Source organism: Pyrus communis, chromosome 16 (genome assembly GCF_963583255.1).
Source record: "Pyrus communis chromosome 16, drPyrComm1.1, whole genome shotgun sequence".
NCBI lineage: Eukaryota > Viridiplantae > Streptophyta > Magnoliopsida > Rosales > Rosaceae > Pyrus > Pyrus communis.
In genome coordinates this window covers 16,369,188-16,430,135 of record NC_084818.1, presented here as the reverse complement: position 1 = coordinate 16,430,135, position 60,948 = coordinate 16,369,188, and the positions used below count along the sequence as shown (strand labels likewise).

General features: G+C 36.8%; 2 protein-coding genes across 2 annotated transcripts; one reads left to right on the top strand and one right to left on the bottom strand.

The window, feature by feature from the left end:
- Positions 1-1,159: 1,159 nt before the first annotated feature.
- On the bottom strand, positions 1,160-2,125 carry LOC137719888 (uncharacterized). Its single transcript, XM_068458881.1, has 2 exons — positions 1,809-2,125; positions 1,160-1,424 (listed from the first exon to the last, which is right to left on the bottom strand). The coding sequence occupies exons 1-2, from the start codon at positions 2,123-2,125 to the stop codon at positions 1,160-1,162; spliced, it is 582 nt and encodes a 193-aa protein (XP_068314982.1).
- Positions 2,126-21,866: 19,741 nt separating this feature from the next.
- On the top strand, positions 21,867-24,641 carry LOC137721204 (probable trehalose-phosphate phosphatase J). Its single transcript, XM_068460307.1, has 10 exons — positions 21,867-22,025; positions 22,159-22,439; positions 22,541-22,681; positions 22,822-22,893; positions 23,021-23,113; positions 23,255-23,413; positions 23,509-23,586; positions 23,746-23,815; positions 24,026-24,189; positions 24,339-24,641. The coding sequence occupies exons 2-10, from the start codon at positions 22,161-22,163 to the stop codon at positions 24,405-24,407; spliced, it is 1,125 nt and encodes a 374-aa protein (XP_068316408.1). The 5' UTR covers positions 21,867-22,025; positions 22,159-22,160; the 3' UTR covers positions 24,408-24,641.
- Positions 24,642-60,948: the final 36,307 nt, after the last annotated feature.

Genomic DNA, 60,948 nt, shown 5'->3' with positions numbered 1-60,948 from the left:
CGTGCATCAATATTTTAATTTATTTATTTGTGTTACAACCGTATTTTTTAATACTATCTTATCCCACATTTTTATAGACACTACATGCACAAGCATTCTACAATGCAAAGAACCGTAACAAATCATTCAACAAATGGGAATGTTGGCAAATTGTCAAAGATTGCCCTAGATACAAAATTGTGGCAACCGGTCCAGAAGTTGTCATGCACAGTATGGGTCTACACAGTTCGCCAGAAGCAAACACGGCCGAACAAGAAGCCAACACATTTGAAGACGCGGAAGGGACGCCTGAAGAAGTGCCGGAGACCCAACCAATTCGTGAGTCCCTCAGGCCTCAAGGTAAAAAGGCATCAAAGAAAAAAGGTAGTTCTTCCAAAAATGGCTACACTAAATATATGGAGGAACTTGCTCGCCAAGGTGAACTGAACATGGCGTGGGAAAAGGCTAGAGATGGGGAAAAAGGTACTATTATGGCAGCAATAATAGCAGCTACTGAGGCTCGTGATGCAGCGGCTGAGAGACAAATAGAAATAGTTAATCAATAGAACGAGATGATTAGAGAAGCACTTCATCGAGAGAATAAGATTCTTAGAGAAGAAAGGATGGCTCAAGCAGATTGTGACACTATGAACAAGTCTCTTGTAGGACTGTCTTCGAATTCAAAATACTTTGGACATTAGAAAAGAAAGATGTTGTGCGAAGGAGGCGTGCAAGAGATGCCGAAACAAGTCAAGGGGGTTCTAGCTACAGAAATCCGAGCACCACATATCCTAACTCCACAGACTTTGTAGAATTTCGTATTTATTTGTACTACTTTATTTAATTTGTTATGTAATTTCTTAACAATTTTAGAACTTTATTTAATTTCTTATGTAATTTCTTACTTACTTTTAGAACTTTATTTAATTTCTTATGTAATTTTTGTACTTTATTTAAACATTTGAATAAGATTACATAAACTCACCAAATAAACTTTAAAAAAAAAACACCAAATAAAATTACATAACCTCACCATATAAACTTAAAAAAAAAAAACACTAAATAAGATTACTTAAAAAACAATACACTTTATTCTTCAACCATAAGCCTTATTTTAATTATCTTCACCGTCGTGCAATCTCCACTGGTGGTCAATCAAGTCATTCTGGCGGGTTATGTGCTAGTATGGCTCTTGCAATGAAGTGTACCGCATAACGATCAATTCATTGTAACGTCCATCTCGTTCCAATGACTCGTGTTGCACGGGATCTTTGGTCCGGTCATGAGCATAGTAGATTTGTGTTCTTGAGTTGTTCATCGGATCCGGCTCATATTCATTGACGGCATCATAATCATACTCGCCTTCAACAATCATGTTGTGGAGAATAATACACGTCATCATGATGGATCGAAGAGCCTCGACATCAAACATTCTAGCTGCAGCCCTGACAATCGTCCAACAAGCTTGCAGGATACCAAAACACGCTCGACATCCTTCCTACACCCCTCTTGACACTTTGCGAAGTTTTTTTCTTTTTCACTCTGTGGATGTGGCACTGTTTTGACAAATGTTGAACACCTTGGGTAAATGCCATCTGCAAGGAAGTATGGTACCTCGTATTTATTACCATTAACCCAATATGTGCATCTCGGCCCATTTCCTTGTAGCAGTTCGTCAAACACTGGAGATTGGGTAAGGACATTTAGGTCATTCTGAGCTCCTGGAACACCAAAAAAAGCATGCCAAATCCATGTATCAAATGAAGCCACCGCTTCCAAAATGATGCTTTTGGCTCTTTTTCTGTTGCCATAAGCTCCTTGCCACGCACTTGGACAGTTTTTCCAAGTCTAGTGCATGCAGTCGATGCTTCCAATCATGCCAGGGAAGCCTTCGCATGTCCCTTGGTGTGGGTTTCTGAAGGTACTCATTGGTGTAGAGGGCTTCAATTGCAGAGCAAAACCGCATCAGGGACTCCAGAACAGTTGTTTTTCCCATCCTTGCGATCTCATCCACTTGATCTGCAGATGCTCCATATGCAAGCATTCGTAAGGCAGCCATAATTTTTTGCTCAGGAAGAAGACTTAGAACATGAAAAGTATCCTCTTTTTGCACAAAATATGGATCATGGTTGCAAACAGCACTCATGATTTTATCGAACAAACTTTGTTGCATTCTAAACCGACATCTAAAAACATGATCAGGGAAAATGCTGTTGGGAATAAAATAATCTTCCAAGAGATCATTACCTCGTCTTTCCCTTCTTCTATCGATGTTTGCCGCACGTCTGGGTTTGGCTATATGACCCATAGCTTCCATGATACGGTGGGAATGTGAGGCCCTCCGCCTTCTATGGTGATCATCCTCATCCTCCTCCATTGCGAAGGCCTCATCTCCACCTCCACCTTCGTCAAGATTGACCAATTGTTCCTGTTATGCCAACAACCATTTCTGCTGCTCTTGCAACTGTTTATACACTCTCCTTGAAGAAGACATTGTAAGAACTCAAGAGTGGAAAACGATAAAGAAGGATTTTGAGCTAAAAAAAAGATTTGAGTTTAGTGTGAGGATGGATGTAGGGATGTAGGGTTTATATGGACAAAAAAAGAAAAGATGAGGTTCTGGACAATGTCACGTGGCACTACGTGATTGGTTGAAAATCTTATCTAAATCTTGGCTAAATTATTGTAAACAGGAAGTGACACGTGGTGCGTCGGGATTGGTTGAAATCTTATCAGAAATCTATCTACAAAATAGTACGTTCGGATAATGACATGTGGCGTGAGAAGATTGGTTGAAAATCTTATTGAAATCTTGCCTAAATTATTGTAAACAAGAAGTGACACATGGCTTGTCAGGATTGGTTGAAAATCTTAGCGGAAATCTATTCACAAAATAGTATGTTCGGATAATGACACGTGGCGTGACGTGACAAGATTGGTTAAAAATCTTATCCGAAATTAAAACTATTTTTTTAATTTATTATTTTATAAAAATATTATTAATATTTTAAATGGACTGGGTGCCAACGCATTTTATAGGAGTGGAGATCATTTGTGCTAGCGCATTTTTAGACTGGGTGCCAGCACATTTTTTTAGGGGTGGAGATGCTTTGGCCTATTACTGTTCATTATGATCTATTATTGTTCACTGAAGTGGATAAATAGGCTGGGTGTTGGCGCAAAGTCTTTAGGGTTGGAGTTGCTCTAAACAAACAGTTTTGCCTGGTCCTTACTATAAACAATTAATACTTTCTTTAAGGATTCTGTTCAAACATATACGTACTAAATCCAACCACCTTCGAGCCTCAATAGAGCAAATTGCGAGCAAAAAGTACTATAATCTATATAGAACTTCAAGTTGGTGTGATGCTGATCATATTCAAAGTCATTTCTTTACATTTTGGTTTGCTTCGACGATTTTCCCAATCATTAAAGCATTAGAAAAGGTGGGAAAGATAAAAAGTATAATCAAAATAGGTGTTAGGGAAAGGGGTGTGCTATCTACATATCCCTTTTTACTTCTCACGCACTTATTAATTTATATCATTTGATTTTCTTCAATTCATCGAACCTGACGGCCGAAAATTAGAAGGATATATGAGAAATAAAAAGTGGAAAAAACAAACAAACAAACAAACAAACAAATCATATCATGGCGCCGGTGCATGATGCTTGCCATGATCCTTTCAACGCCATCAAAGTTTTAGGGTTTCGTTTGCTGAGCTTCTCTAAAACTAAATAATTCATATTTAAAAAGTTCATATCTCAAAATTTTCTCAAGAGATTCTTTACTTTATTCATCGTTTGTGTTTAGGTATTAGGTTCAAAACTTAGCTATTAGGTTCAAAACTTAGTTATAATTGGCGGGGAGGCTCCTGATAATACATAGAGACGCAATAGAATATAACGTGCGTTTTTTATATTCTTATTAACAGTCTCCACTTATATATGTAACTTTTGATATTCGTATTTTAGTATTGAAGCATTGATTTCTATCATTTTGCTTATGAATAGAAGTATGATTTGAATGGACCCCTTCTATCATTCTGATTCTGCCTTATCTAGTTGGGAAAGCAAAATCACTTGAAGGTGATAATATATGAATGGTGGCTGAAAATGAGATTTTCAAATTAAAAAGGTGATGCATCACGAAAATTAATACTTTTTTTTAATAAGATTATATGATAAACCATGTACGCTCTTAATTAAATAATTCTACTTGATGAAGAGCATAAATTGAGCCAAAATATCTCTAAGTAGGATGTGCTGAAAAAATTTGGTTTGTTTACAAACGATATCATCATCTAAACTACAAGGAGAGATATTTGAACATGGTACCTCGGTTGTACGAGCGAATGCTCGATCTTAACCAAGTGAGCTAGTGTTTAGGTTTATTCTATTTGTTTGAGTATTTTTGGTATTTTGTATATTAGGGTTTTTGTGGGTTTGGCTATTATTTATCTTGCTTCTAACTCAGTTTTATAATTAAGTCACTGTAGTCGTCTAGTATGCAGTTGTCGTGACTATCTTTTTTACAATTAAATTGTATTGGTATTGTTTAGTCAGTTTATTATTCAATGTCGATTTATTTTTCCATTTGTAGTGAGTTTGTTACTCTTCTTCTGTTTTTTGCACTATTTTTTTTAACCGGATGTACAATGGGGACATTTTTATTGTTTTCGCTAGGGCCCATGAACCGACCCCCAAATCTGGAGGCAAAACAAATTCTTTATTCTTCTTTTTTCATTATTTGGGTATCCATGAATATTCTGACCTTATTTTATTGTTGGAAAGGAAAACATTATTTTGTATCTTTTCATACCATTACAGTAAAGCTTGAGGATTGAGAGTGGTCGAGTAATATAAGACATGATAGAACTATATAATAATTACACGTGCAATTTGCATGAATAGTTCTTCACTGAAAGGAATATATACAAAAGGGTTGAAGACTATAATTTGTAATACAAATTAATGAAGGCGGATAGAAGCAAAATACACGTATTCTTTAAACAGTGCTTAACGTTTTACTAATATTAGGTGCATCAACCAAATTAAGGCATGAACGACTTCAAATATATATTATATGTATGTATACATTCATCCTCGGCTGTTACGGTGTGACATTCAACAGCAGCTAGCTTAGAGCCGACATGAGAATTGCAGACGTAGAAGCTAAGTGCATGCAAAATTCATGCAATATTCGTTTGGGTTTATGCTTTAAAAATTTTGGCCTCACCGGGAAAGGGATCTGTGGCTCAAAGACGTGTTATCTCATCCAGCCATTTTTCATCAACTAGGCATATATAACAAAGTCGAAAGTTTCAAGACATGGTTTGGGACAGGTGGCAGTTATTTTCCCTTTACCTGTCGACTGCCATTTGTAGTTTCGAATACGTTGATGACAAATACATGTCTTCGAATTCAAATAAAGATTTCGAGAATCAAATGTTAATATCACTTTTGATCGAATTTTGAATTCAAATCAAGGTTTAGTAGTCTGAGAAAGTTCTTATATTAATTCTCATTTTGTCCAATTTGTATGTCTAATATGATTTGTAAGCCAGAATTGTTGACCAAAATTCATTTCAAAATCATCAGAAGTACGACGTTTTCAACTTGTAGTTAGGAAGCTGAATGACAGGTGCCGATACTGGAACCATCAACAATAAACATGGAATATAAATCACTCATAAAAAAAATGAAGCCTTACATTTTTAAGAGCGATTTCTGGGCCTCCACACCAAAAAGAGGTCGATTGGTTCTGATCAGATGCTCTAATAATATAATGGTATCAAATAAGTGACACCATCCATCAAATAGCGCACAAATATGAATATAAAAAGATACATGTGCAATTTGCCTCATTATAAACCAAAATGTTCAAAGTTACCTGCTTAAATTGTGACATACCTATAAGTCATAGCTTAATTAGAATATGATTATTCAATTCAAATCAATGAACTAGGGCTGCGCATTTAAAAAACAAAACCGACTGAACCGCGCAAACCGCACTGGCGGCTTAGTTTGGTTTGGTTTTTTTTAAAAAAATTCAATGGTTAAACTGAACGCACCGATCTTAATCGGTTTGAAAATCGGTTCTCAAAATTTGGTTAACCGAACTGGCTGCATATATTTAATTTTATTTTTTAATCATAATTAATACGTGTAATAATATAAATAGTTAGTTATTTACGAGTTACTGTGTTTCCACCACATGAAAACAAAACCTGATTAGTTTAAGAGTCCATTTGGAGAAGAACAGGGGGAGGTGCCTTCCTTGGGTTGCTTCATTTGTGTTTTCGTTTGAGCAATCACTTATATTGGTGCTACGCTTAGTAGCTTTTGGGAGAGAAATTTTTTAAATATTTTTGTCTTCACACAAACCGAGAACCGACCCAAACCAACCTATCAATGTCGGTTTACTTCGATTTTAGACCCAGCTTAGTCCGTTTCAGTTTGCAATTTTGGCCCAACTGACTAGGTCGGTTTGGTTCGATTTTGGGCCAAAACTGACCCAAACCAACCCACATCCACCCCTACAATGAACAATTAATAGTTTGACTCAAAAATCTTTTCTATGGTTGGGTGAGAAATTTTCAAAGCTCTCAAAGATGTGTTAGGGATTTGAAAATTCCTACTTGGGAACAGTCATTTACCCCTCTAAGATGCCTTTGCAATGCTCATGAAAAACATTTCTGCTATATTTGGAGCATTTTAAAGGTATGTAAGCAGGGATTTGTAAAGGCCTCAGTCCAATAGTAATTATTTTCGAATCTCTTTTACATTCATTTGCAATGCTTAGGGAAAATTTTTATATATAACCCCCTTCATCTAATATTTGGTAATCTATTTCTTAATAATTTGAGAATCTCTACTCTAACCCAAGCATAGTTATAAACATAAATAGATTGACGGCTTTCATTTACAGTGGGATACTATCAACGTAAAACGGCCACATTTTCTAAACCTTGTTAATATCACCCACTTTTAACAGAATACTTCGCACTTCTTTGTCATCCTTTCTTGCTTCTTGTCATCAACCTAAGTGTATGGATGTGCCGTGTTGTTTGTGTTTTCTATGATATATCTGATCCATACATAATATCATGAAAAATAGATAAAAATTTTTTACCTGCTGCTTAGTATCGCCAACAGGTCTAAAAAAAGTATCTAAAAATATCAAATTTAGATATTTGCATCCTGTCGAAGTAAGGAACCATAGCATATATGTTTGGAATATATTATAACTAACTCCGTTGAGTTCGCCGCCATAGAACTTGACAGTTACACCTACTTGTTTGACACTATACTTAGATTCTACCCTTCTAAAGAAACATCGACTCTAACAATTCCATCACCGTCTACCAAAACAACTGGAAATGTTTCAAAAAAAAAAGTAGGCGTACGACATACAAAAAGTTCGCGCCCCTTTTTATCTCTAAAGATAGGATGTCCTAACCACCCAACAACTATTCCATCCCCGTTGTCCATCCCGATCTGAATAACCCCCCGTATGCCAGATTATTCCCAATGTAATCATATAAAAAGCTAATTTTTGGGAATTTTAAACCAAACTTCGGATAAACTTTGATTTTCAGCAAACCCAGCACCAATTCTTTAATATATTTCTTGTTGGAAGTATTCTTCATCCCATTGACAACGAGATCGGGCCAGTCGGTATCGAACCTGTTGTCATCAAAACAATAAAACTAACGGATCAAAAAAATAGAAAAAGTAATACAAGATCTCGAAAAATATGAAACAAAGACCAAGTTTGTTGGTCTAGTCGACCTTAACGAAGAATCATGATGCACAAGTAGTAGAAATTTGAAACAACAAATGAATAAATATATTGAGGATAATACTTGAATTCTTGCGGGGAATGCACTTATTTCATCCTTTGTTAAAAACATATTTTACTGTATTATAATCGGAACGTTTATTTTTTAATATTCATTTAATGATTATTCTTATTAAAAAATTATTTGAATTGGAGATCATTTGATAATCAAAATGTATCAAATAAATAGATAGTTTATCTTGAATATGTTATTTAGTATTCACATTGTCAATTTATTTCATACATTTAAATGCATAAACGACCGCCAATTCAAATGAGCTTCTTTTAGGAATGGTCTTCAAATGAAGATAAAAAATTGAAAAGTTCCTATTATAAAATTTATACAATGAAGATAAGGTAATCGTAAAATGTGAGATATGTGAATTTCACATGAATTTGCATTAATACTTAAAAGATTACGTCCTCTATCATGATTTGAATATCATGTACTCAAATTAATTTTCATTAACTTATTTGTATCATGTATGTTAGATCCCACATTGCCCAGAGGAGAGGATCCTCTATGCCTTATATGTACATGCCCAACTCCATATAGCATGAGACCTTTTGGGAGCTCACTAGCTTCAAGTTCCATCGGAACTTCGAAGTTAAGCGAGTTCGGACGACCGCATTCCTAGGATGGGTGACCCACTGGGAAGTTCTCGTGTGAGTTCCCAGAAACAAAACTGTGAGGGCGTGGTCGGGGCCCAAAATAGACAATATCATGCTACGAAGGAGTCAAGTCCAAGATGTGGTGGAGCCCGGGTCGGGATGTGACAATTTGGTATCAAAGCCAATCCTTGGCCAGAAGTGTGCTGACGAAGGCATCGGGCCCCTAAGGGCAATGGATTGTTAGATCCCACATCGCCCAGGGGAAATGATCTTAGATGCCTTATATGTACATGCCCACCTCCATATATCACGAGGCCTTTTGGGAGCTCACTGGCTTCGGGTTCCATCGGAACTCCGAAGTTAAGCGAATTCGGGCGAGAACATTCCCAGGATGGGTGATCTACTAAGAAGTTCTCGTGTGAGTTCCGATAAACAAAACCACGAGGGCATATTGTGCTACAGCAGAGTCGAGCCTAGGATGTGATGGAGCCCGGGTCGGGATGTGACAATTTGGTATTAGAGCCAATCCCTGGCCGGAAGTGTGCCGACGAGGTGTCGAGCTCTTAAGGAGGTGGATTGTTAGATCCCATATCACCCAAGCGTGAAGATCCTCTAGGCCTTATATGTACATGCCCACCTCCATATAGCATGAGACCTTTTGGGAGCTCAATGACTTCGGGTTCCATCGGAACTCCGAAGTTAAGCGAGTTCAGGCGAGAGCATTCCCAGGATGGATGATCCACTGGGAAGTTCTCGTGTGAGTTCCCAAAAACAAAATCGTGAGGGCGTGGTCGGGGTCCAAAGCAGACAATATCGTGCTACGGCGGAGTCGAGCTCGGGTCGGGATGTGACAATTTGGTATTAAAGCCAATCCCTAGCCGGAAGTGTGCCGACGAGGGCATCAGATCCCTAAGGGGGGTGGATTGTTAGATCCCACATCGCCCAGGGAAGAGGATCCTCTATGCCTTATATGTACATGCCCACCTCCATATAGCATGAGGTCGTTTGGGAGCTCATTGACTTCGAGTTCTATCTGAACTCCAAAGTTGAGTGAGTTCGGGCGAGAGCATTCTCAAGATGGGTGACCCACTGGGAAGTTCTCATGTGAGTTCCCAGAAACAAAACCGTGAGAGCGTGGTCGAGGCCCAAAATGGACAATATCGTACTACGGCGGAGTCGAACCCGGAATGTGAGGAAGCCCGAATCGGAATGTTACATTTAGCTACTAATTCATATGTATCTGAGAATATCATATTTTGGATTGCATATTAGATATATTAAGTTCAACAATTATGCATGCTTCTATGTCATTTGATATAAATCAATTATTTGTTAGGCTCAAAGAACTCCATGTATGAGTAGACGCATTGATCTTTGTGCTTCTCCCCCTTATTCCAATAACATTTTATTATAGGAAAACAGTACTCAAGTTAGACAAGGCACATTGCATGTTCTGTTGATCTCAAGCATTTACAAACCGTGTGCTATATAAAGTATAAGGAATAAAAAAATGTTTCATCAACAACTAGTTGATTAAATTCACCTCAATTCATTTCATATTCCCAAAAATAGCTTTTCTAGTCAAGCAAATATTCAGCTCGTGACCTTGCACAACATGAGTTCATACGACAAACTATAGACCAATAATTCAAAACTCAAACTATGTGCGCGAATGTGATATACATACATACATACATACATACATATATATATACATACATACATACAGATATATATATATATATATATATATATATATATATATATATATATATATATATATATATCAAGCAAATATTCAGCTCGTGACCTTGCACAACATGAGTTCATACGACAAACTATAGACCAATAATTCAAAACTTAAACTATGTGCGTGAATGTGATATATATACATACGTATACACACACACACACACAAATATAGAGGAAACCTTTAAGGGAAGGGATTTTCATTTTATTTTTTAAATAGGGATTAGTTGTGGAGTCCACATCACATCGAACTTTAACGATCCGAATTATCTATTTTTCAAGTTGTACCTCATAGATCATCCTTGCAAAATATTAGCTAAATCGGAAATATTTAACACATCTAATTAAGTTCAAAGAAATGAACGAATACTTTGTTATATAAGAAACAATGAAATTTGATATTGATAATTAAATAGGCAAATGGTTTTGGATTGAATTAAATTTTTGTACGGATAATCTATGAATTGAGACTTACAAAATAAACGATTCGGATCATTGAAATTTAATGTGAAGTGAGCCACACACCTAATCCCTATTTTTTTTTCAAAAAATGAAAATCCCCATATATATATATATAAACACACACACTCCCTAACCTATATGCGTATGACATATTTGGATAGAGTATATATGTGACCTATATTCTCTTGTACACTTTTATTCTGGATTCCTCCAAGTACCATCGTGAATGGCTTTGCTACTTAACATGTGGCTCTTGATGTAGCCCCACGTATCACGACACAATCTTTGCTGGTTTCCACGTGGAAACATCTGATATTTGTCTGTGACTATGAGAAAACCAAGCCAATTAAGGTGACAATAATAGGTTCAGGGTTACTTGGGCACACGAGAGGTGTCTGGGCTGGAACACAGCAGAGTGCATCGCTATTCTCCCTATATAGAGTATAGACCGCATTCAGACACGTCGGTTCCGAGGCCGTTTATGTTAGGTCCTGTAAATTCTGATTGTATTTTTAGACTTTTACTGAAGGAAACATCATGAAGATAGATGATATTGGATCTGTAAATCACAGAGCATAAGTCATGCTCTTGTTGCTGGTATATTCATCTCACAACAGTACAAAAATAGCCGCTAGGCCTTTGCACGAGAGAGAAGAGAGAGAGCGCCTATGAGCTCATCTCAGGCTATTCAAAAGCAATGCCTTATAAGACAAGGCCGCTTGCTCACATCTGACCTAATAGCTATTCAACGCGAATGAAGTGAAATTTCATTTTGATGTGTTTGGATCTTTGATGGACCACTGGGTTCTTTGACATAGCAATTAAGGGTGTATTGTCACAGCTTTAGATGGCTTGAGTTGTAATTTCAGAAGAACTCATGTACTCAACTTCGATTGTGAAGAGTGGCACGTGTTTGATATTTCATTCAAACACCATCAATTTACTTATAAGACCCCACATTTGAATACAAATGTATGACTAGGCTGCCTAAAACTGAGAGAATAGACATGATATGCATTGAGTGAAGTGTCTTTTGGACTTGAACTTACCCTAGTGAAAACATATCGGGTTTACTTGGTGACACAGTGGATGCGGAAGATCTTGAACTGTTCACCACAGTAGTAAACCGAGAAAATATGCTACACACATATTATGTTTGCCACACTTCAATTCATACAGTTGTGTTTATTTTGGCCCTAAATAGATCCCAGATTTCTTAGGAGCTTTAGAGAATTTAGTCATTTCAATTCTCATAAATGCGGCCCCATTTACTCCAATATAGGTGACATTAATTATGAATGGTCTACCATATTCCTCTTGATAACAAGATATTAATGTTATTAAATGTATAAAACATAACCCCTCAAACTTCAACAGACAGCACACACTTTATCATAAGAATGAGGAAGTTGTGTGTTCAACTTTTGAATCAAACTCAACCAGTTTGCCTAATGAACCTAGACCATGGGATCTCTAATCAACTAGGTTAGGTTTCTGCCCAGTCCGATTCATTGAATTGGCTTGAGACCTATTCTCCTTGATGTAAATAATATCGGCCCAGTCCGATTCATTGAATTGGCTTGAGACCTATTCTCCTTGATGTCAAGGGATCAGCTATATTTTCTTTTGACCTTACATAATAAATGGATATTATTCCATTGGAGAGCAGCTTCTTAAGAGTATTACGCGGACGCCTGATGTGTCGCGACTTTCCATTGTATACATGACTTTTGGCCCTTGATTGCGTGGCCATACTATCACAATGTATACATATAGCAATTACAGGCTTTGGCCACACTGGAATATCCTCCTATAAATGTTTGAGCCACTCGGCTTCTTCTCTAGCCAAATCTAAAGCTATAAACTCTAACTTCATGGTGGAAAGAGCTATACATTTCTGTTTAGAAGATTTCCAAAATATTGCTGCACCTCCCAACGTAAAAACACATCCACTTGTCAATTTGGATTCTGTAGTGTCAGAAATCCAATTAGCATCACTAAAGCCTTCTACAACAGGTGGATACTTTGTGTATTATAATCAGTAGTCAAGTGTATTTTTCAAATACTTTAACACTCTTGCTAAAGCATCCTAATGTTTTTGTGCCAGATTACTAGTATATCTACTAAGCCTACTTACTGCATAAGCTAAGTCAGGCCTAGTCAAATTCATCAAGTACATTAGACTTCCAATTACTTGAGAATATTCAAGTTGAGATATGGCATTACCTTTATTTTTCTCCAACTTGCATTAAGCAACCAAAGGAGTTGCAATAGGTTTGCAGTCAAATTGACCAAACCTTCGTAATATTTTTTTCTGCATAATGAGATTGCGTAAGGACATACCCTTCACCATTTCTCTTAATTTGAATTCCTAGAATGACATTGGCTTGACCTAAGTCTTTCATGTCAAAACTTGAATTCAACAATCTTTGTTTTGTTTATTACATCTTTATCAATTCCCATTATGAGCATACCATCCACATACAAGCAGACAATAACACAAGTTTTATCATTACTCTTAATGTAGACACATTTATCCTATTCGTTTATTTTGAACCCATGCGCCAACAAAGTATGATCAAATTTCTCGTGCCATTGTTTTGGTGCTTGTTTAAGTCCATATAATGACTTAACTAATTTGCACATTTTGCTTTCTTGTCCTTTGAGCATGAACCCTTCAGGTTGTTCCATGTATATTTCTTCATCCAGTTCTCCATTTAAAAATGTTGTTTTTACATCCATTTGATGTATATCAAAGTTGTACACAGCCACAATCGGTATTAACGTCCTAATTGATGTTATGCGAGAAACTAGAGAATAAGTTTCAAAATAATCCAACCCTTCATTTTGGTGATAACCTTTGGCTACTAAACATGCCTTGAACTTGTCAATGGTTCCATCCGCCTTAAGTTTCTTCTTGAAAATCCATTTATGAACAATTGGTTGACTACCGGGAGGTAAATCAACCAATTCCCATGTCTTATTTTCCATAATGGATTCCATTTCACTTTCAATTGCTTCCTTCCATAAAGGAGCCTTGGAAGAAGACATTGCTTCTTTAAAAGTTCTAGGTTCATTCTCGAACAAGTAAGCAATGAAATCTGGTCCAATGTTTTTAGAAACTTTGATTCTTTTTCCTCCTCTTGGTTCCACATCATTTTCTTGGACACCTGAAGAAGAGGCCTCATCATGACTATGATCATGAATCCTCTTTGTATTAGAACCATATTCCTTTTCTTTGAAGCAAAATATATCCTCAAAGAATTCTGCATCTGTCGATTCTAATATAGTGTTAACATGTATGTTAGAAATTGGAGATTTTACAACAAGGAACCTATAAGCAGCACTATTGTTTGCATATCCAATGAATACACAATCAATAGTTTTATTCTTTTTGGTAACGGAACTTGCACTTTTGCTAAGCAACCCCACACTTTGAGGGTTTTATAAGTGGGTTTATTTCTTTCCATCGTTCATAAGGTGACTCGTCAATCTTCTTTTAAGGAACCTTATTCAATATGGTATTTGCAGTAAGTAAAGCTTTACACCACAAACTGTGTGGAAGCCCAGAACTATTTAACATGGAATTAATCATATCCTTGAATGTTCTATTTTTTCTTTCGGCAACACCATTTTGTTGTGGTGTGTATGAAGCCTTTGTTTGATTTATAGTTCCATGTTGTGCACAAAAATATGAGACGGCAGTAGACTCATACTCTCCTCCTTTGTCGGATCTAAGTGCTTTGATTTTTCTCTCAAGTTGATTTTCAACTTCAGCTTTATATGTCTTAAACATATTCAAAGCTTCGTCCTTGCTATTAATCAAATAAACATAGCAATACTTACTACAATAATCAATAAAAGTGACATAATAATTCTTTCCTCCACGAGTTGGTGTGGATTTAAAGTCGCAAAGATCACTATGAATTCATCCAAGTAATTCATTTGATATTTCCAGAATTGACTTTCTAGTTTGCCTAGAAAATTTGGATTCAATACATGTCTCACACTTAAGATTAAAATCAATTTCAGATTTAGGTAATAATTCTAACTTAACAATTCTTTGCATGGAAAGCAAAATTAACATTGCCTAATCTGGCATGCCAAATATTAGAAGACTTAACAATATAAGTAGAATCATTTATTTTATTAGCATCATCAATGGCAATTACATTGAGTTTCACAAGGCCATCAGCCATATATCCCTTTCCTACAAACATCCCACCCTTGGTAAGTACAAATTTGTTGGATTCAAGTACAAGTTTAAAGCCCTTAGCAATGAAAATAGGTCCAGAAACCAAGTTCCTCCTTATTTCAGGAACATGCAGCACATTCAGCAAGGTTAGACTCTTCCTAGATGTGAATTTGAGTACCACTTTGCATTTGCCCTCCACCGTAGATGAAGCAGATTTGCCCATATACATCTTTTCTCCAGGGGCAACAATACGGTATTCAATGAACAGATTTCTGTCAATGCAGATGTGCTTCGTAACACTTTTATCTATTAACCATTCACTCACATTCGAGACCATGTTGACCTCGGACATAACAACAGCCAACTCTTCATCAGTGGTTGCCATATTAGCATGGTTGTTGTTGTTTCCGTTGACATGATTTCCATCCTTGCGATGATAACAATCTTGTGCCTTATGACTAGATTTGCCACACACATAGATTGTTCCCTTAATCTTCTTCATATTCTTGCCTTTATTAGCAAGAGCAGATTGTACAAACTGCTTGGTTTTTAGAGCCTTATTCTTTTCTGGCTTGGCTTTTCAGTGTCCTCTCTCAACATAATTGACGTTGGCTTCAATGGCAGCAAGTTCACCAGAACAGTCTCCCTTTCTGTGTTTTTTTTTTCACTCGTAGCCTCAGAATCAAATCCTCCATATTCATCTCATGACGCTTTTGCTTGAGATAAATCTTGAAGTCATTCAAGGAAGTTGGTAATTTCTTGATTATCGCCACAACTTGGAAAACCTCATTGGTCTTGCAACCCTCGAAGTGCAGTTCGTAGATCAATTTCTGGATTTCTTCAACCTGAGAGACAACGTATTTTGAATCCACCATAGTATATTTGAGAAATATACTGATAGCAAATTTCTCTGAACCGGCATCATCAATCTTATACTTTTTCTCCAGGAATTCCCACGACTCCTTTTCAATCTTGCACAAAGAATGAATGTCATAGAGATTGTCATCCAAACTATTAAGAATATAATTCCTGCAACAAAACTCAGAATGATTCCAAGCTTCAATTGTCATAACAGTCTCTTTTGTCATTGGATTCTCATTAGACTTCGGAGCTTCTTCCTTGACAACATGAGCGAGATTCATGGTTGTCAGGAAAAACATCTTCTATTGCCATCTCTTGAAATCCAGCCCTTTGAATTTCTCAGGCTTTTCAAAGTATTTCGGTACAGTGCCATTCACATTCACAGATTGTTGATCCATACTTTCTGTTTCAAGATTGTTGGATAAATATCAACAATCAATGATAAATTTATATATGCTAATAAATAATAAATGCGAATAATTCAACAGAGTATGAACGAAACGAAATAATATTAAATAGATAAATTGAAGATCGAGGCTTGTGTACCGCAATGTCCTTGAAACAGAAATTTCGCCCCTACTCAGTACTTGTAGTTCTACGAATGTCAGCTTCACCAAGATTCCACGATCTAAGTCAAAATTTCAGCACTGGAAAACTTGACTTTTGGCGAATTTCTTTGTGGTTCTCTCAGTAAGATTGCTTGGGATTGTAGAAGAAAAATTTTATTTTTCTGTATTCTAAGTGCCATGCAGATGGATGTATATATAATAGGTTTATGCATGTTCACAACATGTATGAGAATGAGATGCATCTATTGAGAGACCTTTTCTCAGAGAGGTGCTTTGCTCTCTGGCGTTCTTTTATCACTTTAGACTTCATATGAAAAGATGAGTCTGTTGATATAAAAAATAATTAATTAATTAATTAAAACCAAAATTAATTAAAAATAATTAATTAAAGAATTTATATTAGTACACCCAATCACTTTTCATAAGGGACAAAGCCTTATAAAGTGAGGGAATCTTTTGGTAGTGATCAATGTGGGACAATGAAATTTGTACTCAAAATTTCCAACAACATGCACTATTGCTTCACAAAAGCCCAAAAGAATGCTCCAATGTCAAAGGTAAATGCATAACCAGAGGTGGATTTCATATCATCTTCATCTCCACTCCATTCACTATCACATAATCAAATGAGAAGGGCAGAATCAACCTTCTTATATCTGATTCCATAATGAATAGTTCCCTGAATGTACCTTAGTACCTTCTTGATAGTTCCCAGATGTTTGGTTGAAGGACAATGCAGGAATCTTCCAAGGAGACTTGTAGAGACCATGATGTCAGGTCTTGTTGCAGTCAAGTACAAAAGACTGCCAACAATTTTCCTGTATTATTCCTCATCAGTTGCTTCACTACCATCATCCAGTATTAGTTTTTCTATAGCCGCTAGAGGTATAGACAAGGGTTTGCACTTTTTCAAACCAAAATTTTCAAGTATAGTTTATGCATACTTATCCTAATGTACGAAAATGCTTGCTTCTTGTTGAATTACCCTAATTCTAAGAAAGTGTTGCAATGACCAAGATCAGTCATCTCATCTCATCATTTCATATTTAAACTCTTCACTCATTTAAGTGCACATAATAGGTGTAAGGCAAGATTACATTGCCCTAGAACTTTGTGAGCACTTGTCCCAGTTAGAGTGTTGATGGACTTGGATTGAGTTGCCTGAAAACCTGATTGTAGACTTCAAATGAAAGATCTACGAGTTGACTTTGTGATGAATGAGGATGATGATGAATAATGAATGAAGAACACTGAAGAAAGATTTTTACTTCTATTTTTTTTCACTCAGATATCTAAGCATGCGTTGATCTAACTCAATTTCTCTCAATGAAAGCATCAATTTGTGAATGCAAATTCCGTATGTGGTTGAATTGACGAAATTTCACCTACAAAATATGAAACATTGTTACCCTAACTCCTTTTTTTCCTGTTTTACTTCAGCCTCTGATACCTAAATCTGTGTCTTTAGTCTTGACAGATTTGTATCTATAAAACAAATTAAACACATTTGGTCAAGGCCAAGAACCATACGCCATGAAAGGGGGAAGAGGTTTGGCCAATGAACATCTTGATGCCTAAGTTAGTAACTCTGAAAAGATTGTGAAATTGAGGGTTGAGTTGTACAGAGTAACTTCAACTTACTTGAGAAGTGTAGAATCAGGGTATTTATAGGAGCTAGGTCGACAACATGTGTAGGGTTTTTCGTGCCATGTGTCGACGTTTGGTTGATCAAAGTGTGTCATCCAATTGATGGAGTTGTACTTGTGCAATGACACTACAGCGGATAATCCTTGAAGATATTATTAAAGAATTAACAATTATAAGAATTATCTTAGAGAATCCTTGATAGAATGTAGTTGGGCTTCCTTGTGTAAAGGAACCTGTCTTAAGTTAGGAAAGCTTAAAGATTGGTATTAGTTATTAATTCCACTTTTAACTCCCTTGGTTGATCTCCTTGCCATGAGTAGAGGAGTTTGGAGAAGTTGTAGTCAGCAGCTTAGGTCGTTTTGATGATTGAACTGTGAGTGGAATGGATGTGGGACTCGCCAATTTAAATTACAAAAATAATGGAAACATGCCCTAATTCAAATTACAAAAATATTTGAACGTATACATACGTACATGTCTCTTTCATTACACTTCATAATACAATACCTAAAAAAATTATTAATAATTTGATTTTGTGGGGATAGTTGAACCCGTCATATTCATTCTCTTTCCTCTGTTTTGCATAAGTTATGATTTTTCATATTCCAAGAAAACATGTAGAGTTTGTTTTCTTTTGTCAATAGTGCATTTCATTAAGACGCCAAATGATAAGAGAAAACATGTAGAGTTTGTTTTCTTTTGTTTATTGTGTTTGTTTTGTTTTCGTGACATATTCAATATTTTAACGGGTCGTGTCATGTAACATCTGTTAAAATGAACATGTAATATGCCCCGACCTGAACTCAACCCATTAATATTAACGAATAATATGACTTGACACGTTACTCGTTAAAAAAATATTTTAAATCAATAAATAATCAAATGAAAAATGTAATACTAAATTCGTATCTACATACATATTGTCACATAAATATTACTTTAAGACATAAAAATACATTTGTCTTTCAAGTATTTCATACCACAAAATAAGAGCCTAATGGGAAACATTAGTAAATTACTACAAAATATCAAATGTTCAAAGATTGCATAATGAAGGGAGTTTTTCTTTTAAGGTTGTGGAGTCTTTCTCAAAAGTTAGAATTTTGCCAATGAGACTCAAAGCTTTCATGTTGTTTAAGTATTATGAATTATTATTAATTTTGCACTCAAACAAAAAAAATACTATTCGTGATGGTTTAGAGTGTTTTTAAAAATCTAAATGACAATGTAACCATTGTCTAAGCGTAGATGATGCAATTACAAGCGTTATTTGTAATTAATTATTAGAAAAATTTATTTATTTTGAACTCCACTAAAAACACTATTCACGAGGGTTTGTAGAGTTTTAAAAATTCAAATGACAATGTACCCATTGTCAAAGCTTAGAGGATGTGATCATGAGTGTTTGCATATTTTTTTTTTTTTCAAATTTTTTGCACTTGTAAATTAAATAACAAGAAATTCTTAATGCTCTTTGATATTTTTAAATTGCTTTGGTATTTTTAATGTGCATTGGAATTTCTAATCTCATTTATCTGAGATTAAATACTATGTCACTAATGTGCTTTGGAATTTTTTTTTTATAGTAGTTTAAATTATCAAGCTAATTTTTTTTCTTAACAGGTTTAAACGGGTTACATGTCGGTAAACTTGTTAAGAACCCATTCTTAATGTGTGACCCAGTAACGATTTGATTAGTTAACGTGTTTGACCCGAAATCCACTTTTTCGAGTCGTTTTGGATCGAATTAATAGGTTGTGTAAAAAGTTACCAGGTCTAAATTTAGTCAAGTTTATTGTATATTCATTTTTTTTCTTTATTCTAATTGTGCTCTATTTTTCTATACGTGAATTCGAATCTCTTTTAGATAATTTAGACTAGCATATGGGCACACACAAAGTGTGTTAGAAATTTTTTTATTTTTTAGTTTTGAAATAGAACGAGAGAGGAAGAGAGTGATACAGAATGTGGGAGTAAGAATTTTTTTTTAATTATTTAATTAGAGATATGTTAGGATTTCATGTAGGTGAGGCCTTGAAAAAAAAAACAGTAAAATTTGGTTGTGTGAAATTACATTTTTGCCCCATATTTTTTATTCATGTTCTGTTTTAATTAAAGGGTTAAACTGGTAATTTCATAAGATTTTGGTTAACAATGAGTGTTTTATTAAGGGGAGATGATATACCTACCCATCAACATTATTTCTCCACCCACTTTTTAATGATACTTTTAGTGACAACTCTAACCTTTTGCAAAATGAATTATAAGACCATCTTTAACTATTTTATTATTTTGTTTTTGTATTAAATTATGAAAATAGAAGGAACAAAAACATGAGCCCAGCAAGTTGAAACCACCGCACACAACACCAACCTAGTTGAATCCACCATTTTCCTCATCCCTTATGTCAATTCCTTCCCATCCATTCGAAATCTTCATCAAACACCATAGACCCATTACAATTACCTTAAGAAACCTTGATAATTGGATTCTCTCATGCCCATTTGACGTGGTTTTGATACCCCTATTTTACGATTAGTCCTCTACTTGAGTTATAATTGCATAGAGCGACTACGAGGTCAACCGAGGATATTGCTCATCCTCATAGTCTTGATTAAATTAGAGACAATTGGTTGATGGTGAGAAGGGGGTTGCTTGCCGTTGAGTGTGTGGATGTGTGGCGGTGACTAATTTTCTTTGTAAGGATAGTTTAGAAATATCAGTAGGTGGGAAAAGAGTTTTTTTCAGTTTTACCTTTTGAGTGGGGTGGGAAAATAAGGTGGGGTGGGGAAATAGGATTGTGGAATGGGTCTAGTAGCTCTCGTTATTAATTAGTAGAGATAAGTTCTACGTAAAACATCTAACGGAAAATAAAATGATACAGTTGACTCCGACTTTTTAAGTCAGTTTGGGAAAAGAAAGAAAGCAGAACAGGTGGTGGTTTTCATGAACTGCATAGCCAGGTAGGTCTGAGTTGCTAGCATTCACTTGGAGATTCCACATTACAAGGGGCGTTCAAAACCCTAATCACAAACAGGATCCTTTACCCAATCGAGAAAGTTTCATTAGCTTGAAGCCGGTTTTGAAGGGACAAGGATCTTTTTTGTGGGAATTCAGAGATCAATCAATCGTGTCCGTTTATTGTATATCATGGATCAATTTTCGTTATATACTATTTATATTCAATTTTAAATTAAAATTTTAAAATAATTTCTAATCGCACGATATACGATAAATAGACATGATTAATTGATTTTCCGAATCCCCACAGATGATCGGATCCTATTCCGTTTTGAAGGGGCGGAGCGTCCAATGATGTCCCCAATATTCAAGTTCATTTAAGGAAATTTAAATAGCTCCAAACAAATATTCGTTACAAATCCATGGGTCGTCTCGGATGCGATGCCGACAAGGGGTGCGTCGGCCAAGGAATGTGGCCCACGTCGTTACCACTGTAGCTGGCTGTTATGGTGACGGCTGAAGACGGCGCCACTGGGAAAAAAAGGTGTATTCTACGTTTATACGTGCCCTCCTCTGGTGCAATGCACTTATACACACAGACACAGAGAGGGGGAGAGAAAGAGAGAGTGAGAGAACGACAGAGAGAGAGGGGGAGAGATGGGGTGGGGGTGGGGGTGGGGGATGGGGGAGTGGGAGTGGGTGTGGTTGTGGAGGTGGTGGGGACCGGCTGGTGGTGTGGTGCAGTGGTGCTGGTGGCTCACACATTGGGACATCGGGGGGTTGCGGGTCCCACCCCAAAACATGTGGGCCCCGGAATTTGGAGTTTTTTTTGGAGGCATTGGGTCTGGTTTGGAAGCATCCTGTTGCTGCCAGTATAAATGGACCATTCGGGGTTATGTCTCTCTCACATCCATACATACACTTACACATAAGACGTCTACACACACACTCTCTCTCTCCCCCCCTCCCCCCTCCCCCCCTGAAGAACTTTCTGGCTTATATAAGCAGAGACTAAGTTCTACTGCAACACCGCCCAAATCTTTATATTCTCACTCCTCAAATCCTGTTTTTAAGCAGAGACTAAGTTCTACTGCAAGACCGCCCAAATCTTTATATCCTGATCACTCCTCAAATCCTGTTTTCTAAGGTATTGCTTCTATAATACCTTAATTTTCTCGAATGGGTTCGTTTTAATTTTTGGATTTGGTAAATATTTCAGACATCAAATACCACCTGTCCACTTGAAACTGACAAATATGTTTTTTGGGTTGTTTGAGTAGATATGACGAAGCAGAATGTGGTAGTTTCCGAAGCCGATGCCGAAATCATGAATATGGCGATATCGGTGGCCGTCGCCAACTCTTCCCTTTTCACGTCGGTGGCGGAAAAGCCTCCGGTGGGACCTCCAGGGTACATCTCCATTTCGAGAAAGAGGTTCATGAACTTGAAGAACCTAGACAGTTTCAATGGAGCTGAAAGAATGAACTCTCGGGTGGACTCAATGAGAGCTTCTTCTCCCACTCATATAAAGCCCTCATCTTTTCTGAAAGAAGACTGGATTGTGAGTACCATTTGCATAATCTGTATTCTTAACCAGTTTAACAACAGATTAATGTAAAACATTGGGTTCTAATTTTGTAATACTGATAAAATACAAAACAGCTTCATCACCCATCAGCCTTGGACATGTTTGAGCAGATTATCGATGCTTCGAAAGGGAAGCAAATAGTTATGTTTTTGGACTATGACGGCACACTGTCACCCATAGTTGAAGACCCAGATCGAGCTTTCATGTCTGATGCAGTAAGTAAATACATACATACATACATACATATATATATATATATATATATATATATATATATCATCTTTCAATCTTGTCCTTCTTTTCTTTCTTGCTTTCTATCCGGTCCATATTTCTTAACTTTTCTGTAACAACACAGATGAGAAAGACAGTGAAGAAAGTTGCTAGATGTTTTCCCACTGCCATAGTGAGTGGAAGATGCAGAGATAAGGTACTACATTTATTTTCAAGCTCCTTTTAGTCACTGCATACATATCTTTTCATGCATTTTTTAACTAATTTTTTCCTTTTTGCTTTTATTAACTGTATATTTTGTTTCGGGAAATTGTGAACTGTAGGTTTACAAATTTGTAAGGTTGGCAGAGCTGTACTATGCTGGTAGCCATGGAATGGATATTCAAGGTCCAGCGAAAGGTTCCAAATACATGAAGGTGAGTGTGTAATTGTACTGTATTATCTGTGTCACCCTAATCTCCTTCCCACTAAAAATAAATAAAAATAATAAATATCACTATTCCTTTTTTATTCATTTTTTTTTTTCAAAAAATTTATTTATTTTAATTACTCTTCAGGTTTGTCAAGGTGTTCTTTGCCAGCCAGCAAGTGAGTTCCTTCCAATGATTGATGAGGTTTACAGACTGCTTGTTGACAAGACCAAATCGACTCCTGGAGCCAAAGTGGAGAACAACAAATTCTGCCTCTCTGTGCACTTTCGATGTGTTGATGAAAAGGTATGCACTTGATTTTAACTACTGTCGTTCTTGAGAAATATACACGTATTGTTTTAATTCACTTTATTAAAATATTTAAACGCATGACATGACAGAAATGGAACGAACTGTTCATGCAAGTTAGATCAATTCTGAAGGAGTATTCAATGCTCAAACTTACCCAAGGAAGAAAGGTGAGTTTATGTAATGGTATCTACTTACTTGCAACCTAGACAATCTTAAATCTTGATGTTTCGTTTAGGTTTATCAATTTAACTTGTTCTTTTTTGTGATATATGTGGTGTTACTGGGATTTGTATCTCACTTTCAATATTGCTACTTGTCTAACGCAGGTCTTAGAAATCCGTCCAACCATCAAATGGGACAAAGGGAAGGCTCTTGAATTTATACTGGAGTCACTTGGTGAGTATATTTTGCATTGGACCGTATTCTAATTGTTTCATATTACTGTATTTTTACCTCGGTAGTTCGAATATATGCAGTCTTACAAGAAAACTACCGCTCTGATTATTTTATTTTCTTAAAGTAATACTATTAAAAAATTAATATTATAATTATGTGCAACGCTCTTTTTCTTCTCTAATTGAAGAACAATTCATTTTGGATATGTAGGATATGCCAATTGCACGGATGTATTTCCTGTATATATTGGAGATGATCGAACGGATGAGGATGCATTCAAGGTATTAAGAGAAAGAGGACAAGGTTTTGGCATTTTGGTGTCAAAAGTTCCCAAGGAAACCAACGCAACTTATTCTTTACAAGAACCAGCTGAGGTGAGGGTCCAATATGTTGTACTTGTAACTTTTAACTTGTTTGTATATATTCATTGGATTTCAATGGTTTACCTTTTTCATTCTAATTTTTATGAATTTAGCATATTTTGGCTTTCGAATTCACTTTATTTGTTTAATTATTTTCAAAGGTTATGGACTTTCTTCAGAGATTGGTTGAGTGGAAACGACAATCAGTACGGGCCCATGCTAATCTGTAAAGAGTTTGAAGATATAAATATATTCGTCTGCACCCTTCCAGGAATTGTTCAAAGGGGTGGTTAATTTAGTCAGATAATGTAATTTTCTTTTGAGGTTGAGTTTTGGAAAAGCACAAGAAAAAGGAAAGGAAAAAGAAAAAGAACTGTAACCTTTTCGTGGCTTCAATGCCTTGTACATTTTGTAACTATACTGTACAAGGAAATTATATATATGTAATCTGGCAAGTTTATAAATGGTGTTATCTTATATCTCTCTGTTTCTTTTTCTATCCATGGTTAATTTATCTCTTTACTGTGACAAAAAGAAGCTTAATGACGCCAAATCTTACAGTATCTGTTTGATCTTTTAATGTTATGTAATTCGACTAACCGGCATTCACATAGCAAACTAGCAAAGTCCTTGGAGTTACCTAAGGTTCTGAGATAGTATTGATCTTAAATCATAAAATTTACATGGCATGTAGGTAAAGTAATTAGGAGCTAACTATGTTCTTCAGTGGCTTGAGAGTTGATGCAGGCATGCCAATTCGCCACCGAGTTCGGCTTGCCGAATAACTTGAATGGGTTGATGCAATGGAGCACGTTGCTAACTTATGAATCGAGCAATTTAGACCGAGGAATGAACACTCTTGACCTTGTGTTCTAAAACCTGAGGATAAGGTTATGCAAATCATTGCGATACTCTGGATCTTGTGCACCATTCGGCAACCCCAACTATATTGGTGAAATATAAGGCCACCGAATTAGTATCAAATTGTATGGACAAATATACTCAAAGAAGATAAGTGTCATAATCGTAAAAATGGTTCGTCTATCCGTCAGCCGAACTCTAAATATGATTTGAGAGCAACCAATTGTAAAATACCCTACTTCATCGAGAAGGCTGATGAAGTGACCTCTTTCAGTGAAAGAATCAAAGACTCATTGCTGTTTGGGACTTAGGATAAATAGCCAGTCATAAGCTTAGAGAGAAACCTTGTCTATCCAGTCAATCGAGACTTTTAAGACAGACTGACTCTAGAGCACTAGCCCTATCTATCCAGTCACGCCATGATCTCGACACATGTCAAGGATTGACACGTGACACATGATTGTACGGCATGCAGGAAATTACGTACAAGATACAGAATATAGTGGTCCTGAATGGTTGTAATCCATTCGGTAGGCGTTCCATCCTCTCTAGAATACACTTCTGGCTATATCCGTTGGAAGTGCTAAGGAATTTTACCCCATTTTCTATAGTGGTTTCAATATATTAATAGTTTTCTCGAATATCCTTAAGGCTCAAAAAGCGTTCTTTCAAAACGAAGTCAGTATAAGGATTCCCTTTATGGTAAAATTAGTACCATTGGACAACATAGGGCAGTGCCATGACTTGCAATCAGGTTGGATAAGCCTGAAAGGTTTGTCAGGAGGGTGACTAGGGATGAAGTTAGCATATATAACCAGACAGCTAACTTCCCCACAAACCATACCTAAACATGAGTTAATTGGATTCATCACATGTATTAACTTTCGTCAATTAACTCGTATTTGAGAATAATGATGTTATCCAAACACCAAACTTAAATATGACAACAAAAGAAATTGTTCACAAAGTAAACCAAATCTACTGAAAGGGTTCGGGCAATGTGGCATTCTATGTTGAAATTTCGCTCTTCCAAATGTGTTAGGTGTAACAAAATTAGTCTCATTGATTGACCACAGGAATGGTACTCCTCAACAAAATTAGTAGGGCATAGACAGGTGCATAATCAATAATATTTTCCTGCAAAGACATAATTAAATAATGTAGGGATGAAGATCGAGAATACTATCCCTTGTTCTTGAAGTATTAGGTCTTAGGTACCAACGATCACACTTCTGGTTTTGATGCCACATCTTGGCAGACTATCATTCTACCATATGTTGCAAAACAAACTCAAAATTGGGGTGTGACAGAGACAGACCCAGACTTGGGTTATAAAGGTTCCAGCCAAAGCTGGAGGGGTCTGTTCGTTACGCCTTTGTCGAAGTATAGCATACATGTCAGTGGGCCCGAGCCAAAACTAGGTATTACCATTCGATAGACTCCAGTCGGAGCGGAGTCTATACCGTTTGGTACTTCCCAGTTGATCACTGGCGTACATTTATCTCACATGTCTTGTAGTAATCAGATTTCTGAATTTGAAAAACTTCCGCTTCTATACACTGCGACTTCAAGAGCAATTTAAGGACATGGAAGGACAAGAAATTTTTTTCTCCAATTAAATTTTGATCAGATATAAACTTCAAAATTGTACGTATTAATGGACGTAGAGGGTTTCAATCATGTATTGCTTCGAGCAAGAATTTATCTTTTCTTGATTGGAATGGTCCGTAGAAGCGAGCCAAAGAGCTCTTCTGTGAGGTATTTCCATTATAATGCTTCAGGCATAAGTCTTCGAATGAAGATTATGGCGGAGGCTTATTCAGCTCTTCCACACCATAGTTGGCTTCAATGGTTTCACAACTTATCGTAGTCAAGTGGAGCGGCATATCTTGTATCCATATAAAATAGTTTCAATTCGAAACTTCCCAAATCTGGAAAATCGAACTTGTTACGGTTTGACAATTCGCTAATTGGAAGGAACAAGATTGTGATTGGTGCTTTGGGAAATAAAATCTCCATAAGCATCCAACATGAGTATTGAGTGTTAAGAAACTTCAGGTTTTTGTGGCATTTTTCCAAAACTTCAAGTTCATAGTACCTGCAAACAAATGCAATAATACAAAAAATAATATATAAAGCAATTGAAAACAAATATAACAAAAGTGGGTAGCTTTGGGACCATACGACGATAATTAATGAGTTAATAATTTTTCATTATTGAGCTTCGATGACACACCCCGATCGAGATCAGGGCATGCTGGCCATCACGTGGAAGTGACGTAACCATGTGCACAATGCGAAAGCTAATAAAATAATAATAAAAGTACGAATAAATAAAAACCAACCTTACACAAAGTAAGAACATACATGTGCAAGCATAAGTGTGAAAAACAAAGTTCAGAGCTCGAAGACCTAATGCAGTCCGGGAGAAATAACACTACAAAAACACACCCAAAGGTGGTCCTACACTGGTGATAATCTGTCAGATATGCCGGGAAAATCCTCTGGGGAGCCACCAAAAGTGCTAGCCAACTAGAACCTGGAGGGGTGCAAAACAAAAAGTGTGAGTGGGCAAAAACAAAGCTTTTCAAAAACCATTTCATAAACAAGATTCTAACCCCTCGCCGTAAAACATGTATACTTCCCAGAAAAATAGAATATACATATATATATATATAAGTCATGCTCAGAAATATGCCATGCCAAAAGCCTCGAAATAAAATGCAAGTGCTCAAGTAATGTCAAATCAATGTCATGTAATCTGTTAGCCGGAGTCACCTAACGTAACCTGTACGGCTGAATCTAGAGCTCAGATCTCCATCTCACTGACTGTACCTGCACACGAGTCGGACCCACCTAGAGTGGTCTGTACGACAAGACTGGGTGTATAATAAGTACGCTCAAGTGCTACGATCACGTGAAGGCTGGGCGATTAATCGTGGGTCACCCACGAGTCGGAACCACCTAAAGTGGTCTGTACGACAGGACTGTGCACCTAACTTGGATCCAAGATGAGCGTGTGGTGCGGGAGGTGAACATCACGTGAAGGACTGTGCCCAATTTTGGGCGGAAGCACTAACACCGGGGGTGCATGTTATGAGTTTTCTATGCATCTCAAATCACTACTGAACATAAACATAAATCATAACTCACCTGGCACTTACCTGTGCGTCCGCAGCACCAAACATATATATACATATGCGACTAATAATGCGTAAATAAATGGCAAACAATAAGCATGGCATATAAACGTATAAACGTTTCATTTCACTTTATGGGAAAAGCATAAGTATATAGGTATATACGGAAAACCAAAAGCCCACTCACTGGTATGTAGGAGGGTCGTAACCCCCTTGCCTCGAGTGACCGCGCTCGTCCTCGGGATAGGTCTCACCTATATGTGAAACAACTATAAAAACGTTAATTTTAAAGCACATAACCAACATTACGAAATAACTTCTCATACAATGCTCAAATGGGGTGTATGAATACACCAACGTGATCTACTCAACCTCAGGAACAACCCCATAATTTTAGAAAAATTTTCTGACGCCGCACGTGCCCCCACGCGCCGGCCAAGGCACGGCCACACGCACAGGCACGTGCCTGGCACACTAACGGCGTCAGTTAACGCCGTCAAGAATATTCCGTTAAATCTGACGAATTCCGTTAACCTCGTTAGGAATATTCCGTCGTCTTCTCCGGCCAAACTCCGGCGCCAGAAAACCGGGAAAACTTCAAAACCTTGTATCTTCTTCGTTTTTCAACCAAATTTCACAAAATTGGTACCAAAATGAAGCTTACAACAAGAGGAACAAATCCATACCACTTTCAAGCACTAAACTTCACGGAATCTCGCCGGGAAAACACCACCAACTCTGGCCAAGCTTGAAACTCACGATCCCGACGTCCAAAACCTTCAAACGAACCACCCCAAGCCTCCTAAGGACCTCACCAAGCTTCCTACAAGCTTGAAATTCCCAAAAACACAAGAATTAACGTGTGCATGAACAGTGACCAAATCGGGGTATCCTGAGTTCGACGTGAAAACGAAGGTATCCTTACCTGAAATGGGTATGGTTGAACTCCCAAGGACCTCACGAGCACGAATATGTAATTTGTTTCCTCGATCTGTGAAGGTTTCAATGGTTTTGGTTGTTGTCCGTACAAAGAGAATAGGAAAGGGGGGAGAGAGAGGGCTCGGGACAGGGCAGAGAGAGAGGGTGAGTGAGTGTGGTGTGTGTGTGGTCCAAAACCAGCCAAGCAACATCCAAAAACAACCACACAACAAAACAACCATAATAGGGGCAAAATTGTCATTTCACCCCTACGGTTCGAAAATCCGGAATGGGCTGTCACATTCGAGCTGATAAAGAGTGATAGGCAAAAAAAATATTAAAACCTAATAATGCCTAAAATTTAGGCATTGAAAATTTGGTGTCCAAAACTGAACCAAAGTCCACATGGTGGTGGTCAAACAAATGAGCAAAGCCTAAGCCCAAAAACTGGGCTAAGATGGTGTCACACATGGGTGAAGTCAAGCCTATAATGGGCTGACTGGTGATACGCTCCAAGCAATGCAGGGAAAATAACAGGCCTTATGCGGTTGTTAGGCTGCAAGAAGCATGCCCGCGGGAGAGGCAAAAGTCAGAGGCCTACAGAGTAAAGATATGCTGCTTCGCAATGCGTTGGAACACAAAAACGAGAAGGCTGATGTTGTGGGCCTAGTGAGACAAAAACTGAACTAGGTTTTGTAGGTGCAGGCTGAAGGAACTAAGGCCCAAAATGGGCTTAAGTCAAGTCCAAGAACACCACGGCGTAGCTAGGTGCGAGTCTTGTTAGAAAAAACCAGCGCCACCACTGCTAGTGGCCGTATTCTTAGATCAAGGTTAGTCTGGTGAGTCGTGGTTTAATGGAGAACCAATGGTTTCAACAAAGGGTGGAGGTCATCGATGTCTAAGGAAATCAAAACCCTAGAATTCGAAATCGAAATTGAGAGAAAACCATTGAGATTCGACGAGAATCTTGACCAAAACTCGTTAGGGATAATGGTTTTTCACAACATACCTCGACTTCAAGCGAGGGTGGTGACGATGACACAAAAATGGCTTCATGCATTCTGGGTTCTGCGACTCGGGCAGCAAAGCTCCATGACTCATGAGGTAGGGTCGGTTGGTTTTGTAGCTCAACTCCAGCGGCTCAAGCTGTTGGCCTGGGTTCTAGTGGCTTAGTGCCACTGCTCACTGGGATTTTTAAATCCCAATTTTTTTTTTTCAATTCACAATATCAATGCAATTTAATTTTAAATCAAAATATCAATTCACATAATCGCAGTATTCTGAGTATAATGCATAAACGATTTATGTAGAATCCAAAATTCGTAAAACATAAAGTTGGGTCATGCATCATGGTGAAGGTTCATGCAATCAAGGCTGAAAAAATATCGAGATAAAAACCATTGTTTTGGAAGAACCTCATTGTGTGATGAATATTGTGAATGGGTTTGTAGGAGTTCTTCCTTCAAATTTCGGCATTTCATCTTCAAAGCTTATGTCACATTCAACACAAGAAAAATAAATTAAATCAATAAAAGTATATGAATGCAATGAAATTAAAATTGAATCAAAGAATAATAATTGAAGCGTAATACTTCCCTGATTGAAGATGAACAAATTTATATAGTATAGCGTCAAGAGCATGCTAATAACGTGTTATGGTCTAAAATTAACTGGGAGCTGCGACAAAGGAAGAAAGAAGGAGAACAGGCTTGAGGAATTTTGTGTATTGATCCTAGGTCTGGCAAACAAGTCGTGTTTGTCGTGTTTCGTATTGTTTTCGTATAGCACCTGTTATCTTAACGGGTTGTGTTGTGTCACACCCTTTATCTTAACAAGTCGGGTCTCTTTACCCAACAGGTAAAATGACCTGACCCGTTATGACCCATTAAGAAAAATATATTTTTTCTTAAATTTACACATACCACATTGCCACATAAATATTACTTGAAAACATAAAAACACATTTGTAGTTAAGTACTACTTCTACACTCCAAAATGAAAGCCTAATAAAAAAGCACTAATACACTACTAGTCTACTACAAAATATCAAATGTGTAAGAATATGCAAAATGAAGGAGTTTTTCTTTTCAATGTTGTGAAGCCTTTCTCAGAAGTTAAAACTTTGCCCATGAAACTCAAAGCTTGCATGTTATTCCTTTTACAAAATCTTTTGTATGGGAACTTTGGCTTGTCTATTGCCTTTAAGAGTTATGTTGATGATGTTTTTAGTAAGGTTTTCCACATCAGAACTGCCTTCTGCATAAACTAAGTATAGAAAAACCAAACGTTATAAACCATTCAAATTATGAGAAGTTTACCAAAATAATTATCAAAATAAATAAAACAATAGTACTATAAATGGATTACCTCATTTTCTAAATTTAATTTGATATATATAATATTATATATAAATTATATATAAATTATATATATATGATTATATATGTAATTATTATAGTATTTTAGGGGTATAAAAATATTAAATTAATATTTTGCTTATCGTGTATCAGGTTACTCATATGTATACTCAGACCAACACATTATCTTAACAGATCTTATCGAGTTACTCGATAACGACCTGGTTTGTTACCGTGTCGACTCGATAACTTGTTAATTTCTTATCATTTTGTGTCATGTTAACGGGTCGTGTTAGAAATTGTTAGACCTAATTGATCCCTAGTCCTTGTGTCTTTATTTATAGTAATAAGAAGGAAGGAGAGAAACTTGCTCTACAAGTAATACAAAGTCTTATAGGAAAGATCTTCTAGATCCCAAAGGATTCCTAATCTACAGCTACTTAGGAATTACAGAATCACAGCATGTATTAGAACGTATGTCACAACACCAACATTTTTCATTTATAGAAATTTTACCATATAAAGTATAATGCAGGTAGTTGATTTCACGGTAGTTTGTAGAGATAAATATGCCAGCAAATCAAATAATTGTTGTGAAGTAGTAATGATTTTCAATGCCATTAACCTATAATTGCTAGGATTGTGTTATTCCATGCTTTCATTTTCGCATACCAAAAATAGGCCTATCTACACGCAACCTTTCCCAGACAAGAGAAAAGATATCTGATAAATTCATAATTATACTTAAGATGCTCTTAGCTCTACAATTTATATAAAAAACGAAACAAATTAAATCCTTTTTTTTATACAAAGTACAAATTAAACATGATGAGTTGGCAAACATAGGTGAATTATTAAGATCAAAGTTTGAGGCACTAATCATATGAATTGACTGGATATTTTACACATGTCAAAAGCTGTACCAATGTTCTTGAAACAACAATCATATTCAAATCAAAACTCCTTGAAGGAGGTACATAACGATCCTAATAACAAACACCCTCATCCTCCTCCTCCTCCTCCTTCCACCACACACACACACAATGAAAGCCGATCAGCTCATGGTGTGATTAGACCCTATATATATGGCCAGAGTTGGAAGCTTGGCCATTGCTAACAAACAGAAGAACAAGTCTACCTATTGGATACTTGGATTTGAAGAAACCCCACCATGCATATACAGATGAATGGATGGAACCTGTCTCATTTTTCAGGGCGGCCTACAGTTATTTTTTTAATTTTTTTGTCTTAGTTTACTTGCAGGTTGACTGAAGAAGTAAAACTTTTCGGTTATGCATGTGAAAGTGAAACCCACCACTTACATTTTGTAAGGGAATCTATTGTATATATGGTTGGATGAGGAGTTGGAATCCACTTAAAAGTAGGGTTTGATGTGAAGAAAAGAAACATGGATTTTGGAATAGGGACACTAACATGGTTCCAAGGGCCTTTAACAACCTCGGTTCCGTCTCTTTCGTACGTGGAAAGATGAAGTCCACTTGATTGATTAAAAATAAGAACTCTTTGTGAAGCCTTCAATTATTGGTCATGGAAAAGAAAACTAAGACCCTTGGAGAACAATTCATAAAATAAAATAATAATTGAATTTGAAATAATTGATTCTTTATTTATGAAATATACTTGCAATACAGAATGAAACAACAAACCAATTACATACAGAAAGTAAAGTGAAACTGACTTGATTGACAGATAGAGGCTAGCGACGCTGTCATTTGAACAGTATTTTCGTCCCACTCTTGTGTTTGTGGTTCTACGATGTTTGTTCAACCAGAGTACAACTATCTAATTCTACAATCTGCACCGGATTATATAATTTTGGCAAATTGTTTTGTGTGTTTACTCTCTGAAATTTTTGTACGAAAGAAAAAGATGAGAAAGACCATTATGTTGGAAACTAAGACTGCAAATATATAAGTTGTTTCATACCCTTCCAAATACATGTTGACTGTATTGAAAAATACACAACTCTTTCCAAAAGTTGTGTCTCTTAATCAAAATATTTTTAATTAATATATTAATTAAAAGCTTAATCCGAAATTAAAATTCATGGAGTTTGATTAATTTTAACTTCCAAGACCCCAAGCCCAAGGCCTTTTTCTTAATTAATTAATAGGGTGAAGTGCTAATTTAGTCATTGAACTATCAACTTTGTGAAAATTAGGTCCCTGAATTATTTTCTCAGTAAAATAAGTTCCTAAATTCGTTAAAATTGCTAATTTCATCCCTACTATTATATTCAAAGTTATTTTCTCCAAAAAAAAATTTGTCAACTTAATTCACTTGACACACTTTAGAGTGTAATACCATCATTTTCTTGCCTATAAGCCCTTAACATTTCATTTAGGTCGCAAATCTAACGTCTAATTTACCCTCCGAAGTTAACTTACACTATTTCTTATGAAAAGCCACCAATTTGCCCTCTAAAGTTAACACCATACACTATTTCTTTATGAAAAACTACCAATCTACTCTCCAATGTGTATCACATACAAGTAACGTGACTTAAATTGATGGAAAATTGAATATAGTAGCTTTGAATATAATATTAGGGATGTAATTGGTAGATTTTCATAATTCAATGACTGATTTTTCTGAAAAAAAAATAGTTTAGGAACCTATTTTTCACTAAGGTAATAATTCATGGCTAAATTAGCAGTTCACCCTAATTAATATTAATTATATTATGATATAATTAACACAAGCCTAATCACACAACCAAAGGCCCAAGCCCCAATTCTCATTCTAAATGGGCCAAGTACTAATCACTAATAAAAGGGAAAAAACTAATATAATTAAAGCAAGTTAGGGAACATATGCTCCCCAATGTGGGACAAGGAGTGTGTTCCATTTTCAACTAAGAAATAATAAAAGACACGTCCTTTTTAGTCTCTCATACTCCTATTTAATCTTACTCATTATTTTCATTTAATTTATTTAAGAATAAATTAGCTTCAATCTTTAACTTTCAATGTTGTTTGAATGATACCCTATGAATTGTAAAATTTTGATCGAGGTCCATTGATTTTTGTATACATCATATTTGTTGTATGCCTATTTGACTGAAGAATTATAGAGAGGTTAAGAGAGGGTTTGGCAAGCATAAAGAGAATTAGGTGGATTCTGAGGTGTGTTTTCTCACACCATTATTCCTTTATTTATAGTAGTATGAAAGGTTAATTCCTTACCCCAATAGGATTACAACTCTAAGAGGATAATATCTAAAGTATAAGAAATGGTAGAATCCCATAAGGATTTCCTAGGATTTACACAATCACATTCTTAAGATAATCAGGACTGCAACACTGCCCCTTGAGTGTGTAAATGTTCAAGTAAATGGCACATCAGGTTGTCAGCGATGAAGTAAGTTTAGTTGATGAAGTCGTCGAATACGAGTCTCAAATCAACGAAAGAATGTATAAAAGGTAAAGCTTACAAAACATTGATGTGGTAAAACCCAAGGTGGGATAAGAACCCATAGACTAAGGAGAAACATGAGAAGTTGCATTAAATCAAAACTATATGTCTTCTCAATGCAAGTAGCAAGCTCACAAGGGTGTGACCAGACCTGATAAGTGGCTCGTTAAATCCTAGTTAGATAGCAAAGACCTAGAGGGAAAAAGCTCCTAAACGTAGGGAAAAAGAGTACATTAAGATCAAGTGAGTATACTTCTGGATACTTCCCTTGAGTTTGACAAAACTTCCAAATGAGAACTACGAGCATTGCATGTGTATAGTTAGGCATATCAATTCCTTAGACAAGCTTATAGAATATAAACTTCAGCACTGATATCATGAAGAGGTCGGCAAGGTTGTCTGGGATCAGATTGCTTGACTTCAATTTCCTGATGCTTTTCTAATGTGATGTAGATGGAATATGTCTTGGCATTGACTTTGTTGTTGTATTAGACCTTGGTCGGGTGGATACATGGGGCATAGTCTTCATGAATCGTTGTTGGGACTCAACGATGGATGAAAACAACAAGTACTTTATATATGCTCAACAAGAGCTCTTAACCATGTCTCACATGTGGCATAGTGAATTGTGGTGAGTTTTGGAACAATTAAAAAATTTCACAACTAAGGTCATATTGTGGACCTCCAAGATATTATAGTAACCCTAAGGGTAAAGACATAACCATTGGGTATATGCCTTGTGCATGTTTGATAAGTAACTTGCGTCAGCATAACAAATAAGGTAAGCATTATTCCAAGGATCAGGGAGTTGGATCCCTTAAGATGAATTGGGATAAGCCCAAATCCATAATACCCTCAAGGTAGCGCAAAAATGTCTTTAATACCAATTCAGTGACTGCATGTAGACGTAGTGCTGCATCTTTACCAATAGATCAACAACGAAGGAAATGTCTAGTCTAATGAAATAAGTTAAGTATAATAAAGGGCAAAGTTGAACTTAGATATGGAATTTCGGATAGGTATAATCAAATGTAACACTTTCAGGGTGTAGCTCAACTGGTGAACCAAAATATCGTTAGAACAACACTTGAACTTCGGGTTAAGGCATAAACGAGTTTTCTTAAGATCCTTTATCTCAAATTCCATTTTCAGGTGCAAAACAGTTTTCTTAAGCTTTTCTAGAGTCTTAGTGAGATTCATGTCAACGACATAAACTGGAATCTAGCAATTTAGAAAATGACTTCATAATTTTACACACAAGGGCATTCATTCATATCTCTGACAGATCAAATAATCACTTAAACATGTATACCAAATTTGTCAGATTACTTAAATCCGTAAAATAGACGCCTTAAACGAGTTGAGAGGGTGTTTCATGGTTCAGAATTATTTGAACCAGTCCATGTAATTCTTCGAGAACTTACATGTAAATCTATGTCCCCATGGAGATACACTAACCATATTCATAATGTTGCAATCAATCACAGAGCTTTTGAGAGAACATTGCACCATATGGCATGCATTACATTGCACTATTTCATTCATCTCATTACACTTCTGTTCTCACTTGTAACATGACCGGCTTGCCTTGGGTAGTGTAGGAACGACAGGTCCAAACACACATTGTTAAGGAATTTAACCTAGATTGTGATTTCATTTGTCCAACCAGTTTTACATTGTCATTAATCAACAGAACGCAGTGTGGTATCTTTGCTTTTCATTTATGTCAGTATGTACTATATAAGTGAAAACATCACCAATAATAATCTCATTCCTATTTTATATCTTATCCAAACTAGTATACTGGACCAAGAACTTCAAGTATCGAGAGTAATCATGATTAATCTCATGAGATATAAATAAATTGAGACAACGATCAAGTTTGGATTCATTTGTGACTTGACCTTCCTCTTCTACGGAAGTGAATCCTACAATTGAGTGATTTATCATGTTGCAGGCCAAGACATATTAATTGACTATTCACCGGTGTACCGGACCGTCCAGCAGGGGCGGCCAAACCGTTGAACAGGGATAGCCAAACTGTCCAACAAAGGCAGCACATCCTTTGCGGATGTTAACTCAACGTTCGTTAAGTACGTCTATCCTTACAGGCATGTTTGCAGCTAGTATATGATCTTATCACTTTAGCTAGATTAGAGGAACACGTCTAGAGTAACATTCTGAAAGCTAGAATGTATCATACTTGTTTATCATAATCGTGTAGTACAGGGATCAATATAAGACATAGTGGATAATGTCCACGAAAATTTGCGCCTTTCTTCAAGAACGTTGACGTTCATATCTTCCAGTGCAAAGGAGAATTGTAATCGACAAAGATTCTTAACCTTCTATGAGGACCTATATTGGTACGTTGCGAGGTCACAACTTGGCATAGAAATTGCACACCAAAAAAATGTAAGTATGAAACGTCAAGTTCGTACCTAGTAACCAATTGTAATGCCAAAAATGGTTGGGTGGTAATGGGCCTCAAGGCGCAACAACATAGCTACGTACAAGATTGCATTGCCTTATGCAGGAACCAAAAGCTTGGTGGATTCACCAAGGTCCGGATGATCAATTTAATTACGCTTTATGATCCCTTTATGAGATTGTTTTTGGGGTGAACATAGGGAATTCAATGTTCAATCATAAACCCAAAACACATGCAACACTTATCGAAGCATCGTCGATATAAACTCTTCGGCATTCCCCAATTTTCCAAACTTTATGGATAATTAGGGTGGTAAGCCCTGAAAATCGGTCATGAGGTTTTGCACCAATGTGTGTGGATAAACATGTGACCAATCCACAATTATTCCCTTGAATCCACTGTGAAAAAGGGTCGTTTCGTATCATTGCGAGGGATGATATAGAAAATGAAATTTCCCAAACGAGAAGGTTTAACAAAGTGTGCTTATAGGCACAAGATCCTTACTTTACTTCGAGTAAAGAGATGGGTCGTGGCATCATTGTTCGACCTAACTGTCCTGAAAGGTTGTATCAAAAACATGTTAAATGCTCGAATCACCAGCTCTAAGCTGGCCACACATGGCATGTTCCAATTGGGATACAACCTATTAACCTTATAACAGCTTCAGGCTTCATATGTTAGAGGTGGTGCAAAGATATTCCACTCTATATCCTTCAATGGTTTCATTCATAATCATTGTTTTCTCAAATGTCCTTAAGACTCAATGACGCTTTTCCAGAATAGGGAGAATATAAGTTTTCTTGAATGGTAATTCAGTACTGTTCATACAATGAGGAGTGTGCCAATGCTTGTAATCAGGTTGGATAAACTTGGAATCATTGCTGGGAAGGTGATTTACGTATAATGTTAGTGTGCATAGTAAAACATGCATCCATACAACTAACTTTCCCATATTCTGACATAATCACGTGTTTCACTGAATTCAGTCACACTTATAATAAACGTGATTCAATTAACTCATATTCAAGGAAAATATCAATAACATAATCCGGAATTAAAACAAACACCAAACTTGAATCCAAGAACATAGAAAACTGTTAACAAGTAAACCAAAGTTACTAAAGGGATTCGACCAACAAGGCCATCCATGTCCAAATTTTGGTCATCCAAATGTGTTAGGTGGAGCAAAATTAGTCTCACAAATTGACTATGAGAATGGTATTTCTCAACAACATTGGTAGGGCACAAACGGGTGCATAACCAATGATCAATTCCATCAAGACGGAAGTAGATTATGTATGGTTGAGGTTTAGGAATACTGTCTTTTATTCTTAAAGTTTTAGGTCTTATGTGCTAAGGATCACGCTTCTGGCTGTGATGCCACCCCTTGGCAGACCATGATTCTACCATATATTGTAAAAATAGACTATAAAGTGGGTGAGAAAGAAAGACAAACTTGGGTTCGAAAGGTTTTAATTACCATGTGAGTTTGTTCAGTAAACCTTTGCTGAAGCAGGGCTTGTCGTTCGGTAGGCTTCAATCGCAACTAGGTTGGGCCATTTGGTAGACTTTAACCGTGCAGGGTTTATACTGTTCAGTACCTTCCAGCCATATCATTGGGGTACCTCTCTCTCACATTTGTGGTAGTAATTAGATCATAGAATTTGGTAAACTTCTATTTTCTACACTGCTGCTATAAGAGCAAGTTAGAGACATAGAAGGACGAGAAAAATATTCTCAAATAAAAATTTGATCAGATTTTATAAACTTCAGAATCATACCTATTCATGGATGTAAAAAGGTTTCGACCATGGTTTGCCGCATGCAATCATCTTTCATGATTAAATGGTCTATATGAGCGAACCAAAGAGTTCTGGAATACTCGTTAGGGAGGTACTTCCATTTGTAATGCTTTGACATACGTCTTCGAATGAAGATCATGGTGGTGGCTTATTCAGGTATTCCATGCCATTATTGGCTTCAATGGTTTCTCAGCTTCTTGATAGTCAAGTGGAGATTCACATTTTGTACCCACATAAAGTAGTTTATATTAGGAACTTTCAAATTATGGGAATCGAACTCGTGATAGTTCGTCAATCCATTGAATGGGGGACCAAGATTGTGATTGGTGCGGGAAATAAAGCATCTATAAGCATCAAAGTTAGAATGTTCAGGTTCTAAGACATGGTTTTCATGAAAAAAATCGGGTTTCCATGGGTGTATTGTTTTATGAAAACATCGGGTTTCAAAGGAAAACTACAAGTTCAAGTTTAGTATGAATTTCCAGTTCATAAAATGGAGGTACCTGTAAGAATACGAAATACAATATATACAACTAAACAGTAGTGAATTTAGGTTGCTTCAGGAACTCAAGTGTGAGTCAATTCGAAAAAACAAAAGGATGTCAGCGGTTCAAAGAAAAGAAATAAAATATTGAATCGTTAATGTCCAAAAGTGGGCTTCATGCCAATTATTTTGGATTTTTGTCTAATTGATGGATTGCTGGTTACTTAAATTAATTCAATAGATCGAGATCATTCTGGATCGATCGTGGAAGCATAATAATAACGTTCAGGGTCATATTAGCTATGGTTGGCTTCAAACCAAGCAATAACGAAGATATGGCCTACTATGGCTTTAACAAAGAACATCCAAAAATATTTGGGTATAGTTAAGAAGCCGGGGATACCAAAATATGGCATTAGGTCAAAAAAGGAAAGGAAAAAAAAAAGAACGCAACGAAACACGTGATGGCTGGCTACAAAATGGGGCACGGCCTTACAGCAAAGTTGTAGGCCTTGGGCTCGGGAACACGGGCTGCACAGCAGCCCAGTAGATGTAAAGCAGCAAGCTGAGGTTAGGAAAAACCCAGCGAGCCTCATGCATGCTAAAAATAGGCTGAGCACCCAACAAGCATCAAGCTTGCTGGAAATGGGCCAGGGCGCGGGAGACAGCTTAGCCGGTTGCTGGCTGTTCTGGTGTGGATTGAAGGCATTGTAGGGTCAGCGACAAGACAGCTCAGAACAGCTTCGGGCATTATATGTTAGAGGGCTGTTTACCTTTGTTGAACATCGAAACGACGTTGTCCCAGGCATATGCTCAGTGCGATTTAGCCGCATGCGATCTAGTGCGATTCAGCGCGACTAACGAGGCTTCGAGCCGCAGCTTAGACGCTGTTTATCCTTCTTCTTTTTTCGAAATTTCCAGGGTTTGGTAAAACCTAATTGCTTATATTTTCTTCTGATTATTTGACTCACAAATTCAACATAGCAAATTTATAATTGCGTTATGCACAAAAGTATATTATTGACAAATATATAAACATATACAATATATATATATATATATATGTACAAGGTTCATGTATCATAGAGAATGTTTTCATGCATCGTGGTTCTTGAAAATATCAAACATGGATTTTAGGAGAACTTGATTGGCAGAAATGAAATTGAGCCTTTGAATTTGTAGAAGATCCTTCTAAAAAAGCTGAAATTTCATCTCTCATGCAATGTATCACGTTCAACACCAAAAAAAAAAAAAAATGGTTAAATTGAATCAATAGCATGTAGATCAATTCAACGAAATAAAAAAAAAAAAAAAAAAAAAAAAAAAAAAAAAAAAAACTCAATGATTAGAACGTAATAATCTTGTGAAAGATGAACAAACTCTCTTTAGTGCTATGTCAAAAGTGTCCTGATAACGTGACTTGTCGTTGGCCTATTTGACTGAAGACTTGTAGAGAGATTGAGAGAGAGGGTGCGGCAAGCATAGAGAAAATAGGGTGAATTTTGAAGTATGTTTTCTCACTCGTGCCTTTATTTATAGTAGTTAGAAAGGTTAATTTCTTAACCCCAATAGAATTACAATTCTAATAGGATAATATCTAAAGTATAATATATGATTGAATCTCATAAGGATTTCCTAGGATTTACATAATCACATTCTTAAGATAATTAGGACGGCTTTTTAGCCAAAATGGTCATTGAGATTTGCATAACTCCTCACTTTGATCCTTGAGATTTGAAATTAATAGAACCTTGAGTTTGTCCACCATCATTCATTTTGATCATTCGTTGAAAAATCTCCATTAAATAAGAATAAAATGACAAAAATACCCTCAATTTTTGTCAAATCGTTTTGGCTCATTATTTATTAAATTGAGAGCATTTTTGTCATTTGGTCCTTAATTAACATAATTATTCAAGGAATGACCAAAATGATTGATGATGGACAAACTCAATAACCACTCTTATTGATTTCAAATCTTAAAGATCAAAGTGATGAGTTGCAAATTTCAGAGATCATTTTGGCTAAAAAAACCTAATTAGGACTGCAACAATATTCAACATTTATTTAATTACACTTAAGCCCTTTTTTCTTTTCTTTTAATAATCATTATTTAGTATGTGAGGTGGGCTGCAAAATTTTAGTGATCTTATTCCAATTTGATTTCGAAATCAATTAGTTATTAAATGATTTTCTAATATTTTATTTATTTATTTCTCTTTCTGGTCCTTTGACTTGTGTAAGGTCTTTCTATCTTTTCGGTAATTAAGGACTTCCACTAACTAATGTTATTTCTGATCATGGGTACATGACCAAGTGCACTCAACTGCTTTGTAGTTGATTCCCCTTTCCCCATCTTTTGTACCCATGTATAATAGTGGGCACAATAATTTTCTGTTCATATTATGTATCTATGTATATAAGTGAGTACATATTTTATGTTTTTATTATGTATCTATATTACTTTCTCATACATGCTTGGTTTGTAATAGAATGCACCCATATGTCAATAGGTCATTATTTGGCCGTTTCTTTTATTTAAAGGTAATGAAAAATTTATTAATTAAAAGTTGTTTCTTGTAATTTATTTCCCATTAAATGTGGAATTCTAAATTTCGTAAATATCAAACTTAATTGCTTATACAAAAATCTATTATTACTAATATGTTGAGGTATACAAAGTCAAAGAACTTTTTTTTTTTTAAAATGAAAATCAATAATGTGACAACCTGTTCCAAATTTTACGTTTTTATTTTATTTTAAAAGCGTGAATTTACGAAATTGCCCTAGAGGTAAGGACTTTGACTTCTGTTGACCATCGACTTGAGAGATGTGGGACTTATTCTTTTAGCATATCCTCGTAATACTCGTTGGTACGAACGTATAGGCGAAAACCGTTTGCGAGTCCGGATTATAACGGTATAGTTACGAACATTCGAAATTGGTTATTCAAGGTTTAGTGTTAATTAAATTAAATCCTCACTTTGTGGGGTGAAGCCAAATCAGAAATGAGGAAAGAAAGAAAAGAAAAAAAAAAAGAAAAAAAAAGGGAAGTGGCTTTCCCGTCCACCCACACCCACCACAAGTTCCCATTTTCGAAGGCCGATTCTGGCCAACTCCGGTGGATTTTTTCGACGCCACCACCACCATCTTAAAGCTCTCATTCCCCTCTACAAAACCCACCCAAGAACCACCTTGATTAACCATGGTATGTGGCGGTTTGAGGCCACGAAAGTCGACGAAAATCAACGGTGCTCCGGCCACTCTTTTTGATTTTCCGGCAAATCGGCAAAGTGATGGCCGGTGCCACCACTTGGGCTTTGTAGCCCATCATCCCAGGAGAAAAACCCAACCAACCTTGACCCCGTTGGACCACTGTAGAAGACGAATCGACATCGGGAAGTTTTAGGCACCCGTCGGCTTTGTGGGCAAAATAGACCATCTTCCGTCCACTTTTGGACTTCGTTGCAGGTATGAACGTTTCTCCACTCACTGAGATCTTCATTTTTGTGAAGTTTGAGAATTTTTGGAAATAGTTGGATTTTCTGGCGAGTCGGGGCGACTGACCGCCACCCGCGGTGGCGCGTGGCCAGTGGGCTGCCAATGCTATTTTTAGGCTATGTCGAATGTCTTGAATTCAGTTTTGTTATTTGAATGACATAGGTTGATCGTTGAAACTAAATTCGTTACGATACGTTACTTGATGAAAATGTGAATCGACGATCCGACCGTTGGATCGTCACCAAATTTGGATACATTATAATATGTAATATTTAAAGATCATAGGAATTTATGGATCGGGAATCCGATGTACGGATCTTTCCGAATTGAATTTGTAAGTTAGTAAAATAAATGTTCACGTCCACTTGGTTTTGGGCAAATGGCGGAGATCCAACCGTTGGATCGTAATGAAATTTTAATATGTTATTCTAGAAACATATTGTGAATCGTTGGGAGTTGCAGACTGGAAATCTGATATGCGGATCTTCCAAATCGAGCTATACAGGGTTGTAGACCCTACCGTCGATCTTTAATCGACGGTTGACTTTTGGTCAATGGGTCTCAAATTATTCTTGAAGGTCCTTGAGGATATGTTTTATGTAAATTATGTATTCTATCGGTAAAAACTTTGAGACGTGATTTGATAATTGGTCACAGGCAACGATAGATCGTGATGTCTTGATGTGCGTGCAAGATAATCATAGCGTGGACTCCAGGTGAGTGGGCCTTTTTCTTTCATAGGCATATAATTGATAGTTCCACAAGCACTTCTATAGTGATCTATGCTTGTTACCTACAATTAATCATTTCGAACTACGAATGGCTTGATCCCTGTTTAGGGTACGTAGGCAGTCTAACAAGACGTTAGATGCAGCCATATAATAAATGAGATTAAATAATTGAGACAATAGCCTTGTTTAGTGAATTAAGCAATGTGAAGGACATTGGTGGGAAGTGTGAGATTTAGCTTTATGATTTGGCGATTAATGTTGATCATGAATCAATGCGTGAAGAATCAAGAAATTGAAGTAAGGAAAGGTAAGTAATAATAGTTAATGTAACTAGGGTCTAATTGGGCTTAACACTGATGATTACTCTCAAAAGTAAATAGTTTGGGAGTAGGGTGTTATTGATTGTACGTGTTACGCCGTATTATATATTTTGGGAATATCATGAAATGTTTGGGTATAGATTGCATCATGGCATATTCATATGGATATTACCTGAACCTAACTATTGTGAATGCTTTGAAGTGCTATATGACGCCGCGGACACTCAGGTAAGCTTCAGGTGAGTACATGTTGATGTTAGTGATGGTAGTGAGTACGATTTTGTTGAGATATAGTATAGCTCATAAACCTGCACCCCGGTGTTAGTGCTTCCGCCCGTGGCCAGGGCACAGTCCTTTACGTGATGTTCACCTCCCGCACCTTACACTCACCTTGGATCCAAGGTAAGTGCACAGTCCTGTCGTACAGACGACTTTAGGTGGTTCCGACTCGTAGGTGACCCGCGATTATTCGCACAATCTTCACGTGATCGTAGCACTTGAGCGTATTTATTTACACCCAGTCCTATCGTACAAACTACTTTAGGTGGTTCCAGCTCGTGTGCAAGTATACTTATTGAGCTATTGGTTAGCCATGATTGATGAGATATGGATAAGTCGTACAGGTCACTACAGGTGACTCCGACCTATATGCTAACCATGATTGATGAGATATGGATAAGTCGTACAGGTCATTCGTACAGGTCACTACAGGTGACTCCGACTTATATGCTAGCCATGATTGATGAGATATGGATAAGTCGTACAGGTCACTACAGGTGACACCGACTTATATGCTAACCATGATTGATGAGATATGGATAAGTCGTACAGGTCACTATAGGTGACTTCGACTTATATGCTAGCCATGATTGATGAGATATGGATAAGTTGTACATGTCATTTTAGATGACCCTGACTGATATTTTGTATTGATTAAGTTCATTTGGCCTACTTATTAATGTATGGTGGAGTTGATGGCAAACCGTGGTTTTGGTCATTTCTGAGTATGGTTTCGATATATGTATATATGTTGTACTGTCCTATAGAAAACGATAAGGGAATTACAGTGAGGGGTTATTACTGTTAGAAAGGTAATAGTTTTGGGAAGCTTGGTTTTACTGCTTACTCACACTTTCTGTTTTGTACCCCTTCAGGTTTTAACTGCTGAGTTCGTATCGACGAGGATATATAGCTAATCTTAGTATTGGTGGCTACTTTTAAGGGTATGATTCTTACCCACACTATTGTACCTTACTTATGCTATGACATCGCGTGTGAAATGGGTTCGCTCCCACTTGTAGCGCACTCTAGTATTTAGACACTTTTAGATTCAAATTTATTTACTTTTTATACACTATCACATTTTATGGCTTTGTCACCTTCCAGGTGTCGGCCAACACAGCTCGATTTGGGGTCCTAGTGGACATTCCGGATCGGGGTGTGTCAAATAAGATTTTAGTTAAGAAACATTAGTGAATAGGGACCCATCCAAAATCTTTCATTTTTTTAAGGATAAATTAGATGACCAGAAATAAAAAAGTCGGTGTAAAATATTAAAAAAAAAAAAAAAAGAGTAAAATTACCTTTTCAACATATGAAAACCTCTCTTTCACTCTCTTAGTCCTCCATTTATATCATGATTGATCATCCATGCCTTTCTAGTCTTTGGAGGACAAAAAAAAAAGAAGAAAGAAACCTAGCTAGTTTGGAATTCGATCTTGTTTGTGGCTAGTTACACTTACAACTCATTCTATATCATTAGTATATGAAACTCCTGGATGACATTATCTATAAGATATGGTCTGCACAGATCCCTTTTGCTCCCACCTATCCAAACCATATGATCTAACAAAAAATAATAATGCCAAGTCGATTTCATGTGTACTTAACCAACCAGACTATATTAAATTAATACGCACCAAATAATCATAAATCCTGATCCCTAGCTATATGTTATACACTTTGATGCATACATACATACATATATATATATATATATATATATATATAGGATAAATCTCAGTTTACTACTCTCAAGTTTCGGGGCTTTTAACATTTGGTGCATGAAGTTTTTTTTGTCCCATAGTCATAACTAAAATGTTAATTTTGGGACAGTCTTATATATCTGTTAGTCTGACGGTTAAGTCTTCCGTTAACTGATGATGTGATGTCCATGTGAACAATGACTGAACGTCACGTGTCATTAAAGATGGAAATTAAAAATTAAAAAAAATTATTTAAAGAAAAATAATTAAAAAAAAACAAAAAACAAAAAACAAAACACCCCAAATCCCCTTCATCTTCACAATCCCCACCCGTGCCCACCCTCCGACGGTCCGAACTCCCCATCACCCACCGCATCTCAGCAAGCCCTTTACTATAAGCTGCAGCCTGCTGTGCCTGAGACATCACCGGTTCTCCGGCGTGGCGATCCCCAGATCCAACCAGAGTGTTTTTCACAAGCAAATTGGGAACAGTCGGCAGAGTGACCGAGTCGGGAAATTTTGGAACCAGAACAGTCGTGTATCCCTTATCGAATCCGAACAGGAAATCGGGGTTTGTCGGCGAGGCCATGACTGGAGCCGTCGGAAAGGATCCATCGGGAGACCAGATCTAAACCGAATTCAAAACTTCAATGAACCACTGGCGCTCGTACTCCACCATCATATGGTTAAGGTCCTCGTCGTTGGTGATAGAAATAAGAGCGTCGAGATCTTAGCCGGGAAGCTGATACTTGAAGCAAACAGTGTCGTTAGGGGTGTTGTAGAGGGAGGAGAGCTTGGAGATGAAAGCGGAGAGCATGATATTGCGATCGAAGACAAGGATTTTGGTGTCACCGCCAACATAGGCGAGCTGGTGGTCGTGGGGGCAGGGCTGGACTTTGCCACTGTAACTGCACATGAACTTGACTTTGTAGGTGAAGGTTGTGGAGGAGGGTTAGTCATCTAATGAGGGGGTGTCGTAGTCGATTTCACGGGAGCGAGGGGAGGAGTCGCTGGAGTCCGAGTAGGAGTGGTGCGAGAGAAAGAGTATTGAAGGGTTGGAGAAGGGGTGGGTGATGGGGGGTGGGAGGATGGGCACAGGTGGGGATTGGGGAAGACGAAGGTGGGCACGGGTGGGGATTGGGGAAGACGAAGGGGATATGGGATTTTTTTTTTTTTTTGTTGACTTTTCTTTAAATAGTTATTTTTGTGAATTTTTAATTTCCCGGTGGACCTCTTAATGACATGTGACGCTTAATTATTGTCCAGACAGGTGTCATGTTATCATTTAACTGGAGACTTAACAGTTAAACTAACGGATGTATGAGACTATGTCAAAATTAACATTTTAGGTATGACTCTAGGACGAAAAAAACTTATGTACCAAATGTTGAAAACCACGAAACTTAAGAGTAGTAAACTGAGATTTATCCATATATATATATATATATATATATATATATATATAATGGGATGTATAAAGATAGCATGGAAAAGAAGAACCTTATTATGGCTTGCACTAAAATGCAGGTGTCAGTGTTCATGTTGTCTAAACGATGGTCCGAGATCTCTTGTTAAAGAAAAAAACAGCGGTCCTGCAATATACGTGTAGAGTACTTGCTGTTTGCTTTTGTTTGGCCCTAGAAAATTGGTCCCCAGGTCGAGCCATGCAGGCGGTGGTCTGTCTTGGAACACTATGGATTATATATACTTGAAAAAAGCATATATATACATATATATAATACACACATATAATAATATATATGATTGTGTATTTTTGTGTAGTATGGAGATGATCATTGGTCGGGTATGAATAACCCTTTTATCACAAGGATTCACTTGTGACCGAGATTCCTCTACTGTAATTGTCATAGGATAGCAAATGAATAGCTCCTGTGTGTCTATGGGTCATTGATCGAACATGTCAGAAGAAGTTACCCTCATGGTTGAAAGAGATTGATGGACGAATATATACGTATACAAAAAAACATTTTGCGCGACAACCTAAGGTTGTTGCGTAAAGTATGATTTTGTCCCTCAAAACTTTGCGCAACGAATTTTTTGTCGCACGTGGTCCGTCGCACAAAGCTTGTGACAATAGGATTTGCACAAGGAACATTAATTTTCGTTGCGCGACGATACTTTGTGCAACAAAATATTTCGTTGCGCCAAGATTTTTGGTTTTTAATTTTTTAATAACTAAATTAATTTAATGTTTGCGAGACGAAATATTTTGTCACACAAGGTTTTTGACTTTTTGTTTTATTATTTCTCTTATTTTAATTTAATTATATTAATTGTATTTAATTGTGCCTTTACTTTTTAATTACTTTAATTTAAATTGATATATTCAAAACAAAATTACATATGAAAAATAGTGATCAAATTATCCAATATATATCATATATTTAAAATGTGCACATAAATTAACAGAGTACAATAATAAAATCCTAATACAAGTCTATTATGATGGTAGTGGTGGGGGATATGGTCCGATAGCATCCTAATCCTCAACTTTCACCGTCAAAGTCTCGATGATTCCCTACGAACAAAACAAACATGGTCAAATAACCAAAAAACAACATAAAATAATACCAAAAAATCAGCATAATCTCTCCTAAAATCGGCATACCCCAAACTCCACCCCACACCAAACCCAATTAATTAACTCTAAAAACACATATTAATGAAAAAAATTAAAATTTGGCGAGAAAATACCTTTTGGCAAGATTGAGAGTGAGTGAGAATGAGAGAGAGGAGTGAGTGTGAGAGAGTCAGAGGAGATAGTGAGAGAGATGAGATAGTGAGTGAGAGTGAGAGATAGCGAAGAGATAGAGAGAGAAGAGATATTTAAGTGAGAAGAGTGAGTGTGAGAGAGAGGGTTAGATTTGGGGAGAAGGAAAGAGAGGAGAGGTAAGAGAATAGAGAAAGACATTGAGAAAATTGTAGAGGAGTTATTTTGGTTTTATAAACTGTACCACTTTGCGAGACGAAATATTGGTGGCGCAAAGTCTTAAAAAAATTTAACAAATAAAATTTACCGCGTCCCATTTTTGGCACCCGCCCAAATTTTTAGGGTTTTGCATGACAAAGTGTTGGTTGCGCAAAGTCTTAATTTAAAAAAAAAAAAAAAACAAAAATCTCGTGTGCCATTTTTGGCGTCCGCCTAAATTTAAGGATTTTGCACGACGAAATATAGGTTCGTCATGCAAAATTAAAAAAAAAAAAAAACATAATTTTTATAAATAATAAAAAAGAAAATATAAATAAATTAACGTGGTTGGTTGAATTTAAAAAATGGAATGATGCGACATCGCAACTATCCTCAGCAAGAATTTATAAATAGTGGTCTTCGGCTTTTGGATGGATATGGGATAAGAAGGGGTCAACTAGAGGTTGTGGGATGGTAGTGAGAAACTCGAAGGGAGGGTTTATGGCGGCATATGTGAGTAGGGAGGAAGGTGTGAGATCGGCATTACACGTAGAGGCAGCTGTTGCACGAGCAGCATCAATGTTCTTGCATAGATGGGTCACGGAACAGGTCCAAGTGGAAGAGGATGCATTGCTGGTGATTTATGCAATTCAAAATGCAGGTGCAGCGTATAGTGGTCACGACAGGCATATGTTCGATGACACAAGGCGGCTCCTGTGACAACCCGTCCCAAATTTTATTATTTTATAAATTTTATAATGTGAATTTACAAAAATGCCCTAGAGGTGAAGGTTTTGACTTTCATGGACCAACGTGTTGTGAGACGTACTAAATATTCTTTTAGTATATTCCTGAAGTACTTGACGATATGAACGAGTAAGCGCAAGCAGAAGTGAATTTGTAATTAAGAACTGAAAGTATTTTGAAGAAAGAACTATTCTATTTATATTATTTTAATATATGCTAAAAATGAGGATAGTGGGTGTGTGTGTGTGAGTGTGTGCATGTGTATGTGACGGAAACGGGGAAGAAAAAGAAAAAGAATGGGGGGAGAAGAGGAAAGGAGGAGAAGGGAAGGGCTGTTGCCCAATCAGGAAGAGAAGAGAAGTGAGGGACAAACCAGGGAAGAGAGCAAAGAGGAAAAAGGAGGGAGAAAAGAAAAGGGCGGAAACCGGGTTTCCCTCAACCCGTGACCCGACCCAATGGATTCTCCCATCTCCGGCCACCTTGGACGACAAGATTAGTGTAAAAATGACCCTTACCACGAGGCCAACTAATCCCTCTTCCATTTTCATGTAAAAATTGGGTGGAAATTGGTGAATTTTGGGTAAAACCGTGCAAAAAGGGGGCGCACGGGTTGGGTTTCATTCCACCATGATTTGAAGCTACCTCCTCCAATTAACACCACAAATATACTCCCCTCAACCTCAGGAACACATCCCAAACACTTGTGGAGGCGTCGGAGTGAGCATGGAGATCAAATCTAAGCACACCATCTTTAGGGTTTCCGGCAGAATTATGTAAAATTGAGGTGTTTCTCGGCAAAATTAGACTTGGCTACAGGTATAAAGTTTACTCTACTCATTGAGACCTACAATTTTGTAAATTTTAGTAATTTTTGGAAATAGTGGAATTTTCCGGCGAGTTGGGGTGGCTGACCGCCACCGGCGGCGGCGCATGCGGCGGCACATGGTCAGTGGGCCGCCAATGCTATTTTTAGGCTATATTAAATTTCTTGAATTCAGTTTTGATATTTGAATGACGTAGGTTGATCATTGGAACCTAAATTCGGTATGATACGTTAATAGGTATTTATATGAATCGATGATCTGACCGTTGGATCGTCACCAAACTTTAATATGTTATAGTACATAACATTTGAGCACCATAGAAACTTACGGATTGGGAATCCGATGTATTGATCTTCCCAAATTGGATTTGTAAATTTATAAAGTAAATGTTAACCGTCACTTGGTTTTGGGCAATTGGCGAAGATCACCGTTGGATCGTAATGAAATTTTAGTATGTTATTCTAGAAGAATTTTGTGAATCTTTGGAAGTTTCGAATTAGAAATCTGATACACGGATCTTCCAGATCGAGTTATGCAGGGTTGTAGACCCTACCATCGGTCTTTGATCGACAGTTAACTTATGGTCAATAGGTCTGAAACTATTTTAGAATGTCCTTGAGGATGTGTTTTATGTGAATTACGTATTCTATTAATAAGAGTTCTGAGATATGATTCAATAATTGTTCTAGGCGCCAATCATTCGAGACGCCTCGATGCGCGTGCTAGAGAATCATAGTGTGGACTCCAGGTGACTGGGTATTTTCCTTTTATCATAGGCATATAATTAATAGTTCCACAAATGCTTTTAAATTGATTTATTCATGTCATCTAAAAATAATGGATGTGAACTACGAATGGCTTAATCCCTATTTAAGGTACGCAGATAGTCTAACGAGACGTTAGATGCAGCCATATAATAAACGAGACTAAATAATTAAGACAATAGCCTTGTTTGAGGAATTGAATAGTGTGAAGGAGATTGGTAGAAAATGCAAGATATAACCTTAGGTTTTGGTGGTTAAATGTTGGTCATAAATTAAGATGTAAAGAATCAAGAAATAAAAGTAAGGAAAGGTAAGTAATGATAGTTAATCTAACTAGTGTCTAATTGGACTTATCATCGATGATTACTCTCGAAAGTAAATAGTTCAGGAGTGAGGTGTTACAGTTTATGCATTTCATGGCATTTTTATATATGTTTATATATCTGGAAGTATTATGATATAGTTGAGTTTCAGATTTACATCATGGCATATTCATGTGTATATTACCTGAACCAAACTATTGTGAATGCTTTGAAGTGCTAAATGATGCCGCGGACGCCCAGGTAAGCTTCAGGTGAGTACATGTTGATGATAGTGATGGTAGTGAATATGATTGTGTTGAAATATATTATAGCTCATAAACCTGCACCCCGGTGTTAGTGCTCCCACCCGTGGCCAAGGCACAGTCCTTCATGTGATGTTCACCTCCCACACCTTACGCTCACCTTGGATCCAAGGTAGGTGCACAGTCCTATCGTACAGACCACTTTAGGTGGTTCCGACTCGTAGGTGACCCGCGATTATTCGCACAGTCTTCACGTGATCGTAGCACTTGAGCGTATTTATTTAAACCCAGTCTTGTCGTACAGACCACTTTAGATGGTTCCAACTCGTGTGCAGGTATACTTATTAAGCTATTGGCTAGCATGTTATTGAATTATTGGCTAGCATGATTGATAAGATATGTGATGAGATATGGATAAGTCGTACAAGTCACTATAGGTGACTCCGACCTATATGCTAGCCATGATTGGTAAGATATAGATAAGTCGTACAGGTCACAAGAGGTGACTCCGACTTATATGCTAGCTATAAATGATGAGAGATGTGATGAGATATGGATAAGTCGTACAGGTCACTATAGGTGACTCCGACTTATATGCTAGCTATAAATGATGAGATATGTGATGAGATATGGATAAGTCGTATAGGTCACTATAGGTGACTCCGACTTATGTGCTAGCATTGATTGATGTGATATATGTGTACAGTTGTACAGGTCACCATAGGTGATTCTGACTTGCATGCTAGTATCATTTATTAAGCACGTGATTATTTATATTGCTAATGAGATGCTGGATAGTGGTATACTTCTAGGTTTACTTTTAGTATACTTTTGAATTCATACTTTTACGTAGTATGATTTGTTGGAAACTATACATGTTTTACGACGAGGGGTTACTACCTTTGATAACATAAATGATTTTGAAAATCTTTGTTTCGACCACTCACGTTTTCCATTTTTGCACCTCTCCAGGTTCTAATAGCAAAGTTCCGTATCGATGAGGACTTGTGGCACTCCTAGTTCAGGTGGCTCCTTATGATAGTATAATCATTAACTTACCTTACTGTGCTTACTTATGCTCCGTATCACGAGTGAAATAGGTCCATACCCACTCACCGCGTATTTGTGTATATAGGCACTTTTAAGTTTAAATTTATTCACATTTTACACACTATCACCTTCTATGGCTTCGTCACCTTCCAGGTGTTGACCAGCACAGCTCGATTCGAAATCCTAGTGGACTTTTCGGGTCGGGGTCTGTCAACTCCTGCAAGATTTAAAGCAATGGAAAATCACATTTGGTCGAAGAGAGACAAATAAGGTGGCTCATCGCCTTGCGAGGTTTAGTTTAACTGTTGATCACCCAATTTCTTGGTTCGAAGAGCTTTCTGATGTAATTTTCGATTTGTTATTAGAGGATAATACTAATAGTTAATTTTGGTGCGAGACACTATTTTTGCCTTTGATCGGGTTGAAAGCCTCGGCCAGGTTTTTATTAAGGCCTAATGTAAGCACCCTATCCTCAATTTGTACATATTTCTATCTTCAATGAATATCGTACTTATTCTATAAAAAAATAAAAAAATAAAAAGGGTTTAGGAGACCAAATGTTGATTAGTTGTGCAAAGAAAATAATTTAGTTTAACAATATAAAATATATATATATATATATATATATATAAGATAATAAAAAAAGTAAATAGGATTTAGGCACGAAATACTGATATTCGTCGCGTAAAGTTTTTAAAAAAATATTAAAATTTATGAAAATAACTATATTTTAAAATTTATAATATAAAATGAAATAAATAAATAAATTGGTTTAGGTGATGAAATATTTGGATTTCGTCTTGCAAATGTTTTTAAAAAAAAATTTATTTTTGTAAAGACTTTGCACGACAAAGTTTAAAATTTCGTTGTGCAAAGAGTTTTTTTTTACCAGTGTGTGTGTGTGAGAATAATTGGTATGGGTGTGTTCGTGGATTGTTGGTGCGAATAGTATTTTATTATTTGCATGCATGAATATTGTAGTTGTTTTGTGAGTCGTCGAGGACGTATAAATTACTTGTGATGGAATAATCAATGACCATGATTGAATTCCTAGTCCTCTCTCTAAAACATTTTAGCATGGAAGGAATGAATGGGAAGGGTCAAGAAAGTGTCTTCCTCCTCGTGGTCTCAATAAATGTGACAAACGAAATTTCAAAAGAAAACGATGAAGATCAGACACACCTGGCCATGGCCATCCAAAAATAATGTTTTTGTATTGGTGTTTGTTGCGGTGGATCAATTAGGGTTTACCATGCATCCCGGTTAGAAAGCAATAATAATGCGAAGAACGGTTTTGAGAAAATAATTTAGATTTGGCCACTCACTCCTTCCTAGATTCCTCCTATGAGTTCAATCTTGATATATTAATAGGTCCTTAAAAATGTAAAATTTTGTCAGTCCACATGGACTATAGTGAGAAACAAATAATATTGCAAGTGAGCTAATAAGTCACATGTACTAAAATCTTGCTTTTAGGAAATAAAATTAAATAGGTCAAGTTGATTAACCAATAAGTTTAAGGAAGGATGTGGGATATTTGGAAACTACAACTTCAGTAAACTGGAAATGTAATTGTAATCGGGGATGATGAAACAATTAGAAACGAAGTGTAACTTCAAATACAATTGTTTATATACGCAAAATTTCTTATATGGCAGGTTATGATCAGTGATTAAATTCTTAGTGGGCATGATTGTAGTTTTTTAGAGTGTTGGTTCATTCATGTCCTTGAAACTAATTCCTTCCAATTGACCCAATTACTGGGCAGCTTGCGTGGTATTTCTTCTTCATTGAGTTTGATGGCTTATGATATTAAGAACTTGATGTTGGCGCATTGAGAAACAGAATAGGTAAAATCGATTATTGATTAGTGATAATATGAAAAAAGATTACAAACCCTAACACCCTAAAGGTGGTTCTACGCAAATAACAAAATATATTAAAACTATCTTAAGTCTTAGAATCCCGTTTGGATTAAAATAAAGAGAGTTTTAATAAAAAGGGCCTAACACCATTCATTCTTAATCAAAAGGACATTTTGTGTATGAAAAGTTCATAATGGATCAAGTCCTTTTCTTTATTTACTATTACGCCATTATTTCATTATTGTAGCGGGGTCCCCAATGATGTTCATATTTTTATCTAGAAATACGTTATTTTACATGATGCTATTCAACTTATACTAATTTGCTGCCAACTCTTCATGTCACATCCCGGCCAGGGGCGGATCACTTCTTGGGCCCGCTCCACCACCGTAGCACGATATTGTCCGCTTTGGGCTTACCATTCCCTCACGGTTTTGTTTTTGGGAGCTCACGAGCAACTTCCCAGTGGGTCACCCATCATGGGATTGCTCTAGCCCCCTTCTCGCTTAACTTCGGAGTTCCTACGGAACCCGAAGCCAGTGAGCTCCCAAAAAGCCTCGTGCTAGGTAGAGATGAGAATTTACATTTAAGGATCATTCCCCTGGGCGATGTGGGATGTCACAATCCACCCCCCCTTAGGGGCCCGACGTCCTCGTCGGCACATCACGACCAGGATTAGGCTCTGATACCAAACTGACACACCCCGACCGAGATCAGGGCGTGCTGGCCGTCACACGAAGGTGACGTAATCATGTGCACGTGTGGAAGCTAATAAAGTAGTAATATAAAAAGTAAGAATAATTAAAACTAGCATACAAAGTACTAAAAACAAGTGCTAGCGTAAGTGAGACGCTAAATTCAGAGCAATAAGTCTACAGCAGTCCAAAAGAAAAGATGCGACAACAGTACACCCGAGGGTGACCCTACGCTGGTGAGCGTCTGTCAGAAATGCCGGGAAAGCCCTCTGGGAAACCACCGAAACTGCTAAGCAACTAGAACCTGGAGGGGCGCAAAACAAAAGCATGAGTGGGCAAAAACAAAGCTTTTCAAAAACCATTTAGTAAAAACAAATACGTTCTAACCCCTCGCCGTAAAACCTGTATACTTCCCAGAAAATAAACATATATACGTATGTATAGATATGCCAACCATGCTCAAGAATATGCCATGTCAAAATCTCATAATGAAATGCAAGTGCTCCGGTATAGATCGTAATCATAGCATATAATCTGGCAGCCGGAGTCACCTAACGTGACCTGTACGGCTGCATATAGAGCTCAAATCTCAAACTCAATAACTGAACCTGCCCACGAGTCGAAACCATCTAAAGTGGTCTGTACGACAGGCCTGGGTGTAATACATATATACGCTCTAGTGCTACGATCACGTGAAGGCTGTGCGAATAATCGCGGGTCACTTACGAGTCGGAACCACCTAAAGTGGTCTGTACGACAGGACTGTGCACCTAACTTGGATCCAAGCTGAGCGTGTAGTGCGGGAGGTGAACATCACGTGAAGGACTGTGCCCTACTTGAAGGAAGATTTGTGAAAAACAAGTTCATTTGAGCAACATCAACAACATGCAATTAACAATTAAAAGGCGGAATCATGTTTATATGCACTCAAAAACAAAACTTAACCCATGAACTTCAAAGCCTAGTAGATAGGTGAACCAAGACTCAACTCAAAACAAAGTGAGTTAAGAAATCAATACCTTTGTAGATTCCTCTTTGCATAAGCAAAGGCTAATCACCCAAAGAGAGGGCATTCATTCCTTGCATCTTAGATCCATGGATTTGGATGGATGAAAAGGTTTCTCCAAGTTCCCAAAATTGAAAACCTCTAAGTCTCCACACCAAGGCATATTGTAGAAGAAATGAGTGACCTTGGAGGAGTTTGATTGCTAGATGATCCCTCCAAGGTGGCTGAAATTTTAGAGAGAAAGGAGAGCTTGTGTTCTCATCCTTTCCCCAAAAATTACCCTTAATGAATTTTGGCTATTAAGTCATACTTATTCCTTAATTCATTTGAGTGGCAAACTTGTAAATAAGTCCAAAACCACTCCTTTAACATGGGATTTATTGGGCTATTTGGGCCTTTGTGAATCATTATTCATTAAGTTGTCACACAACTTAAGTCAATGGACTTGACGTTCGAAGCCCATTGGGCCTTAAGGTCCAAAACTATCCCGAGGTCTTTTAACGAACTTATTCGTTTGATTAATAATCATATTAATTAATCCTTGCCATAAATAATTAAACCATTTAATTATTCTTACTCATCTTCGTTGAATCTTCAATCTCTACCTTACACGGTGTACGATCCATTAGGTTCCTTTTAGCGAGGCAGTGGGCGATTCAAACTCTTTCAAATCGATTGTGAATTGGAACTTACTTTCAATTCTCCCGTTAGTGATAATACATTTTTAGGGCTTCCACAAACCATGGTTGACGCCTAGCAGCATGTCATGGTTACCCAAGCTAATCAGAAGAGGTGGAGAACCTATTCAGTTTTAGGATTACAAATGCAATACGGTCTTTCTCTAATACAATACTCTTGACCACATTGTTTGGTTTGATAGTTTATTCATGTCTACTATCCAATGTGAGTCTTGTGCTTATATGATTATCTTGAATGTGATTTGGAACACATTCCTAAATCTCATTCATACTCTGGCCAGAGATTCTAAATCATATCATAGAGTATTCTCCCTCAAACAATTTGAAGGTTAGAGATCCCTTGTTGCGCATTCACTTGCCTCCATGGCTAAGTGGCTTAACCCCAACGATGTCGTGGACACCCTCCTGATAGAGTGACTTTGACATAATCAAAGATTAAGGACCTAACCACAAGACAACTGTGATGCCTCAGGTCAAAAGACTAATTTGCATTATCCCAACCATGAGTTCTCATGTGACATGAATATGAGAACTCTTCGTTGATCGTGTTCAGTGAACTCATTCTCTATTGAGCACCTACGTACTTGTCTTGATGTCATACACACCAATGACTTGAAACTAGTCACTCTCCCTGAGAGAAGACATAGCACGTACTGATCTTAACGGACTGTCAATGCCCAATTGACAATCCTATGATCAGGAACGTTTAGGATGTGTCAACGAAAGAATGGTCTCATGAATCTAACTTCTTTAGATCGCATTCTTCCAATCACATATTCCTTGGACTTATCGTTTAAGCATATAACATTTATATGAGACGGCTCAAACAATAATCTTTGCCCTTTACATTAAACTAGATTAGTTTAACATGTGAAATGTCCATAAAGTATCATCATATGATTGGTTTTAGGGCACATTTCCAACAATCTCCCACTTGCACTAGAGCCAATCAGCTTAGTCATCAGTGATGATACCTCTTATGTAGTCATTTCATAAATGGCTAAGTAGTAGGCCTAGACAATGGATATCTATATGTTATCCATAGAAGCAACCTTGAGAATAACGACGTCACCATTATACATGATTCTCAATCATGTGGTTCAGTCTCTCATTTGAGTTCGGACCTTGATGAGACCTTGATTCCCTGGCTTGAGCTATCGCCCCATTAGTGTCATACACTTTCTGGTTGGAACCGAATGGAGAGTTCATAAATGAACTTTCCCATCCAAACAACAATGTTGTAAGCTTCTATATGGCAATATATTTTGCATACATGATGGAACACATTAAAGTCATTACTTTTAACGTTTCCACCCAAATATCTCTTTAGTCATATTAAAGAGATATCTCATTATCGCTTCATTCATAATGAAGAGATATTCTATGATGGATTAGATTCATAATCTAATACATTTACGCTTCCATTACGTTACTCTAATTCTTCCTCATTCTTGAGGAATCCATCCTTAGTATTTCTCAAATACCTAATGATTCACTTGACAGTTGCCATGGTTCTGATCCTGGGCTTGCACTGATATCATCTTGTACCGTTCTAGGTACAACTTATATCAATGTTTTCATACAATATGAAATACATAAATCACCTTTCTGCGTATGCATAAAGGATTCTATTTACGCATTATTTCTTTGGGAGTCAAAGGGTACATTCCCTTTGAGAAGAACAACTTCCTAGTCTCACTAGAATTGTCATTCTAATTGAAGTTTATCATCATATGAGAAACTTCCTAGCATCTCTTGTCTATTTTAGGGATTGATATAATCCAATTATATCTTGAAATATATCATTATAGATTTCCATCCCATAGACTATATCTCCCATATACATTCTATCATTATAGAATGTTTAAAGTCATAACTTTAACGATGAAGAATTCCTTTCATTTTCAAAATTAATATATATCATGTATATATATTTTCAAATTTAGGAATATGATTAACTCCCACTAATCTTTTGTAAACCTAGTAAACAAAAGATTCATTTACATCTTTATGAGAAATCAAACGATTTGATCCTTTTTCTCATAAGATGCTTATAGCTCCCACTAAGTGTAGTCATAAGGATTTTCATTCTTATTTCTTTCGAATTAAGAGGTGTAACTCTATGACGTAGTCATAAAGTTCAAACCATTCAACTGAGACGATTTATTAAATCCTTCTCGACTACCTTGGAGCTTGTGGTGTAGGAACTAGGTTGTTATATTTGTTGATCATATCAAACAAATATTGCTTATTAGCACACAACCCCAAATCTTAACATGTTTAAGATTTGTCTTTCTTTCCAACTACATCTTATGGAGTTATGAAAATTTTGGAAGATCTTCTAATTGACAATCATATTGTTTTAGAAGTATATATATCCTATATATGGGTAATAGATAACATCCAACGAACTAAATTTTATTCAAGTTCGTTCTTCTCCTAATGGAGAAATTCATTATCTTATGATGCTATTTTCCTTGATATCTTTCAAGGAAACTCATCTAAAGTGTTATCTTTCCTTGGATCAAATCTAAGGAGGTAAATACTTTAGACGTCTTACTCGTCTACTTACATTTCTTGAATTCTTTGAAACCTTTTGCAAAGTATTCGGACTTGTGTTTATTCAAAATAAACTATAGTCCAACCGAGAGTGATCTTCGGTGAATGTCATACAGCATGAGTAGTATTATGTTGTGGACAAGTGCCACTAATATCTAAGTGAATTAACCTCAACAACTTTGTGATTCTTTCTTCTTTCCAAAAGAATAAAGATTCGAACATTTCGCCTCTATACAATTTTAACAAGAAGGTATTGGATCCGGATCTAACGATCCAAAGCATCCATGACCAACTCGTAACTTATGTTTTAGAGGTATCACAACTCAGTTGGGATTAGTCACTACCTTGCAACCTTTTGGGTTTTAAGCATCATCGTATTCTAAACAGTTAAACTACCACATCATCTCTACTATAGAGACAACCAATTAAATTACAATAATCTAATTATTGATTAATAAAGAACAATGTTTTGTCAAACAAAACATTTATCCATCTCTACTATAGTGACGGATTTAAGTTCCTTAAAATTGGAATGTAAAGACAATCTTTAGTATTTTCCAATTTCTTTGGTAGTTCATATGAGGAAGTAAGTACAATCCGCTTTCGCATAGATCTATATTTTATTCACTTTCCGAATGTGAAGTACTTTCTCTTCTCTCATTAATCTTCTACTTTTTATTAGCACACTTTTACAACAATTGTAAAACATAGTTGCTAATATAGAATCATGTATTCAAGTAGAAGAACCAACTGTTTTGAATTATTCAAGAACATTTTACAACACCTTCGAAAGGTGTGTTCTTGACACTTGCAAGACATTTCTTGCAAATACCCTTTCCAATGTCCATCCTTTCATAAAGAAAGTTTGTTCCCTTGGAGTTATTTTGCCTTCTTCATTTGACTTCCCTTTTGACTACAATAGTCATGGTCCCTAAACTCCCACTATCTCTCTTGAAACTTATTTCAAATGTGTTATACACATTAAACGATTTGGAGAGCGTGCGGTTATTGTTCACTATATAGTTTACAATAAACTTAGTGAACCATTAGGATAGGGACACAAAGGTGAAGTCCTTGCCTAGTTTCCGTCTTGTTAAGTGTTTT

What these genes read in the sequence shown, in the direction of transcription:
- LOC137719888 (XM_068458881.1), bottom strand. Translation starts at nt 2,125, where the DNA reads ATGAGTGCTGTTTGCAACCATGATCCATATTTTGTGCAAAAAGAGGAT. An exon ending in GACTTGGAAAAACTGTCCAA is followed by an intron (nt 1,425 to 1,808) that starts GTGCGTGGCAAG and finishes GACGATTGTCAG; the next exon opens with GGCTGCAGCTAGAATGTTTG.
- LOC137721204 (XM_068460307.1), top strand. Translation starts at nt 22,161, where the DNA reads ATGACGAAGCAGAATGTGGTAGTTTCCGAAGCCGATGCCGAAATCATG. An exon ending in GAGCTTTCATGTCTGATGCA is followed by an intron (nt 22,682 to 22,821) that starts GTAAGTAAATAC and finishes GTAACAACACAG; the next exon opens with ATGAGAAAGACAGTGAAGAA. An exon ending in AACTTACCCAAGGAAGAAAG is followed by an intron (nt 23,587 to 23,745) that starts GTGAGTTTATGT and finishes TGTCTAACGCAG; the next exon opens with GTCTTAGAAATCCGTCCAAC.